The 72089-nt window shown below is 34.4% G+C and overlaps 3 protein-coding genes across 6 annotated transcripts; all 3 read right to left on the bottom strand.

Annotated features, from left to right (window-relative positions):
* Positions 1–2044: 2044 nt before the first annotated feature.
* On the bottom strand, positions 2045–4620 carry LOC112772221 (uncharacterized). 2 transcript variants are annotated; one of them, XR_003187429.3, is made up of 3 exons: positions 3995–4608; positions 2376–3063; positions 2045–2244 (listed from the first exon to the last, which is right to left on the bottom strand). XR_003187429.3 is itself a non-coding variant. In XM_025817120.3 (2 exons), exons 1-2 carry the CDS (start codon positions 4303–4305, stop codon positions 2580–2582), a joined length of 795 nt encoding a protein of 264 aa, XP_025672905.1. In that variant the 5' UTR covers positions 4306–4620; the 3' UTR covers positions 2303–2579. The 2 variants fall into 2 exon arrangements, 1 of the variants encoding a protein (XP_025672905.1); XM_025817120.3 differs by lacking the exon at positions 2045–2244 and having other exon boundaries at positions 2303–3063; positions 3995–4620.
* Positions 4621–20972: 16352 nt separating this feature from the next.
* LOC140181405 (uncharacterized) lies at positions 20973–21434 on the bottom strand. Its single transcript, XM_072224960.1, has one exon. It carries the CDS (start codon positions 21432–21434, stop codon positions 20973–20975), a length of 462 nt encoding a protein of 153 aa, XP_072081061.1.
* A 7245-nt stretch (positions 21435–28679) lies between these two features.
* Positions 28680–58153, bottom strand: LOC112772740 (DExH-box ATP-dependent RNA helicase DExH7, chloroplastic). Of its 3 annotated transcripts, none has more exons than XM_025817740.3 (33): positions 57487–58153; positions 57116–57321; positions 56961–57023; positions 56256–56406; positions 55771–56171; positions 54682–54900; positions 54030–54141; positions 53693–53890; positions 52022–52101; positions 45499–45621; positions 45268–45354; positions 42798–42898; positions 42211–42268; positions 41903–41968; positions 41099–41181; positions 40806–40986; positions 40367–40522; positions 40184–40285; positions 39920–40072; positions 39244–39348; positions 36775–36915; positions 36581–36670; positions 36439–36495; positions 35981–36064; positions 35443–35541; positions 35223–35363; positions 34828–34898; positions 33344–33413; positions 32843–32935; positions 31755–31967; positions 31226–31318; positions 29962–30084; positions 28680–29165 (listed from the first exon to the last, which is right to left on the bottom strand). In XM_025817740.3, the coding sequence occupies exons 1-33, from the start codon at positions 57887–57889 to the stop codon at positions 29091–29093; spliced, it is 4398 nt and encodes a 1465-aa protein (XP_025673525.1). In that variant the 5' UTR covers positions 57890–58153; the 3' UTR covers positions 28680–29090. The 3 variants fall into 3 exon arrangements, 2 of the variants coding, with proteins under 2 accessions (XP_025673525.1, XP_072081984.1); XM_072225883.1 differs by having other exon boundaries at positions 40367–40519; positions 57487–58119; XR_011876717.1 differs by lacking the exon at positions 28680–29165 and adding an exon at positions 29358–29394 and having other exon boundaries at positions 29570–30084; positions 57487–58119.
* Between the last annotated feature and the right edge of the window lie 13936 nt (positions 58154–72089).

Here is a 72089-nt window from a genome sequence, read left to right as displayed (position 1 = left end):
TCATGACAAAGATGACTATGAGGACTCATACTCACAAAGTGAAACTCCCGTTACCTTGAAAAGAATTTGTGAGTAGCATTCAGCTGTTTTGCTTCTTAAGTAATTTCTTATTATTTGTTTTTTTTTTTTTTTTTTGTTATGTTGTTACTTTTCAGTCATAAAAAAAAGTATTTTATGATCAAAGTCTAATCAAGTTAAATAATAAGACTTGGAATAATGCTAAACATAACTAATTTTTATTATGTTAGACTAACTTAATTAAACTTAATTAACAAAAAAACTTAAATATATATCATTATTCAAATTTTAGTGCTCTCAATCTCAGAGGCTCATAGCAAATTAGAAAGCTTATAATTATGGTATCTTTGTTTCTTTTCTTTAGTTGGTATTTTCATATTTTACTTTTACTTTATTTATTAGTAACGCAAGTTTTTTTTTTAAATATAATTATTGGCAATGCAGTTTAAGTGTTACATATATAATCTTCGTTTACACTTGAAAAAAAAAAAAAAAAAACTATATCTTAAAACTTAAAAGGAAGGATATTCCTCTTACTAGATCGATATTCTTTGATAAACTACAGGAACTAGTTTATATTGCAATCGTGTTTATATATTTTATTTATTGAATTTCTAACATATAATAATTAGTTTTTAGAAGAATGTTAGAAGGATATTAAAATTTATTTTTTTTTATTATCAATTAACTATTAATATTTAAAAGTGTGAATTAAAATATGTTGTTGTTGGATTACTAAACTAAAAATTTTGAATTAACGGCTAAAAATGATAATAAAAAAAATAAATTATGATGATTCCTCTAACCTTTCTTTTTCTTTTTATACGTTTCTTTCGAAATAACAGATTTTACTCTCTAATTATTGGAGGTTTATTAACTCAGTTGATTAGAGCTTAGTGCTAAAAATGCATAGGTACCTGCATGGGCCATTATTTTATTTTCTTTTTGCTCATAATAAACTTTGCTTTTTGTAATCAATTTGGTTGGTCGAGTGACTAACTCACTCGGTTCTAATGTGTATGCAGCTAATGGCAGATTATTAAATGAAGTTTAGACTCGCAGTAAATTAGTTTTCGACCTGTCATGTTGAAAAATACAGTAGAGGCGTAGACAAAAAAAAAAAAAAAACATTGATTCTTATTTTTTTCCCTTTTAATTCTTATTTGAAGATTGTATATGAAAGGCAGAAAGGATGAGTATTGCCTCAAAACTTGCAAAGTAGGAGATGTTCTGTATTACAGGATACTGACAAAAGAAGCAAATAGAATATTGAATAGGTCCAAATATTGTGACCATTCTTAATTTTTCATAAATCCTCTAATAAGCAAAACCACAACCATATATTTCTCAATTTGATGTTTGTATTTCTTTTCATTTTGTATTAAGTCAATACACACTTATCATTATATTCAATAAGATGTAAAATCTAAATCAAAATGAGTTTCACTTCATATTTAAAGAAAATCTAAATAAAAAGTATAGAAGTCCATAAACGTGTTTCGCGACTAAGTGCTATTTTCACCAACACTGTTCCGAACAACGTTCAACTCAAATCATGGAAAATATGCCATTCCAAATTCAGATAAAACCGCAAAGTACCCAAAAAATGGGTGGGGAGAAAAAAAAGAAAGAAGAAAAGCATGCTTGTACCATCAAAATGGAATTTCATCAACCATGCAAGTTTCTAATAAGAATGTTCAAAGAAATGCAATAATAAAGATCAGGGGATGGGATGCATGCAAAGGGAAAGCCATGTAGGTTAGGTACAATTACAAAAACACAATTAAGATTTGATACATGTGGTGATTTCTGGTAATTAAGCCCTACAATTTGAATTTGACTAATTGATAAGCATAACTTTGCACAATTTTTATACATAATACACTGCCAACTATATGAGTTGCAACGTAATATATTAAAGCTTTTTGGATTAGAAAAATCAACAAATCGTTCTTTTTTTTGTGACAATATGTCAGCTAAACATGAGAACAATTAACCTACATCAAATGATGCAAATATGTTATCATAATAGGAAAATGTGTGATCTTTATATCATAATAGGCAAAGATATCTACAAGGGAAAAAAAAATACAGATAAACTTGTCTTGAACAACAAATTAAAAATCAATAATATGGCTGAAGAAAATAATATGATAATAAGAGTTGTAAGCTAAAACTATAGCTCAAATCTTAAAGGATATAGAGTGATCCCATATGGCTTAACAACTGCAGCAGGAAAAATGACAAGATTCAGTTCTATAAAGGAATCAAGGAAAAATCTAAATTATTCAAAATAATTTTAGAAGCTTATTGCTTATAGATAAATAATAAGAGTAATATCATCTGTATAAGCTCACCAAACATAAGGGTCTCTCCATTTCCTCCAACAACAGAGTGAGCAACCTTGACTCTTCTGCATATCCCTGGGCCTATCTATGTACACTCTTGTTGTCCTTGAAGAAAAACCATTTTTTTATGCTATAAACCAAATTCATTGTACCTAATCTAATAAAACTATATTGTATACATTACAACCTATGGAACAGATCACTTAGCAATGGCTATGAACAAGTAGCTAAGCAATCTTGCGGTAGCAACCTCCCTTCTTGATTCAAGGTCTCCCTAACGGCCCGGTAAAACGCTATCCAAGTAGAAGAGTAATCATCAACAGGACCCCACAAAAACGTAGGATTTGGACTTGCAGGGCATGCGGTAACCAAATCCAAAACCGAAACAGGCTTGATAGTCTGAGGAAAATTGAATGCCAAGTTATCGACTTTGTGCTCGTAAATCTTGCCATTCCGGTCCAATTTATACCTCGAAGTTCCTTGAAACTCTCCTTTGGCCTCCCAAGGAACCCTAGGCACACCCCTAAGATTCCACCTAATCAGTATCACATTCTCCGAAGGCTGCCACACCCTGTACACATCAAGGGCAATCTCACGGAACAAGATCCTGCCGTGGAACCTCAATGCCCAGAAGATCAATTTGTACTTTTCAATCCCAGTAAATGTGTTCAAAGGGTCCAAGAATGTTATGTCATCCCTGAGATAACCAAAATCCAATTAGAATTAAATGAACAAATAAAATTCCCCAAACTTACATTTTGCATAAAACTTGATTCACAACCAAAATAAGAATAGATTTCACTTGTGTATCCGCATATGACTTCATGAACAGGTGTATATCCACATTATTTTAAGAGCTTGTTGAAAACGAATGAAGCAGATATTACAAGAACATTTCTATGAAAAGAAAAGATCCTAAAGGACAGCTAAACAAAACAAAAGAAGAAACAACACACACACAAGTCACAACTAAATATCGGCAGCTACCCACATAAGCTTAACACTGCCTTCATAAACATATGGTTATCAGTGTCACAGCCAACATAAGACTAATAAGAGTATAATTCAAGGATCAAGATCTTCTAAAGTGAGGAAGTTGTAAAGTGGTAAAGTGAGGAGTTAATCATTCTTAAATTAAGATAGTAGGGCACACATTTCATGAAAGTTACAAAATCAATGTTGATTAACCCTTCACTTTACCTTTACCAACTTACTCACTTTAGAGGATCCAAATTCATATTTCAATTATGAAAATGTCAAATTGGCAAAGTGGCACACCAAGAACATTATTATTCAACATCACATTTAACTACTTCTCAAGAAGATATTACAAGAAGATTTCATAAAAAAATATAAGGATCCTACAAACACAATAACCAAAGACAAAAAGAAGAAAAACAATATACATAAAGTCTATATACACAAAACACACTCCCAACTACACAAATAGGTTTAACATCACATTCAATAATTATCTAACTAAAATCTAATCATATACACTTACTATAATCTGCCATTAACAAACTTTAAAGGGTGTCTAACTTGGTATACATACAAATATTTCTCTTAATACATATATAAAAAAGGGTAAAAAAGAGATTTTGAGGAGATGGGGCAGATGAATATACCTATAAATTTCATAATTGAGGTCTTTGATGAAGATCAAAGGCATGTCCTCACGAAGGGTCCTAACAGCAAGTCCAAGATTAACATAGAACTCATCCTTTGGCTGCTGCTGTTGCTTTTCTTGAGAACCCGTTGTTGGTGTGTTAACCTGAGCAACCTGAGAAACTGCAAAGACTGAAGAAGAAGAAGAAGAGAGAGAGATGGTGGGCTTTGTTGTTGTATGGTGGTGGTTAAAGAGAAGGGGTACTTGTTTGTCTATGGATTTGGAGTATGAAAGAAGAGAAGGTTGAAGACTTGGTAGCAGAAAAGCCATGGCAGGCACTTTTAGTAACTAATTATCAATTACTAAAAGTGATTATCACTAATTGCTTTTTGTTTTTCGTTCTTTTCTCTCTTTCCCTCTCTCTCAAATGGAAGATATTAAGCTTATTTTCATGAGAAGAGAGAAGAGAACGGTGTGTGAGAGTGTGTTGGTGGTTTGTGTTTGTGTTTGTGTGTTATATGAGTTTGAGTTTGAGAGGGGGAAAATTGAGGCTGTTGTTTAACTTCGTTGCTTTCTTGGTTTAAGTAATGAGTGGCTTGGAACATCACCATGAAAATCAGATGATCCATCGTCATTTCGCCAATAAAATAGAAACAATCCTTTTCTAGTTATTTACTTATTTTTGTTTATTCCATCGCAAATTAATATAATTATTTTTTTAGTTTTCCATAATTATTAAAATAATATATTAAATTTTATTAAATATCAAAATTTTTAAAGAAAAAATAACAATATTGTTTATCAATCATAACATTTTTTTATGATTATGATCTCTATTAATATTTCTCTTTCAATTAATATTAAAAGGGTATAACAAGTATAAATTAATTAATAAAATATTTAGAAAACAAGAAAATAAAATATCAACATTTATTATTTATTACAAAACGACATTTTTATACTAATTTAGATAGAGAAAATATTATTTAAAATTATAATCCATATTGCATGTGAAAAATAAATAAAAAGACATTGTCTTAAGTTTTCCATTCATAATTTTGTTTGATACTAAATTATTAATTAAATACCTATTTGAAAGATAAGAGGAAAATATCAACAAGTTGAAAATTATTCCAAACATTGTATATGATTGTTAGATTTAAAATAAATCATGCCTAACGCCATGTTAATAAAGATAATTATCAAATGATTATAAAAAAAATAGATGTGAATTGACAATTATATAAAATAGTTTTATCAATGTATCAAAATTAAATTTATGCGAAAAATTTTAAAATTTAAAAGAAAATTTTGTCACATTACTATTAAAACGATTATGTTATATGGAACAGAGCGTTGAACCGTAAAATGTGAACATGCACATAAGTTAAGTGTGACAAAGATAAAGATGTTGAGATGAATGAGCTATTAATCTATCACACACATATAGACAAATTAAGGAATAAAATTGTTTGATAGAAAGTTAAAATAACACCTATTGTATAAAAGATGATAAAATCTCGTCTCATATGGTTTAGATATGTGAAAAGAAGATCAACAGAGCACCTAATTAGGAGGAATGAATGAAATAAAAGGTAGACACGTAGCAAATAATAAAAGAAGATCCAAGAAGACCAAACATGATGATAGAGAAAGAAAAACAAAAAACAAAAACACAGCACAAATAATAAAAAAAGATGAAGGGATAGTTAGATAGATAGTTTTTCTACTAGATCTCAAAAAATAACTTATTCTTAGCAATCTAAGATATTGGAAGAGTTTTTCTCTACTAGATCAAAGGAATGAAACCGAAAGAACTAATACTAAGAGTTACCTTAGGTTGGATCTTTCAACTTCTTCATACAACAAGCAAAATAAATTTCTTACCTCACAACAAAACGTAGATAAAAGCACGCAGAAAATTTATTCATAAAAAACAGTATAAAATGTCTTATAAATTTATTTAAATAGATCTCTAATTAATTAGTCTATTTATTATAATAAAATTATAAAATCTGAAATTAAGTAAAAAATATGACTCCAAAATAAACTCTAATAATTTTAAATTAAATTTGATCTTATTAGATTAGATCAAATTTAATTGATTTAAATTTTAAACACAAAAAATATTATTAAACAAATCAAAACAAAATCAAATCGTTTAACAAACTCTAACAACAAATTAAATTTAAATCTAACTAAATAATTTTGAATTTAATTTTGATATAATCTAATAAGTCTTCTCACTTAAATGCTTGTATATTAAGTAATTTCTGAATTTGAACTAAATCGAACCAGTTTAGTTAGATGTGATCTAGAATTGAACTTCTCATGGTTATTTATTGCTCTTTAAGTCAATGCAATGGTATCTACTTAATATACTAAAACTGGATTTTTTTCCCAACTAATAGAAGTGAGGTGCCGATTTCTCATGAATTTATTTTTTCGCTAAAATGGATGCACTATTTTCTCTTCTAAGTTTATTTTATAAAAATATCTTTATTATAATTATACTATAATTAACATTTAAGTAATAATGTATAATTATACTAATTTAGGAAAATATCTTTATTATAGTTATATAAAATTAATATTTAATGCATTATCAAACTACTTATCAATTATCAATCAAAAATATTTTTAATAATAATAATAATAATAATAATAATAATAATAATAATAATAATTATTATTATTATTATTATTATTATTATTATTATTATTATTATATGATAATAGCACCAGTTATTAATTAATAACCAATTTATATTTGTCTAAATAAATTTATTCTAGAAAAATATATTTATTATAATTATATTACAATATTACGATTAATATTTAATGAATAATGCATAATTACACTAATTTAAAAAAATATATTTATTATCTATCTATTCTATCTATTCTATTATATAAAAAATTAGATTTTTGCACTTTATGATGGAACTGATGTGGCATGCTCTTGAGGTATTTTCTAATTTATTTCATTTAATTCGTTAAAGCAAATCAATTATGATTAATTAATTATATCAATTAATTAATTTGATTAGACATTCAAATATCATCATTTATTATAATTTATATAAATTAATTAATTATAATTATTTATATCAATTAATTAATTTAGTTAATTATATTAATTATTTGATATGATTAAAATAAATATCAAATTATTTAATAAATAATAATATGATAATAAAATATATGAATTAATTTAATTAGTTTATTTTTCTTAATACTGTCTATTTATACAAGATCAAATATTTTTTACTCATTCGCTCTCTTTTCTCTCTCTCTTCCTCCCTCCCTCCCTCTCTCTCGTGTTTATGGTACAATTTTTTTAATTTATTTATTTTTTGTTTTTTTATTTTTATTTATACATTTTATTTTTTATATTTTTTAAAATTTTTTTATTTTAAATACTTATTATTAGGCACATACTTTTTTTCTTTTAACTTCTGATTAACAAAAAAAAAATGTGTCATCTTTACGTTATTTAATCTTACTATAATTTTGTTGTATAATATTCTATTTTGTCATGTGTACTTCAATTCATATATATATTGTCTTTTTTTTTTTTTGTGATTCACAATTAATATATACATTATTTGTGTATGTGGTTTATATGTTAATGTATTATTGATTCTCTTTATTATTTTTTTTTTGTGTCTCTTTGTTACTCTTTATTTTAGTTATATTAATTGATTTCTCTGTATTGATACTCTTTTTATTTGAAATATCGTGACAATTTAGAGTGTATGTTGTAGCCCATGTGATATTCGTTAATTTTGTGTATCTTTTTAGATAGTTTATGTTATAATGTGTTTAAGGAGTTGACTTAAAATTATAATATGATTTATAGTATGCTAAAATATTAGGATATTACCATATAGATATTTTTTTATTTGGCCATTAGATTTAACTATATAGGATCTTGAAAATTATAAAATTATGTGATTAGTTGTTTTTTCATATAATTATTGTATTGATCATTTACATTAGAGTGAGACTATTTTTATTATTAATATTTATAAATATGATATTATTTATATAATTAATTGAATTATCTTATTCTTCGTTTACATTTAATTTTATTGAATTAATTATTCAAGGTGTCATTGCTATTTCTATTTTTAAAGAATTTTTTTAATATTATTTAACAAATCTAATAACATAATAATAATTAAAAAAAACAGAACAAAAAATTTTTTAATGTAAAAATAGGACCAAAAAAATTAAATTTATTTAATAACTTTTCATGATATATATGTTTTTTTATAGATAATTATTGTAAGGCATGAAAAATTATTAAATTCTAACAATAATTATTAAGGATAAATAATTATTATAATTAAAAATAATATCAATTTAAATAATATACAAATAAATCATGCCAAACATAACAACTTAAAAGGGTCACTTTTAAAAGAATATAGTTTATTATGATATTTAATTTTTTATTATTTATTAAAAAAAAGCATAATTACTTAACGATATTTATTTTTTAAATTCACTATGTATACAATTTTATTCTTTTTTTTGACAAAATTTTACTTATGATGGTAATTTTTCTAATGGGTAAATGCGGATAATTATATTTTTACTTTATAATTGATATATTATTAATAATAAATGGTAATTAACCCCTCATATTTTTAATCAAAGCATTTTGACGATAGTTTTTATTTATATATATTAATGGATGATTGTTTTTTTAAAAATAAAATGCATTATGATTTTAGGTTATTTCATAATTAACAATAATACTTGATTATTTCTTTAAAAATAAATTGTAGTATAATTTTAGGTTATTTCACAATAATAATTAATGTTCATAATATTGAATTATTCTAAATTTTTTTATTTTCTATCGTTAGTAGTTAATCCTATATTAAAAAAATTATGTTGAATTGTTGAATAGTCCAAGAATAACCGGAGTTAATTTAGTTTATTTGTTTATTAATATAATTGATTGAAAGCATAAATGATAAATAAGACAAGCAAATAATTAGAAAAATAGAATGTTAGTAATTACTTAAAATAAATAACAAAATAAGTTATAGGGTATTACTTTATTTAAATTATTAATAATTAAAAGAATAAAAGGTCAGTAATTATTTTTAAAATAGACATTAAATTTAGTTTTATGGTACTAATTTATTTGAGTTGTTAATAAAATTTTATAATTTTCAGATTTATATATACTCAATTTATGTATTTTATTTTATTCTACTTTAACAAAAAATTGAGACATGCATTTTTAAATATTTATTTAGATAGTATAGCGAAATGAGTTATATCAATGATAGTTAATTATCAATAATTGATATTAATTAATTGATTGTATTAACTAATAAGATGAATAACGTCTAATAAATGTTGTGAAATTAATTATAATAAATTAATAATTAATAAATAAAAAACTAAAGGGGACTTTTTTATTGTTTTTTAATGGCTATACGTTTTTATAAATTCACTTTTTCTTTATCTCCTCCTTTCACATTTATTTTTTTAATTTATTGAACTAAATCAATTATACTAATTATTTGTATTAACTAATTAAGTATTTTTTAATGGATTATTATAACTGTGGCTTTGGACATAGGTTAAAAATATTATAAAAAATATTTTATAAAAGTTGTTAAAAAATAAATATTTTTAAAATGTGTCTTTAAGATACAAATTAACTAAATTATTTTTTAATTTAATGTGTTTGATTCATTCAATTGTATTAATTATAACTAATCAATTATGTAATTTGATTTGATTAGGATAAATATTTCATCATTTAATATTTTATTTGATTCATTAATTACATTAATCATAACTTCAAATATTTAATTTAATTAGAGTAAATATCAAATTATTTTAAATTTTATTTGATTCATTAAACCAAATTAATTATAACTAATTTATTATTTAATTTGATCGAGACAAATATTAAATTATTTAATAAATAATATATAAAGCAAAGAAATAAATGAACTCAATTAATTCATTTATTATCTTATTATTTTATATATCCCTTTTCTCTCTTTCTATTTTGTGCTTTAGGTAAAGTATTTGTAATTTTTTTTTTTGTTTTTTATCTTAATTTTGTTAATATTTTTCTATGATTTTGTTTTATATTAATTCTTTTTTTATTTATTTTGATTAATAATTCTTAAGGATATTATTATTTTATTTAAAGATAATTTAAATTTTTTGTAATATTTTTATAAAAGTTTATTAATAGGTTTTTTTTTAAAATATCTTTTTTGAAATTTTTTTAATAAGATCGTATTTTAATATTTCTCTTTCATCCTTTGTATGAATTAATTATATTAATCTTCTATTACAATATATGTTTTATCTACTCCTCACATTATCTTTTCTATCTTCTTTTACTTTTTTTAATTGCTCTTTTTACTTTATTTTTAATTATTTATTTTACTTTTACTTCTCATACATAGATTTATTATAATTCATCAAAGTTCTTTTTGAATTTAAGTGATTTTTTAGGTTATATTTTACCATTGATGCTTTTATTTTGTTTAGTGTGTTTTTTTAGTTTGTATTTAATATAATAATCTATAAATATCTATTCTATTATATAAAAATTAAATTTCTGCACTTAATGATAAAACTGTCGTGGCATGTTTCTGATTGTATTTTTTTATTTATTTCTTTTAATTCAATAAATTCAATTTATTATAATAAATTAATTATATCAACTAATTGATATGGTTAATTATTTAAATATCATACAATTTTTTATAATTTCTATCAATCGATTAATTATAATTCAAATTGAATGATTATTTTGTTACGAAATTATTATTTTCTAATTTATTTATGAGCAATACATATATTAATTACAATCACAAATTAAGCTATTTTACATTAAATGACTTATATAATGGTCTTTATTATCATAAGAGGTAACTACTAAATCGGTACTCGGAAGGTTCTAACGCTGACAAAATGGTACTTGACTTTTGTTATTGACAAAATAGTCCCTAAAAGATTTTAAAATTTGACAAGCGTGTCCCCGAGCTCGTCGGAGCAAATCTCCGGCAAGCACAATGCTGACATGGCCACCGTATTTTGGTGACCTGGCAAGCCACCTCCCAAACCCTAATTCCTCCTTCCCCAACGCAGACTCCCTTTCCTCTTCCTCCCCATTGCAGCCCCCAATACACACTCCCCTCCTTCCCTTTCCTTCCCCATCGCAGCCCTCTTCCCTCTCCCTCCCTCTCATATCATCTCATCTCATCTCATTTCTGAAACGAAGAAGAACAAAAATCTGATACCTCAAAATCACATCCCTTCACAGTATTCACAAACCAAAACGAGAATTTGAGGAGAAGAAGAAGAAAAAGAAGAAGAAGAAGAAATAATGGATCTAGCACTAGAGGAGCTGCAATTCCTGAACATCCCAAAAATTTTGAGAGAATCAATCTCAATTTCAAAAAGATCACTGAAGATGTTCTACCTCATAACCCTAACCCTAATTTTTCCTCTCTGATTCGCAATCCTCGCACACTCACTCTTCACACACCCATTTCTCACTCAGTTTCAGAACCCTTATCAGGACTCTTCCCAGGCTAACCATGAATGGACTCTTCTCCTCACAACCAGTTCTGCTACCTTCTCTTCCTCTTCGCCTTCTCTCTCCTCTCCATCACCATTGTCGTCTTCACCGTCGCTTCCCTCTACACCAACAAAGATGTCTCCTTTTTCTCCACCGTCTTCGCAATCTCTAAAGTCTTCAATCGTTTTGTTCATCACTTACCTCTGGGTCACGCTTTTGATGTTCATCTATAATTTTGTCTTCGTGATTTTCTTGGTTTTGCTTATTATAGCAATTGATATCCTTCTCTTCCTTTGCTGTTTTTTGCGATTATTGTGAATGTGTTGGTCATTGTGAATCTGGATGTATGATCAAAAGAAAAGAAATTTGGGAGGTTTGTAACTGAATTTTTTTTCTTCTTTTTCTATCTGTGTCTTTATATGATCTGCGATGAAAGGAAGAGGGAAGGGGGCTGCGATGGAGAGGAAAAGGAAAGGGAGAGTGTGCGTTAGGGGGTTGCGATGGGAGGGAGGGGGAGGGGGTTGCGTTGGGTAGGGGGTGGGTTGCGATTGGGAGGAAGAGGAAAGGGAGTCTGCGTTGGGGAAGGAGGAATTAGGGTTTGGGAGGTGGCTTGCCAGGTCACCAAAATACGGTGGTCATGTCAGCATTGTGCTTGTCGGAGATTTGCTTCGGCGAGCTCGGGGACACGCTTGTCAAATTTTAAAATCTTTTAGGGACTATTTTGTTAATAACAAAAGTCAGGTACCATTTTGTCAGCGCTAGAATCTTCCGGGTACCGATTTGGTAGTTACCTCTTATCATAAATGCTAAATTAAATAAATCATTATTACTTTTGATTTAGAATTAAATGAGAATAAAACCAGAGATACTATTTTATTTGGCCTTTTGGGTTTAATGGGTGTCACATTCAAATATAAATAGTGACTTCTGAATTTTGGTCTCCAACACATCAAAACTACCTCCGTAACTCTTTTTCCATAAGGGAATGGTCTGAATTTACACAAATTCTAAATGTTCGAACTTACGATGCTTTGTTTCAGTTGGTTGTCGTTACGAGAATGACTCTAATCTATACGTGTCTAAGGACTAGAATAGATTAAATATTATTTAAGTAATTTATTTCTATATTGGTATTTGATTAAATTAGTTTTAGAGAAATTTAAATTGTTGACTCAATTTATATATTACGACTATTCTTTTTGAATATATTATTTTTACCTTTTTAATATAAATTTTCTTTTTTTTTTTTTTTAAGTTTATTTTCTTTCTTGGATATATGTATTACTTTTTTTTATTTTATATTTTATATTAGTAATGTAATTATTAATAAAAATATATTTAAAAAAGAAAAAAATATTAAAACATCACTATTTAAAAAAAAGAAAGATACGTGAAAAAAGAAAAACGAAAAATTAAAACATCACTATTAGAAAAAAACTGATAATATGTGCATGAATGGAGTCGAAATTGAGGAATATATATAGATATAAAAAAATAAAAAATTATTATACGATTGTAGAATAAAAAATAATCATATATATAAAACAAAATAATTATAACAAAAAAATAATTAATATATATAATTTAAATATTTTTAATAACCGATAACATAAAGTTTAACAAAATATAATTCATATATTTTTTTATTTATGTATATGTATAGAATTATTTATATATATGTATATATATTAAGAAAAACTATCGTAATATATATATATATATATATATATAGAGAGAGAGAGAGAATTATTTAACAAAATTAATATATAAGGTTATGAAAAGTCCCATCCAAAATTGATAAGAACAAGACGACTTAGTTTACATAGAAATGGTTCTCATGGATAATAAGGTAAGTTGATTATTTTTCATGATTCTTTTAAGTGATGCTAGGTCCATTTTATAAATATTTTTTGTTCATATTTTAAGTTTATTTGATAAGTAAACCCTTGCATGAATCAAAGACAGTGCGATTTTATAGATTTATAAGTGCTAATAGCTTTTATATTTAATTTGTTTTATAGTGTGATAATAGCCAATATATTTGTTGTGGATTTAACTATTATTATATTATTTATGATCACATTCAATATATATGTCTGATTTATCGAAGAAAGTATATTATTAAAACCGATTAATAACTATTTTAGAGGTAATCCAATTAACACTAGATTAAAAACAAACAAATAATGCATAACATGTTACTTTTTTATTAATCAAATTATTATAATTTAAAATAATTTTAAATAAATAATTAAAATTATAATTTCAATCTTATCACGTGCATGACATAGATAATTACACTTGTTAAAAACAAATTTTTAGTCTCTTTAATTTCTAAGTGAGTATAATATAATTCTTCTAGTAATCAGGTCTTTAGACATGACAAGATTGCAATTTTATTTTTTGTTTTAAAATGATAAAAATATTTTTTTGAGTATGTATCATATGAAGTTGTTAAAAAAATCTATATATCAATATTTTTACTGGAGAGATGATACATAAAAAAAGCACAATAACATTATTTAATTTATGTAGTCGTTTCTATCTAATAGGATAAAATTTTATTATTTATTGCTATTATTTTGTTCTTTTATATATATATATATATGATTTGTTATTGGCTAGGGAATATACACGCCCTAAATGAAATTTAAACTTTAACGGACGAGCATGCTAAACGCCTAAATCGGTTATAAAGCATAAGTATATATATAATTGATTGCCTAATTTTGTTCTGCGAAGATATTATTACTATTATTAGTTGACTTTATTTTGTGAACATCACATGTGTTAATTTAGGGCTGGTAATGGGTAGGGTAGGGTAGGGTTTGGACCCTATCCTAACCTTACCCGCGGGTTAAAAATTCTATTAAAACTCTACCCTACCCTATCCGCGGGTTGAGAATCTCTTAACCCTAACCTTACCCGCACCCTAAAGTTCTAAACCCTACCCTATCCTACCCTACCCGCAGAAATATCAAAATTTTTCAAAGTAAATATAAAATTCAATCATTTCAAATTTTATACATATTAATAACATAAAAAATAACAAACTAATGCTCTAAATGACTAAATTAACTAACTAGTTTAGTGGTTGTTCACTTATTGTAAGTCATTACATAAGAGAAGTTGTGGGTTTAACTCTCACTTCCTTCACTATATACCTAATTTTTATAAAATATGTGTTATATTTGAGGTGCGGGTAGGGTAGGGTAGGGTACACCCTAAACCCGTACCCTACCCTACCCGCAGACATACCCGGACCGTACCCTACCCTACCCACAGCGGGTAGGGTATCCTACCCTACCCGAACGGGTTGGACCGGATTGGATACCCGCGGGTAGGGTATGAATTGCCAGCCCTATGTGTTATCATATGATATATGATTTTATTGCACGTAAAAATATTTTAAAGTTGAAAATTATAGTTAAATTTGTAGTGAATCCTATTTTTTTAAAATTAATAAAAAATATATAAAATATTTACAAAATTATAAAATTGGACTAGCAAATTTTATTAATTTTTTATATCATTAGTTTGTTACTGATACGGCCGTTACAAATTCGATGTCATAATTCGGCATTATATACAATAACTCGGCATTATGCACTATAACTCGGCACTTTACGTTTTAACTCGGCGTTATACGTTACAATCAGACTTGATATGGTCGTTATTTACAAGCTATAACTCGGCGTCATCCGTTATAGCTCGTCCATTTATGAGCTATAACTCGGCTAGATAAATGCTTCTATCATAACCGACGATCAAACTGCACACAACTCGGATACGTTATCCACCATTTTTAAGACCGACCTTAATGCCAAAAGCGTAACAGACGAAAGGTCCATCATATAAAGCAAGGTAAAGTATTTTCTTCAGTAAGTTCGAATAATACAGAATACTGACTTAAGTTTCGGAGTGCCTTTGCAGGTAGACTCCCCCTGTTTCTTGCTCAAAGCTCTATGCGATTGGACATTCTCTTTGAGTAAAGCTCGGATTACCACAAAGCTCAAAGGTCGGCACCGAAAATAACAACTCGGCGTCGATTCCTAGAGACCGAGCTCTCCCTCCAGGTATCCATACAAGAACAATTGGCGCCCACCGTAGGCCTCGAAATAAACACCATTCTTTTTATAGGTCTCATTCCTTCCAATGGTTTCAAACTTACCTGCACCTTTGTAAACAAAGGTCATATAGTAAGTCATTAAGGCCCGAAAAAGGCCGATCTATATCTGTTTTTCCGATCATTATCTGTCATCTCTGTATTTTTCAAATCATCTCTGGTATATTTATTTGCCGATCTATATCTATTTTTTCAATCATTATCTGTCATCTCTCTATTTTTCAAATCATCTCTAGTATAATTATTTGCCGATCTATATCTGCTTTTCCGATCAATATCTGTCATCTCTATTTTTCAATTCATCTGGTATATCTATTTGCCGATCTATATCTGCTTTTCCGATCAATATCTGTCATATTGATCATCTCTATTTTTCAATTCATCTGGTATATCTATTTGCCGATCTATATCTACTTTTCCGATCAATATCTGTCATCTTTATTTTTCAATTCATCTATGGCATATCTATTTGCTGATCTATATCTGTTTTTTCGATCATTATCTGTCATCTTTATTTTTCAATTCATCTATGGCATATCTATTTGCCGATCTATATCTGTTTTTCCGATAAAAAATCTGTCATCTCTATTTTTCAAATAATCTCTGGTATAATTATTTGCCGATCTATATCTATTTTTCCGATCAATATCTGTCATCTCTATTTTTTAATTCATCTGGTATATTTATTTGCCGATCTATATCTACTTTTTCGATCAATATCTGTCATCTTTATTTTTCAATTCATCTATGGCATATCTATTTGCCGATCTATATCTATTTTTCCGATCATTATCTGTCATCTTTATTTTTTAATTCATCTATGGCATATCTATTTGCCGATCTATATCTGTTTTTCCGATAAAAAAATTGTCATCTCTATTTTTCAAACCATCTCTGGTATATCTATTTGCCGATCTATATCTGTTTTTTCGATCATTATCTGTCATCTTTATTTTTCAATTCATCTATGGCATATCTATTTGCCGATCTATATCTGTTTTTTCGATAAAAAATCTGTCATCTCTATTTTCCAAATCATCTCTGGTATATCTATTTGCCGATCTATATCTGTTTTTCGATCATTATCTGTCATCTTTATTTTTCAATTCATCTATGGCATATCTATTTGCCGATCTATATCTGTTTTTCCGATAAAAAATCTGTCATCTCTATTTTTCAAATCATCTCTGGTATAATTATTTGCCGATCTATATCTGTTTTACCGATCATTATCTGTCATCTCTGTATTTTTCAATTCATCTCTAGTATAATTATTTGCCGATCTATATCTATTTTTCTGATCAATATCTGTCATCTCTATTTTTCAATTCATCTGGTATATTTATTTATCGATCTATATCTGTTTTTCCGATAAAAAATCTGTCATCTCTATTTTTCAAATCATCTCTGGTATAATTATTTGCCGATCTATATCTATTTTTTCGATCAATATCTGTCATCTCTATTTTTCAATTTATATCAGTCGTCTCTATTTGCCGATCTATATCTATTGTCCGATTTATATCAATCATCTCTAACTGCCGATTTATATAAAAAAATCTCTATTCGCCGATCTATAACAGTCATCTCTATTATCCGATTTATATCAGTCATCTCTATTTTCTTATTTATATCAATAATCTCTATATTCTGATTTATATCTGTTATCCCTATTTGCCGATCTATATATGTTATCTGATTTTCTGATCTATATCTGTAATCTCTACTTTCTGATTTACATCTGTTATCTCTATTTGCCGATCTTTATCAGTTATCTCTAGTTGCCAATTTATATCTGATATCTCTATTTGCCAATTTATATCTAATATCTCTTTTTGCCGATCTATATCTGATTTTTCGGTCTACATCTGTTATATCTATTTGCCGATCTATATTTATCATCTCTACTTTCCAATTTATATCAATTATCTATATTTTTGCCAATCTTTATCAGTTATCTCTATTTGTCGATCTTTATCAGTTATCTCTATTTGCCAAATTATATCTGATATCTCTATTTGCCGATCTATATCTGATTTTTCGATCTACATTTGTTATATCTATTTGCCGATCTATATCTGTAATCTCTATTTGCAGATTTATATCTGTTATCTCTGTTTGTCGATCTACATGTTATCTCTATTTGCCGATCTATATCTGTCATCTTTATTTGCCGACATATATCTGTTATCTCTATTCGCCGACCTATATCTGTTTTTTCTATTTTCAAATCTATATCTATTATCTCAGTTTTCATATTTATATCAATCATTATCCGAGCTATATCAATCATTATCAGTCATTGTCAAATCTATATCAACTATCATCAGATCTATATCAACAATCTTCAATCAATTATCTATTCGCGATAATTCTTCAATTCAAAGTTGCATCGTTTACACATGCGCAATCAAACACAATCTTTAATCAATTATCCATTCGCAATAATTCTTCAATTCATAGTCGCATCGTTTACACATGCGCAATCAAACTCAATCTTCAATTCCGAACTATGACTATCAACAGTCAACAAACTCAATCACATATCATACAAGTACAAACACTGATCCATTCGCGACAACTCTTCAATTCAAAGTCGCATCGTTTACACATGCGCAATCAAACTCAATCAAATCACCAAACAACGGTGAACTAACTCAATATTCTCGTCCAACCAATTCACTTTTATCAAAATCGTCTCATCAACTATTCAAATTAACTATTCAGTTCCATGAAAAAACCTAACCGTTACATCTATTAAATCAACGGTTAAAAATTACATTGAAAAAATCAAAGGCACAATCAATGACAAGACTACTATACTTTCCAATACATGTTAACTTCAAATCACGTCTGAAATTCAAATTATTCATTATTTAATAAAGTAAGTTAATCTGGGGGCTCGATACCTATAACTCAAATCGCCGAGTTATAACTAAAAAAGCTCAACCTGCTTTATCAAAATATAGTCAGGCTAAGCTTGGGGGCTATGATACGGCCGTTACAAATCCGATGTCATAATTCGGCATTATATACAATAACTCGACATTATGCACTATAACTCGGCACTTTACGTTATAACTCGGCGTTATACGTTACAATCAGATTTGATATGATCGTTATTTACAAGCTATAACTCGGCGTCATCCATTATAGCTCGTCCATTTATGAGCTATAACTCGGCTAGATAAATGCTTCTATCATAACCGACGATCAAACGGCACACAACTCGGATACGTTATCCACCATTTTTAAGACCGATCTTAACGCCAAAAGCGTAACAGACGAAAGGTCCATCATATAAAGCAAGGTAAAGTATTTTCTTTAGTAAGTTCGAATAATACAGAATACTGACTTAAGTTTTGGAGTGCCTTTGCAGGTACACTCCCCCCTGTTTCTTGCTCAAAGCTCTATGCGATTGGACATCCTCTTGGAGTAAAGCTCGGATTACCACAAAGCTCAAAGGTCGGCACCGAAAATAACAACTCGGCGTCGATTCCCAGAGAACGAGCTCTCCCTCCAGGTATCCATACAAGAACAGTTACTTAAATGTTAGGTATAAATAATAAATGTTGTTATATTAAATGCTGAAAAACTCAGTAATGTTGTTATTGTTGCAAACTATTTACGTTATGAGCTTTTATAAAATAAAATCTGGAGTAATATACTAAAATTGACCATAAAAAATTATAATGCTGACAAATTTGACTATAAAATAATTAAACTAATTTATAACCATGAAAGATAGAGTTTTATAGACAAAATTACCTAAACCTTAAAAATCTATCAAAGTTTTTTAAAGAGGAATGCTAGGAGACCAGCACTTTTTTTTTGTGTCTTAGGATAAGAAGAAACAAAGGAAAAATACTAAACATTAGGGACGTAGTCCCGTTGCAACAACACTGTTAAATCTTCCCAAGGCTCATTCCATTCCAATTGCTGTATGCAATTAGATGCTGCATATTTAGCCAAAACATCAGCAACTTGGTTGGCATCTCTTTGAATTAGATTGACTTCTGCTCTCCAATTCCAGCTTAAGACCTCTTTGATTTTAGTCACCAAATCATTATCAGAACTTTGCACTTGGTTGTTTCTATCATTAACAAGAATAAAAGCATCCAAATAATATGTCTCGCAAGTGACCTCTCTAAACCCAGCTTCCCATGCTAGAATTAGCCCTCTCCAAATTGCAAAAAGCTCGCTTCGAAGAATAGTAGCACGTGGTAAAGAACCAGCACAACCACACAACCAAGAGCCATTATAATCACGCAATACACACCCAAAATCAACAGATTCACCAAATATACTAGCATCACAGTTTACTTTAATCGAAAATTGGGTAGGAGGAGACCAAGAAAGCAGCAAATAAGAAGGAGTAGATACATGATGTATATATAAGAACTTATGAAGTTCAAATTGAGAAGCATGAATAAGAGCTATAACCTTACCCATTCTCTATGGATTAGCTGGATTAAAAACATCATTGTTATGATTCCTCCAAATCCACCAAATAGTCGCCGAGAAGAGGAAGGTATTGGAATTCATGCCACTACGCAACCAGCATTCAAACTGTTGACCGTGAACTTCCAAATTCAAACTATGCCAGATAGCTTTGGCCTTGGGCACTCACAAAGACAGTGAGAAATCGTTTCAGGTTCAGTATTACACCGAGGGCACAAATCAGAGCTGCCCAAACCTCTATGAATCGAAAAGCAGTTGTGGGAATTGCATTATGAATACATAGCCAAATAAAAATTTTGTACTTTTCGGAAAATCGGGTCCGCCATAACCAAAGCCAATTGGTCTGCTCCTCCCAACCGAAAAGACGCTTATAAAGCCACAAGTAGCCATTTCTAGAGGAATAAATATTGGAAGGAGTTGCTGACCACTTCCAACCAGCCCCCTCTCCCATTTGACAATCTGGATTATACGAAAGAATACTTTGTTTAACAAGGTCAGGTAAGGGAGTGTGGCACCTCTCAAGCTTCCACTGTCCATCCTCCCAAAAATCAATGATATTACTCTCAAAATCAGAAATATGAACATACGGCACTTCCTTAGCCAAGGGACCTTCCATCCTCTATTTTCCAAACCAAAAAGATTGGTTAAGAGGACCAATATTCCATGTGAAACCATCTCTTAAAAGATTAAAGGCCTTGCAAATACTCCTCCATACATGAGATGCATCTCTGGGAGGCATGAAGAGACTAGTATCAAATTTTTTGAGGTATTTATGAAAAATCAGTTGGACCCAAAGCTTCTCCGGACAGTGAAAGAGCTGCCAAATTAGCTTCCCTATCAGAGCAACATTAGCGCAAGCCGGATATCTAATGCCAAGCCACCAAATTTCTTTGGAGTGATAACTGTATTCCAATTAGTCATACTTAAACCCCTTCCATCAACCTTTTTTTTCAACAGAAAAAGCCGCATCATAGAAGTAATCTTATCAGATACAGAAGAAGAGAACAAAGATACCTGCATTCGATAAGTTGGAATAGAAGCCGCTACTGAATTAATGAGACAAAGCCTGCCAGCTCTATTGAGAAGTCTGCCCTTCCAGTTAGCAAGCCTACCTTTGATCTTATCCAAAATACCATTAAAAGAGGCTCTAGTAACTCTAGCATGGTGACGATTAACTCTAAGATATTTACCCAAGTCTTGGGTAAAGCGGATAGAAGAGACACCAGTGAAGAGTTCCTTTCTTCTATTATTGACATTCTTAGAGCACAGGGCCTTTGATTTGTCCAAATTGATCTTCATTTCCGATGCTCTACAGAAGCTTTGGAGGGCATGCATAACACATTCTACCTGAGATTTTCACGCTTTACAAAAAAGAAGAAGATCGTCTGCAAACATGAGATGAGAAATTCTAGGACCACCCTAGTCACTGCCACTGGATCCCAAAGGCCCGAATCAACCTGATTAGCAATGTACCCAGCTAGGCGCTCCATATATAAAACGAAAAGATAGAAAGACATGGGGTCTCCCTGTCGAAGGCCTTTTCTAGGAGCAAAACTGTCTAATCTATTTCCATTCCATAATAAAGTCAACGAAGAAGCTCGAACACAAGTCATAATTAATCTGATAGTAGCTGAAGGAAAACCAAACTTGCCCAAAGTATGCTCTAGGAAATTGAATAATTTTACACCATTAGATACAATCTCACACCATTAAAAATATCATTGATGGCTAATTGATGGCTAAAAACCACAAAATCTGCTGACTCCCTAGACTTTTTCTTTTCTAAATTATCCCTCCACTCTAACTTAATCACTCTCAAATTCTATAATTCCACCTCATCTCCAATAATCATGACATCACTTCACATCACCATTATAGTCTCACTCCCTTCAATCCAAACCCCAAGATTCCTCTTCACCCATCCAAAACTCATCCTCAACCTCTCCCTCTCCACCACCACCGTCCCCTCCCTCTCCCTTAAACTCACCCACCCCCGCCGCTCTACCAGAGCCCTCGGCACTTGCATGGTCTCCACCGCCGCTACAAGCTACACCCTCACCCTTGCCGAGATCTCCAAATCCAACAACACCATCGACATTGAGAAAATCGACGAGATCTCCGATCCATGGGTATTCGACTTCTTTGCCAACCCAACCGTGGACCACGGACGAGGCTGGCAATCGGGAGAAGTTTCAAGCGATATACTTCGAACAGAACATCAGATGCGTTGCGTTTGCCTCCGCTGCATTAGTAAACCTCATGCATATCAACCCATGAATGGTGAACGATGCAAATATACTCATGCTGTTATTTTCTGAGTCCGAGGTAGCGCCAAAAGCAGTTACAGCAGCTACTTTCTTAAAAAGAAAGCTTTGCAAATCAATCGTCTTTACAGAATCTGTAAACACTCAGCTTTCCTCCTTCGGTCATTAGCCATTCTTCACCAAAAAAATAACCCAAGCTTTTCACGTGACCTACATGCTGATGACATCATTTCTTTGAAGTGTTTTAGAGGCGAAGAAGAATTGGAAGCTTCTGTCAACTCTGCTTTTGTCTCTTGAGGCATTTCCAACCGCCCTGATTCATGCGACTCAAAAAAGATTATTAAAAGAGGGAATAGAAGAGGGAATGAGATTGGGAGCGATAAAGAGGATTGGAGAATGAAAATGAGGTGGGATTAGAGTTCGAGAGTGATTAGGTTAGAGTAAAGGGGTGCTTTAGGAATTTTTGATAGATTTTTAGGATTTGGATAGTTTTGTCTATGAAACTATATCTTTTATAGTTACAAGTTAGTTTTAGTTCTTTTATGGTTAGATTTGTCAGCGTTATAATCTTTTATGGCCAATTTTGGTATTTTATTAAATCTGTTTTATAAACTTAATTACAGTAAACTACCATTTCTAGCCACAAATATTCAGAACGCTAATAAATCTATCCATAAAAAAATAAAATTGACTTTACACTCATGAAAGATAGACTTTTGCGGACAAAATTATCCAAACTATAAAAAATTATATAAAATTTTTAAACTACCCTCTAAATATCCTAACTCTAACTTTTAATTTTATTCCACACCACTACTCCTCCAATTTCAAACTCCCACCACTACCCAATGGTCACACTTATCCCCAACTATCACCATCACTGCCGTCATCACTATCACCAACACCGCCATCACCACCTCTTCTCTTTACCACCACCACTATTACCAACTCTCCAATGACACGGTTCACTTCAACTCCATATATATATATAATTGGCTCGAAACGATGATCAACAAAAATCCATCAGAAAAGTACTTTCAGATTGTTACCGTGGATGGACATGTTTTTTTTTTTCTGTCAGAGTTGTGTTCATTAATGTAATTTTCTCGACGTGCTGCCTCCTCCTCCTCTGTTGTTGCTGCAGCAACACTCCGTTGACTCCTCCTCCTTCGCCACCTTCCTCCCCCAAACTGAATGGTCCACCATTACAACTTCTGTGGATAGGGCCTTCGAGGACAGCTCCTCCTCTGACTACGACCTCAAGTCCATCACAGGCAAGGCAATATACACCATCGCCACCGCTGATTCCTTATCTATTTCCTCTAAGCGCGTGAAACCCTCGCCCACCGAGTCATCCTCCTAGACTCAGCCACTCGTCCTAGTTAACTCGCAGGAGAATGGGATCTGACTCATCTACACACTCAAGGCGTGTGCGGAGGCAGTCCACCAGAACAACTTACCTCTTGCGAAGGAAATCGTAAAGTAGATCAGGTTCTTGGTGGTGTCTCAGGTTGGAGCCATGCGCAAAGTAGCCACCTACTTCGCTGAAACCCTCACTCGCCAAATCTACGGTCTAAATCCAGAGAATTCAATCCACCACTCAGAGGATTTGTCGCGAACAAATTGGTGGATCTTGACGCCTCGATGCTGGAGCTGAAACTGATTGAGACCGAGGCGGTGGCTGTTCTCCATCTTGAGGATAAGGCAGAGGATGGGCTCTTTGCAGAGGATTCAAGGGAGATGATATAACGTGATGATGGTGGTGGTAAAGAGAAGGAGGCGATGATGGCAGTGGTGGTAATGGTGACGGTGGCAGTGATGGCGAAAATTGGGGATGAGAGAAGTAGTTGGATGGTGGTAGACTTTGAGATTGGAAGAGTGGTGGTGTGGAAAAAAAATTAGAAGTTAGCATTAGATTATATTAGAGGGTAGTTTGAAAATTTGTTTAGGTTTTGGATAATTTTGTCTGCAAAAATCATCTTTCATGAGTACAAAGTCAATTTCATTTTTTCGTGGATAGATTTATCAAGCATTCTAAACTTTCATAATTAGAAATAGTAGTTTACTGAACTTAATTATATTATAAGTATCATTTTTCTTGCATAGGCTACCTATTTTAATTGAAAAAACAATTGAGAAATTTGATTTTCAATTTTTAAATTTGATAGAAAAGAAAAGAATATTAACTAAAAAAATTGATTTTCAATTTTTAAATTTGAAATTTGTACTTTTTGGAATTTCCAGTAGACCAATATATCTTTCTTTGTATTTTACTATTTTTTGGCTGTTGGATAGATGTCAAAACTTTGAAGAATATCCACCTCCCACTTCATAATTCCTTTTAGGATCCTTTCATATTCTTTTGTTCTACTAAAGGCAGCTATTTATTTCCTTATTTCTCAATAAATTATATATGCCTTATCCAAAACACCATTAGCAAATTATGCACCACCCCTTAAATACACTATACAGGATACAGTACGAGTGCCTTCTCTATAAACTCAGTTTATTCTCAAAGAAGGACATGTATTTGATATTTTCAACAAAAAAGAGTTGCTTACAGGGTTAGGAAGGCTTCTTATCTTACACTTATGGTGTCCTAACTCAGATACTAATTTAATTTAATAAATTTAAATATTAAAATGATTATATATCTATAATACATAATGTGTGTAATACTAACTTACCAAGTTATCTTGGTAACTGAATTCAACAAAATTTGCCTAATTCAGCAAAAGTCATTACACAATGTAAAAGCAAATCCCACACTTCTATTGCATGTTTCTTCATCATCCCTTCCTCCTCCTCCAATTTCTTCTACACGTTTTTCTTTCTTTTTTTTTTTCTTGTTCTTCTCGTCTTCTTCTTTCTCTTGACATTTCTACTGTAATTTTATTTCTTTTTTTTTGTTTGTTTGTTTGTGTTTTTGAGAAAGTGAAGGGGACGAGTTTGAAAAAACATATAAATTTTATTGAAAAACACAAAAATTATAGTTGAAAAACATAAAAATTTAAGTTGTATAACAGATTATTTTAAATTTTGTAATTTTTTAATTGAATAACAAAAAAATACAAAATTTTTGTTAAAAAACACAAATTGTAGATTTATAACAGAAAAACCATATTTTCTTCCTTTGTTTCTATTAAAAAATTTGTTTTACCTTGTGTGTTTATCGCGTAAAATTTTCATTTTCTTCCCTAACAATTTTTTGTTTTATTCTTTACCTTCAAAAAGTTTGTGTTTATCACCGTAAAATTTGTTTTTATCGTCAATAAATTTGTATGTTTTTTTAATTTCATTTGAAAAAGTTGTATTTAGCTTTAAAAAGTTTTCATGCTTATCACCATAAATTTTGTATTTATTAACTAATTTTTGTGTCCTTTTTTTAATTTTTCTTCAAAAAGTTGTATGTTTACCTTAAAAAATTATATATTTTTTCGAAGTTTCTCTTCAAAACATTGTGTTTATCTTTAAAAAATTTATGTATTGCTCATCATAAAATTTTTGTTTTATATAGAGCTATTATGTTTTCTTTCTTATGCATGCCTATTTTTCTTTTCTCCTTCATACCATTTTTTAAAATTCCCAAAGAAATAAACAAACATAAACAAATAAACAGAGAAAGAGAAAACGTAGAAGAGAAGTGGAGAAGTAGAAGATCTGGAGAAGAAATAACCAAGTTTTAAGAATTGTTCTCTAGCTCTTAAGGATTGTGTGCAAACTTCACTTAAGACATCAAATTTGATTGTTTACCATAACTATTTTAAATTATTTATGGTTGGTACATACCCCATTTAGGCATTTATTCACGATTTACTCGCACTAAACCTTGCGGCTTTCATAAAGTGGATTAGTTAATTAAATTAATTCTACCAATCGAAGCAACATTTTTTTTCCAGAGGATCCGAATCTAACTTACTTGGTCATAATCACTCTTCTTGTTCTAGTTTCCTCTTCTTTTTTTCCTTTTTTATTTTGGGTCAACGTTCTATTTTTCTTTATGATGTTGTAATTACTAATTTAAACTTACGTGTTTGAATTTGACGCTTCGAGAATCAACCCTTTTTTTTCAGTTTTATTTTTGGGTTCTGTTTAATGAATCAAGTAATCTAGCTTCACTTTTCCTACGGAAAAAGATGTATGAACTTAATGTGGGAGATATTTTTCTTTTTACTTGTGGAGACACCAAATACATTATGTTCTAGACTAATCAAATTTAAAAGAAACAAGTGGCTAATCTGTTGCATGATGCAGATTTGTTCCCTCATATAAATAGTTGAGAGGAATCTTGAACTTCAGATGCTAAAACCATCACTTTGTTGGTGAGGAGTTGATATTGATAGCTGTAAGTATAAAGAATGAAATTTATTATGGTATTCTAATTTTTATTTCAATTTCTGAGCCCAAAATTAATCAAAGTCAAAAGAAACTAATTGAAAGGAATCTTCCACCTTTGAATAGGAGTAGGGCTGGAAGTGAGTCGAGCTAGATTAAGCTCAAGCTCGGCTCACGAAAATTGAGCTTAGCTCACGACTCAGCTCATTAACAATCGAACTTATTTCTTAAGCTCAAGTTCGACTCACCAAAAGCTCACGAGTTGGTTCGAGCTCACGAGTTGGCTCAAATAAGAGAAACATAGATACATAATCTATAATTTTATATCAATAAATTATAACTTATATATTTTTAAAAATATTTGAAAAGATCAATTTTATATATTGTTTATCTATCAATAAATTATAAATTTTTTATTTATGTCCTATATTAAAATTATATGTAAAAAATAAATATAAATATTAAATAATTAAAATTGTTATATATATATATATATATATATATATATGAGCTGAGCTTATCCAAGCTCAAGCTCGGCTCATTTAATTTATGAGCTCAATTTCAGGCTCAAGCTTGACTCACCAGCTCACGAGCTTAGCTTATCGAGCTGTTAACGAGTCGAACTCGAGCTCGAGCTGGCTCATGAGCTGGCTTGACTCACTTCCAGCCCTAAATAGGAGCAATTGCGAGATATTTCATTTCTAAATAAGAATAAGAATGTTCAAATTTAGAACTTTGAAAATTAAAAGAATAAAACATTTTACCTTTGGCTTTGATCGTAACTAACCGACACCAATAAAAAACGACTGTAGCTCCTTTTACTGAGACATAAATAATACTACTACATTATTAAATTCAAATAAACTAAATTAGATGATTAATTGTAAAGTTAAATTAAGAATTATTGATATTAAAATAAAATCATAAAATTTAAGTGTGTTTTGGAAAACTGAAAACAAGAGGGGGCACAAGGACCAAAAGTGCTTTGTTATGTCAAGGAGGAAAAATTATAGCTCCTACTGAGACCAGAAGCATTACATACAGCCTTTTTTTTCCATTATTGTTGGAACACATGCAGTGTAATTAACAACGTTTAACACAGCAGCTGTGGCTGAGGCTTGTGTACCAGTGGGCAGTGGCAAAAGCATTTGCCTCCTATACGGCCAAACCAGGCTCAATCCTCAGCAATAGCTTAATTGTGGTTAAAACTTAAAAGATCCTTCTAGTGTAGTGTGTGTTTGAATGACCAAAAAGAATAACGGATAGCAGCTCATAGCCTTTAGCAGAAAAATCTACTATGAAAACATGGTGGATGCCAAATGGTGTCGCAGCGTAGAGTAATTTGTGAACGGAAATACTATTTTTGTTTTAATAATTGGTTCCTGCAACACCCCTAACACCACCATACAATCCCTCTAGCGCAATTTTACACTAAATTTCAAAAGATTTCACATGATCTATATAAATTTGTAGGGCTCTTTGAAGCAATTTACAGAGTTACACGTAATGCTACAAACCTTTCTAAGGTTAAAAAGCACCCCTCCCCCTCTCTCCATTTTGTGGAGAGCCACTCTCAGGGGACTGAACTCACACGCCATGTATAGGAGACTAAATTCACACAGGCCCTTATAATGCAGGAATGCCTGTACGTTAGGCATTCAACTTATAATGTTTATGTTTGTAACATGTATAATTTTGAAAGTTGTTTCAAAGTCTCTCTCCCATGTAAATTTCCATGGGCCAGCGAAATTTTGTAATTTACCCCTCCACAAAGCCTTGCCTGTGGAAAATTGCATCGGAGACTGACTGTGCAGTTGAGTGAGTTGTAGAATCCAGTTGTCAAAATAGCACTTCCGTATAGTAAAGGAGTAAAGGGCATAGCAGCTTATGTATATACATGTAAATTATATATAAAAATAATAAATTTTATTGACAAATACTAAGATAGAGGTAAGCCAAACGCGCTGATATATAGAAGACTAATATCTAATACACAGAAATAGAACAAAGGAAACAAGAGAAGCTAGAGGTGCTATGCGATCTTCTATGATATTAGAATTACTCTTTATATGAAATGGTGTATATAAGAATCCCTCCGGTGTAGATATTCTATCCACCTCCAGGAAGGAGAAAAATTTGATTCCACATCACTTCATAACCACTCATGTATGATTTCCTTTTTTTTTTTTTGGGTTGTATTTTATCTTACTTTCTTAAATGTTTGTGATAATAAATCAATGTGGAAGGAGAATCACTCTTACTTCATGGTGTATATAGGAATTTCTCTGGTGCTATACCGATTTCTTGAAAATTCTGCCAGTGCCGCTATGGCGGCTTTTTGAAGTGGATTGATCAATCATTTAGAGCTTCCTTCTTCTAACAGCAAAGTGACGATGGACTTGATGAGTTCATTATTGAGCATGAGCGCCTCCTGAAAGCAAACAGAGCCCACGTATTATTCTGTTGAAAGCAGTAATCATGAAGAAGCAATAATGACAAACAAATAGCACTACAACAAACCAATAGATTTTCAGTTATTTGTACATAATTGGAGGACTAAAAATAGCTAAAAGTTCAAGATCATATAGATCATAAATAACAACTGAAAATGTATCATTCGTACCATGAATATCGCACAGCATATTGTATAAAGAGTAATCCTAAATCATAATTGAAGGATTTATAGTTACAACAACTATTAGGTAGAGATATATAACATATATATCATAATTGAAGGACTAAAATTAGCTAAAAGTTCAAGACCATGAATGATTTATAGTTACCACAATATTAGGTAGAGATATATAAATAATTTTATATTTAAAACACACTCACGCAAGAATCCTTTTGGGGCTTGAAGAATGCTCATACACATGCCCATCCATTCCTTGTGCTGAAATTTAATTTTTATTCAAAAGAATTGGGGAACAACAAAGAAAACTCTAGACTTTTTAGTCCTAGAGGTTTTGAACTTTCGATGCTATGTCATAAAACCATCTCTTCTAAAAACTTAAATATTAGATAGAAGTATATGAATAATTTTATATCTAACCAAGTAACCATTTGTTTGCAAGTGAATTAGTTCAAATTCAACAGAAACCAGTATGAGCCCAAGGTGGACTCATGCATCCACAACAATAAATTTAAGAGAAACCATTCAGATAAAGTTAGAGATCATGGGGAAACATATCAACCATAAGAGAGCTTCAAGTAATGAAAAATGGCACCTCCGGTTTTCGAATCAGCTCCTTCAGAAAGGTATGTAGAGTTTGTCTTAGCTCCTTGAATAACACAGCTATTTGTGCAGGTGCACTCAGTTTCAACCATCCATCAATTGTTACAAGTCCAGTCTACAAGGAAAGAGTAAACCAAAAAAAAATTGAACATTTTAAGCAATATATAATTTTATTATAAAATGCTTAATTTATTGCTCGTAACATTTCCCAGCTAATTGTTATTTAATACTCTCTTTATTTTCAAAAACCAATCCGTTAAGGTTATTGAGCAAAGGTTAAGAAAATAAATAATGTCAGTTAAAGGAAATTACTGTTACAAATGACAACAATAACAGTGAAGCCCTTTTCATTTAAGTGGGGTGGGATCTGAGCGGCACTATAGATATACAAATTTTTATTAATCTAACTCTTTCTTCATGGATTTGCCTATTATTAGAAATTTCAATTTTACTTTTGTCTAAATTAACTGTTATTAAGTTACTAACGCATCCTTAATATTCTATCTAATTTCATTTGTGGAAATGCCAATAAAAAACAAGGGATAGAGTTAGAAATTCTGAGGAAAGGAAGTACAAGAAAATAGCAGATGGGTGGAAAAAACAATTTATTTAATGAACCTATCTAGGAGCAAGTACGCTTTCTGAAGATGAAATTGTCCTATTAGTAAACTCGAGAGATGAAAATAAATGAGAAATAGAGAAGTTGAGGTACCCTTTGGGAGCATAGCATTTTCGCACAAGTGGAAACAATAGTATATCAAATACAGATTTAGCAAAGTGGCACTAAAAGATTGCAGAGTATACCATATTACAACTTATGATTTGAGCATCCTGAATGGTAGAGGGAGATGTAAAACATAATGTGTTGCAATTGTTGTTTTGGATTAAAAACGTACAAAACTATGAGACACAATTTTATAGAAATGATTGCAGCAGGGTGAACAAGCATACAAGAAAAAGATCAATGTTCACTAGGGGAAGGTTGCAATGCATCTTACTGAAAAAGGTGCTTCAAACACCTCAACGTGTATTGGAATTTGATGTACCAATACTTCTTTCTTAGTGGGGCAAGATTCAGTTGTCATTGTTGTTTATTTACATTAATAGAAAAACTAAAACAACATAATTTCTCCATGGTAACATTTTGAAGTGGAGGAACTTGCAACTTAAGAAAATAGTAATTGGTCCATTTTTAAAGATCTATGAAGTAAACTTATAAACATCATATACTGCCAAAAGACAACCAGAACATGTACCTGATGCTGAACATTAATTGACCCCCCAAACAGCAAAATGGAGTATGGAGAAACGACAGAAGTATCGCGTAAAAATACTCTGTTTGTTTCAACCTGAAATACCAATAGCTAGATTTATATCACAGACCCACATATATAATGCTTTAAATCTAAAGTAGATGCAGATATTTATGTATTTTAACTTTTTGAGTATAGTCTTTTTCAATAAAAGTTTATCCGAAAGATTTTTTCAAAAGAGATTGGAGCCTAGCAGCTAGTGAGTCAAGGGTGAACCGAGTTTGAGCAAAGAAATTATTTTCTTAGGTTCCTGGCTCAACTTAGCTTAGCTCCTTTTCACTACAAACAGGTATCATGAGCTGACTACAACCCTTTTAGAGTTTTAATAGGGATGAAAAATATAAACATAATAAAAATATCATATGAAAGAAACAGAACAAGTAATAACACAGTAATACATTTTCACATCATATCAGAAAAGCATCCTGAAAGGGCAAGCTAACAAATTTCCACTTATAAATTGCTAACAAACCTTTTCAAGGAAGATGAGAAAGGGGTATTGAAAGGATTTAGTGTTACTATTGATAGAAGAAGGATGGATATGAACTTCTCTTCTTCCGTCAAACCAGACTGTACGACCACTATTCGCGGTGTTAGAAGACTGGTTGAAGGTGCTAAGAACTGCTCCAACAATACTGTGTTCACTAGCTGCCACATTGGGATACAAACCAGCGCATAGTATAGCCTGCAAGGGTATATTCTGAGAGATCATTGCACAGGAACATGGATAGTGACACTTACAAATCCACTCTTTTAACACTACTTCTATATCACCTAGTTCTAGCATAGGTTTGTTTCTTGCACATTGAATGGTCCAGCACACGAATTAAGAAAACAGTGATAGATAAATTATATTCATGGTGATTTAGAAAACAGTCAATACACAGCTTGCATTCCAAAAGCAATAAATTGAATACCATTTCAAATGATACGAACCAAGAACCAAAATATTTATTTTGAGAGTTGAAACAGGGGAAGGATACCAATATGTGATACAAAATATTTATAGTGACAAGCATGTAGGAAAAAAACGATGTAATGGTTTAGATTACCATAGTAAGATTCAATGAAGTATAACAAGCAACAGAAACAAAGTCCTCTCACACCACCAACAAAAAAAAAAAGAAAAAGAAAAGAAATTGAAGAAAGCAGCACAGGTCAATTAAATGCTATGCTCCATTCAATGCATCACTACAAAATAATATTTACAATTCGGACTGAAATAATTATGCCTTTGCAAGAGAGAAAATGAAATATCCATTCACTTTATAGTGACAGCTAATCAATTTTGATATTTCAATTGGTTGAGTTTTGAGATTTTTCCTTCTTTTTAGTTGAGAAAAGGAAAATAGTCTGCTGTACACTCAAAGCTTAAAAAGCAATTACCAAAAGCTTTCTTAAAGATGTCAAGGCATAAACCAGCTAAGCACACTGCAAGTTGACGAAAATGATCACATAAAACTAAACAGGACACATGGAACAGAACAACAGCTGAAACCCCCCAAGAACGGGAAATTAGTATTGCCTGAATGTTAAAACCAGAAGATCTGAACGCGTTACCTTGACAACTGACAAATGATGTGCATGTGCATTGAATGGTTGTGATGCATCAGAAAGCCAACTGTCAAGACTTCCTAGCTTTTTTCGATCCAACTGTAGTAGTTCATATTATTGATTAGAACAAAGATTTATATAGCAAATTCTTTGATTCTCAACTGGATGTATAGAGAAGAGCTCAACTAATATTGGATGTCAATACGAATAAAGAAACAAGGAAATGAAACCAAGAGAGACTAGTCAACAGGGCAACAGAAGTGAATGACTATTTTTTCACCATTTATCTTAATCATAAGGGATGGAAGTGCTTTAGTGCACCAGAGTTAGGAAATATGCACAAACTGTGTGTGCAAGAGATTCACTGATAAAAAAACCCCTACACCAATATATGACTCTATATTATGTAATCTGTACCTCAATGTTAAGATCTTCAGCATCAATATACAAATGAGCTCAAGAATAAACAAAACCAAGCATTATTCAGAAATAAGAAAGAGAGCACACCTTATCGTCTTTAGGAAGAGTGATGAAACCAATGTCTGCTAGCAATGTTCCAAACTGCATTCTCATATCCCTGAAAAGATTAATAGAACCCACAAGTAGACATAAGAAATAGAAATGCAGTGTGTCCCTTAAGACTGAAATCAAGGTGAAATCTGAAAGAAAAAGTGAAGTTTTGAGCAAGTAGAGCCATCCTTATAGCCTAACCTTAACTAGCATAAAAAAGAAAATAACCTCCCTAACATCATATACCTTCTGCTCTCATCACTCTTGACACATACAGCTGACTTACAACTAGGGCCTACTACAATTGCATCCTATCAAATATCATCCATAAAAACAGATGTAGAAAAAGAATTCACACATAAACAGACAATTTATAAAACAAATATCGAGTTGACATTTGTCATTCCTTCTAATATGTGCATAGCATAAATTTGTTCCCAGTCCTAGACACATTGAAGAAGTTACATAAATATATAAATTCTGTCTATATCTATGAGGGAGATGAAATATTGGAGGAAGCATTTATTGCAATAATTTCAGCCAGTGTTCTGTACTTGATTAGGGTTAGGCACATCAATGAAGGTGGATTGAAAACCAATATTATAAATTGTGAAAGAAAAAGTTATCTTTAATCTAAGAGACTGCTATTAGCTCAAACATCATTTTAAGGGGGAAGAAACATATATTTAACAAGCAAATTTGCTAACTGCACAATACATGGATACCAGATATCGTTCTTGTAGTAACAATTACACAACAAACACCCTTCATTTTGGGCAACTGGTAAAAACCATTTCCACAATAAATTTCCAGATTACGTTAGCTATAATTGAAAAAGAAATGTTACTAAAATGGAAGGAAAGAGTACAAAAGAGAACAATGAATCCTCACAAGGAAACAAGTAACTCCTATATGTTATCAGAGTCCTTAGGAGATGCGGAGTTTTAAAGAAAGGAACAAAATCAGAGAAAGAGTGAAAGAAGTTTCTATTAGACGTGAATAATCTCATTCCATGGTAATTTTTTAGGGTTTATACATCATCAGTGGAGATGAGTTAGCTAATGATTACCAACCAAATCTGATTAGATTGGGATATCTATATTCTTCAATATATTTGGCATATAGATAAATCACGCAAGAAAGCACATTGATCCATTTGTATAACACATTTTTCCCATTTTTTATTGTAACAAATTACTATGCAAATTACTTGTTACCATTGGATATGTTCCTATTGTAGTTAACCTGGAAAAGTAGCAGAGTGGAAAACCAAAAGGATCATAAAGGCAAGGCAGATGCTATATATACTATATATAAGAATCTACAACACAAACAACATTAAACACACCATCTCATTATTACTCATATATCATCGTTTGAAGCCACAGTTATCAAAATCTAAAGCACAACTAGCAACAGTAAGTCAACAATAATACAAGCATAAACATATATTAAAGAGTGAATTAAAGATATACTAACACCTTATCATATACATTACAGAACTGCTCAGAAAGAAGGAATTGCAGAATTGTTGTGCAGCTTTAGCTCCTTTCTGCATATTTAAAATTTTAAAAAGATTAAAAATGTGTTGAAAGAACACTATTGTATGCCGAATAAATCGGCTTCTATGGATAAATGCAAAGACCAATGCCTTATGATGATGGGCAGGAACATATTTTCTTATTTTTCTTTTATCAGTTGTTCTCCCATGAATCATGACACGATGGTATTTACTAGCATTACTTCTAACATATTGCTTCACGTGCATAGATACCATAAGAGAGTGTAAGGAAATAACTAGCATGTGCCTCAATCAAGGCAGTCATATAACAACTTAAGAAAATATGTAAAAGGAAAAATACAATCACATGCTGACCTCAGTCAAAATCCTTTCCCATCTTTTATAAGCTAACATCATTAGTAAGTGATCAGATTGCTGATCAACATTATTGGTATCACCTGGCCCATCTACCTTGTGATTCAACAATGATAATTTTGCTCTTTCAACATTTTGCCTCTGCAGATTGACATACAATATGTTCAAAATTCAATATAAAGAAGTAAAATGGTGTGAAAATCTTAGTACCGATACAGACCTCATCCTTTGGATATACAAATGGAGACTTGTAGCTTAGAAATGCAGAGATTGAAAGAATAGGTGACAAGCAACCAAATATTGCACCATACAGCATCATCTGTAATTACCAAAAATAAATAAATAAAAAAATAAAACAATGCATTGGTGATTGGCAAAGTATATAATATATCATTTATCATTCACATTGTATATGATGAGCAGAGTAGGACTGAAATGAACCATTTCCAATCCAGCATGTTGTTTCAAATACACTTGATATACAATATTTACATTTGCCAGCAGGGAGCGAAGCAAAGCAGAATACATTTAATATTGGTATAGTTAAGGAGAAACTAAATAGTTATTACTCACAATGTCAGATCAAAAGAGAGAAAGTATGGAGAGAACTATCATTTTCAATTTAGGTGAAGTACAACAATCTTAGAAAGGAAAAAACACTTGATAGAGCTCAAGAAATGCTTGTGAGAAAGATAGCTTCAGCCTTAAAAATCAGAAATTCAGTTCAAGCTTTCAAAGATAAGAGACATGGTATACACCTTTCCAATTAAGACATCAACAGGAAGTTTTGCCAAATGATGTCCAAGCAGTGTCAGCTGCTCATCACCTTCAAGAGCACCAACCTACAATATATTTGTTTCAATGAAAGTAAAATACATAAAGATCAGGTAACATTTTGAATTTCTGCATTATAAAATTTTTGAAACAGGTTAAGATTCTATGTGAATGTAATTCAACGCATAACTAATAGGACTGTATAGAAAAAAGAGCATAAATGGAGCAGGAAATTGTCTCACCAAAAATAAACAGAAATAGAAAGTGAATATCTCAATCACAGTACAATTTAACAATGAGGAGTATTTATCAAAGCTGGGACAAAAGTCAAAACCAATTATAATGTACGTAAATCAAATAGAAACAGAATTATAAAAAAATAACAACCACAATAACTCATACTCTGAAATCAGTGATAGAGTGAAATACAACTATTCAGTACCTCATATAGTAAGGATATTGCTGAACTCATTGCTTCAACCTTTGGAGGTTCTAAAGCCTGATAATGGAAAGATATTTAAAAGAACTGTCCAGATAACCTATTTGGAGAGTATTTTTTAAGTTAAAAAGATATAGTTGTTTACCTTGGACAAAAATGGCTCAATATGACCAAGAGACAGTAACTTAATCTGCAAACACAGTTCAACTAATGGCATCCGAAGCATCTCTGGAACCTTGATAAGAATAATATAACAGGAGCAGCTATTAGTGGAGAAGGATGGATTGGAAATACAAAACATAGTGCTAAGGTACCCTTTTGAGTATTTTCAATACATACCTGATAAGGACGCATGAGTCTTTCAAACCTGTGACGAGTGTACAAGCAAAAGCAAGTTCCAGGTTTTACACGTCCAGCTCTGCCCCGGCGCTGCCTTGCATTTGCTTGAGATATCCAATCTTCAACCATGCTAGACAATTTCTATAACAACCACAAAACAATAATAACTGGTTATATTATCCTGTACAAAGCATATATGTGTTTTATGAGTGTTGAGCTTACAAGTTTTAAGGAAGGAAGGAGGAAGAAACATAAAAGGAACTAACGATGCATTGATCTAATATGATGTTGTGAAGTATAAGACAAAGCACTAATTAAAATTTAAGTGGCATAACTAGACTTCAAAAGCTAAACTAGGAGGTCAGGGCTACCAAACCCTTAGAAAAGATGGTCATATCCAAGATTGTCAAGGTCAAGAACCTACTTAGGCAAAAACATTTATACAAATACATACATGACACATGAACATAGACTAGTCAATCTCGCCAGTCTAACTAGGCCAGATGCCTATCCTGGCCGACATACTCAGCGAAAGTTCTCTGGAGGTCGAATTTCGACGCGATTTTTTGCAAGCACATTTAGAAAAACGAGACATTTTCATTCACCAAATTTAGTAATTTTACACCAAGTAGATTTTTTTGGTATTTTTCCCACCCAAAAAGCCATACCATCAAAAAAATGGAAAAGGAGGCACAAAGGTCATTTTGGCCACCAATTATTTTGTGCATCCTTTAAATAATATTCTTAAGGTTCCCCTCAAAATTTCAGGCAAAATGCATGAGCCAAATATAGGCATAGTGGCACAAAGAAAAAAGTTAATCACAATCAACATATTATACTTAAATTAAAAATGCATATAAATCACAACTCAACAAAAATAATACCCAGCAAAATGATGCCTAATCAAAAGTCAATTGAGACCCAAAACAAAAAAGAACCAACAAAAAATGAAATAATAAATGTCAACAGGGGAAAAAAAGGTGCCTCTTGTATGTGCCAAAAACCAAGAAGCCCTGCATAGCCAAAACACAAATGATGTCCTGAAATGTATTTCCACCAACCCAGTACCCACATTGTGCCATCCCACATGTAATCGTTTGTCAGACAACATTCAAAACAACAATAACAGCATAACTAGAAACCATCTCATTCGCACCATGCCACTTCATCATTGTCATTGTCAATTTATCATAAAGAAATAGAGATCCTTGATGAGGAAGAAGAATGGAGCACTAGGAGATCAAGGGCTGGTGCAGAGGTCCAGCAACAGACATTGGAGAAGGCGGCTGGGATGAGCAGAGACAGAGAGGGGGCAGGAAGTTCGATCTGAATAGAGAGCCTACTAGGTTTTTATCGAGTGGGATGAGCAGGTGGTGGACTGGATCAACTCGAATGCTCCAAAATACTGGACGAGCCAACTCGCCCAAAGCATATGATCCGACTGACTGAGTTATGCTCTTAATCAGCACCCATTCAGTCTCACAAGTCTGATTTTCAAAGCAAGATCGAGCAAAAGATGACCTACAGGAACGTATCCTCATATGATCATACATGTTTGCACGCCATCTTGAAGACCATTCCCAAATCCTGAACCAATGTGAGACATCTTGATACACTACCCTGAAGTCCAAGAATGAACATCTGAAGCCTGAAGTTTGCAAAATAGACATGTCCAGGTGACCCAACTAACAAATACAGAACAGAAAAGGCTCTGACACCTGATTAGAATTGATGGCATTTCCGAATCTACCATGAAACTAGGCTCCAAATCCAAATTAAACGAGAAAATAAAATCATTAAATATACAGAAAAATTCAACCTAGTCCTAAGCACTTCATGATGATTATCTAAGATTAGAATAATAAGATACCTTCGTATATTCTAACATTCTCAATCAACCAATCTAAAGCTTTCTAAGTTCCAAGCTTATTACCAACAAATCCACTACAACAGGAAAATATGACTCCATATAACATGGTTGCCAGGGGACTCGATGCAAGAGATATTGCAATGAAAGGATAATTGAGCAAGACGAGGATAGAACGATCATCTTACATGACCAAGGAACAAAAACATATCTCAAGTTGCTTATCATAAGAAGTTTCCTTGTTAGCGATAATGAACAGCAAACAATCTGGGAAACCTTGAACAAAATGGAACTTAGCATTATCAACATGGGCTAGCTGCATCCCCTTAAGCAGATGTTACTGAGGAGGGTGACTGATGGGTAATTGATTGAGAGGACTAGGTAAATTGATCCATTTCAGTCCATGTACTGCAACAAGTATGAAACCCTATATTGTTGAACTACATACCCTTATTGAAACTTGACAGATTCAGTACCACAATTTGCAGCTTCACATATGAGGTGAAAAATCAATAAATTTAACAACTTTGATGGCAATGTTTGACATTTCATAATAATAAATTAATTAATTTCACATTGAGAAAGATGAAAAGATGACATACCTTCTGTGGGTTATATCGGTTTTCCTTATGCTTTCCACAGTCAATTACATATATCACGTCATCTATTGTTATGCTGGTCTCTGCTATATTTGTGGCTATAACAACCTAGCAGTAGGAAAATTCAAAATATTTTATCTATAATAGATATCACTAGTGCTGCACAATGTTATTCAGTTACAAAATAATATAAATAGTGGGTTTTCTCAATAAAAGTCCTCTCTTTTAATCTGAAGTCTATACTTTTATCAGAAAAGGCAAAAGAATGTAGTTAAATATAAAGCTTTAGATGTTTCTTAACCTAATAGCTTAATCTTTAAACATGATGGCTTATTGCATGGTGCCGAAGCTCCTATAACTAAATGGTTTGTAGTTTGAATCTTCCTGCCCCTCATTCTTCAAAATAAAGGTTAAATTTCACACAAGCTTAGGCAAGCTGGAGTCTGCAGGAGTGTGTTAAACAGTAATCATGCTTTCATCTTACATAGATGTTTGTAAACCTTTACAAGCTGGGATCCTAATGGTAAACAAGATGCACTCAGGCCGAAGCACAAGGGAGAAAACCAAGTGCCACATTTTCTGTTAGGAAAGGGTAATACTAAAAAGAAGCAACGGTTTAGAATTAGATTAGTGATTTCTAAGTTGATTTTAAGAATAAAATCTTAAGGGCCATCCTCACCTTACGTGTATTTCCTGGAGGGCGCAAAAACACCCGTTTCTGCTCAGTTGATGCAACCGAAGAATGCAACGGAATAACCCATTCAGAAGAGGGTCGACCAAAGCGGTAAGAGGCAACCAACTTATCATGTAAAAGGTTTATTTCAGAGACTCCCTGACATGTCAAATTATAGCAAGAAGTAAATAAATAAATAACGACTCATACCAACAAAAATTCAGGTAAACGGTTTAGTTAGTAGCTCAGAGAATACCAAATTAAGCTTACCGGTAGGAATACAAGGATGGCACCCTCATTGCAATTTTCATCAATGAAACATATTAGATCTTCTAGAAGATCGTAATCAATGACATCTTCATTCAATCTTTTCTGAACAAAACAGAATTTTGGATGGTCAAATTATAGCCACAACCTAAGGTTGTATACACACTCATCTTAAACAGGACTTACTAGATTTTGTTTAGCTTGTTCACTGTATGACTGATAATAACTTGGAACAAAATATGGATTAGTGTTCTCTTCGGAAAGCAGAGATTCATCACCCCACCCCGATAACATTAGATTCTTCTTCCCCTTGCTATTTGTCACAAGACCTTTCTGCAACTTCTAAATTGAAAATTGAAACAATTCATTAACTAAGACATTAATCAGTAAAAAATAAAAAAATAAAACCTAACTCACTTCAATGAATTAAAAATCATGATTCAATTTTTTCTCCAAAAATACCGGTAGTCTTGCAAAATGGTTTCAGACCTTCACAGCATTTTCTAAGTTACATAAATACACAAAACTGAGAAGGTATGGTTTACATGTCATAAAACGGATAATTAAACTTCAGTTCAACAAAACTAATAAAGGGTCAAAACATTATCTAGAGCCTGCAGAATACCTGCTCCTTGCGAAATGTTGATGTTAAAGAAACTGGAGAATCCGAAGGAAGTCGATAATCGATCTGATCATATATATCCTCAAGAAAATATGTTGTCACTGGATGAGTTCTTCCTTCTGCAGTAACTACAGGACAATGTCCAAAGTATTTTGAGAATAAACTTGAATCAACAGTAGCAGACCTGATTATCATAATTGAATACAAGACACAAAGGAATTTCTTAATATTACATAATGGAATTCAATAAAAACAAGTGTAATATACCAATTGTAGGGACAGGATTTACGACATACATTAGAATGACTTTGAGTTTTGTTGATCTTTCAGTGGACTGCTTCTCAATTAGATTCTTCAAAACAATTAGGAGAAAATCACCCTGTAAAAGTTGGAAAGATATATGAGATTGACATAGCTTTAAAGAAAAGGAGCAGCTAGAATTCCTATGTAATATTGCAGAAACAGAGGATCAGGTGTCCTCCTTGTTAGAATTGAGATTAGACCTAGCCCTCACTCAACCCCACAAGCAATTCTAAGGAAGAGGATTGTGCAAGTTATTATAAATAATTAGGTCATATGCCCGTGGGACTTGGCACATCCAACTCTTGCCCAAGAATGAACATCTAGAATCAAGTTAGCAGGACTATATATCTACAGAAGGCACAGTGCTATACATAGGATAGACTCTAATGCCTAATAAGAACGAGATTAGGCGTGCATCTAATTCAATCCAAAAAATCTAACACAAAACTTTAAGTACATCAATATGTATATTCTGTCCACATTATTAGTTTTGTTTAACCCAACACTACGATAAAAATTAACTTTAATCTGTAGATATAATCATGTGAAACTCCTTATTATATTCACAAAATACTTTTTCCTCCAGTATCTAAATTGTTTTGATCTAACACTTTCAGAATTAAAACAAGCAATAAAACAACAAAGATACCTACTTTGTTAATGGCATCATCTATATCTTACAAACTTACATACTTTCAACATGGCATTCATAGATATCTTACAAAAACCTACAAAGATCCAATCAGCCAAGGCATAAAAAATGATAACTGCAAACCATTTCAATTGATTAAACTGACCAATAGAGACCTCTCGTGAACTTCATCAACTATGATATGAGTGATGCCAGTCAAACTTTGGTCTCCCTGAAATTCGAAAACATCAAAGAATAGCTTAAAATTCAATAAAAATGAAATTATAGTTGAATAACTATTAAAATACAAAACAATTTCTTTAAAGACTGCAAGGATACTCTTAATAGAGACCGGAGTTCCGAAAACAAAACAACAAAAGCTTTGAATTTGCACTGGTCCTCATTAAAATGCTTGCATACAATAGAATACAAGCTGAATACAGGCTGCCCATACTATATAACAGCATAACATACCATCAATTTTCTGAGAAGGATGCCTGTTGTACAGAACAGAAGCCTAGTTCTCTCATTCCTATCATGACAAAAGTAATTTACACTCTGTAAATGCAATTACCCAGAAAGCAAAGAATAAGCACATACGGGAAAGATAAAGTTAGTGCAATATTTCATTTCCCTTTTAGAATACTTTTGTACATCCATCCAAGGTACTCCATACTAACACATATTTCAAATCTAAGATTTTTTTTTTCTTTTCTTTTTTTTTTTGGATAAAACATATTTTCTACTGAGAACATTGTTGGCTTTTATGTCAAATCTTTTTCTACCCCCTAACAAATTTCTTCTTCTTTCTACACAAGAAGATGGAAGGATAAGAGATCATCCTCCTATTTTCTTCTATTAATAGCAAAAACTGATAAACCATGGTTTAAAGTCCGAATCTGAATAAAGTAAATAAAAGAAAGGAAGCAATTCAGTATCACAAGAGTAAGAATAGACAACAAAACCAGAAATTCATCGTCTATGGGAGTTGGATTGATGAGCCCAATTTTAATACAATAATAAGCATTTAGCAAGAATATGTTGAATAGACAAATGAGCACCTGGCACTGTCGAGTCGAACTTGATAACCAACCAAGGAACCCTCTGAGCCTGGTGAAGGTTCACACCGCTCATCGGCTACCCTTTCGGCTACTGAAATTGCCTGAAACACGATGAGAAAAACATAAGCCAAAAGTAATAAGTGGAAAACGTCGCTTTAAATTTATCCAAACAAAAGTGGTAGCAAAAGCATAAAATTATAATGAAAGCAAGGAAAGTTTTGGCAGATTAAGTCTAACATCTGTTAGAAAAGTTAGACACTAGTGAGCCGAGTGAGACTATAACATAGGCAGGAAACCAACATTTGCTGTTAAGTATCTTGTTTTTTTTTTTTAAATTAAATAAAAAATCCAATAAGAGCGGAACCTATATTATAGATTATTCACACTATGACTGAGTCTGAGTGTGCTATGAGAACACATGCTGATGCTGATGGAACATAACTAAGCATATAGATTAGTTAATGTCTTTAGCATGGGAATGTGTTACTGATGCTGCCATGTTATTATTATGGCACCATGGCACAATAAAATGAAGTCTTGGGAATAACCAAGTATTAAATGTGATATTGAAAGTTGCTTGTATTTATTTCCACATATGTTGTTTCACTTCCAGTTTTCTTGTATCCTCCAACAAATTTAATTTGGAATTAGAGTGGTACCATCCATGATAACTTTTATGTCAATTATTCCACTGCAGTGTTTCCTATATTTTGGATCCCATCAATTTCACCTCCTCTGTCTCCACTAATCCCTCCTCCCTGCTCTATTCACCAAATGCAGACCTATTCTAAATGTAGTACAGTCAAAGCCCCGGTTACACCCTACATTAATACTCACATACACCACTCCCTCAACCCCCCCACTCCAACCACCACCAACGCACACTGACCTGTTCCCATGAAAGGATAGTACTTGCAGTCTGCACTCCTGAGGAACAAAACCTGGTCCTAGTTGCACTACCAAGCTCAACCCATGGAGAGAAGAATAATATAAGAAATAGGATAAGAAGATCTCTATACAAGAGCCAAAAAAAAAAAAGTAATCTATAAAGCATTACTTTCCAATCTATAAACATGTCAGATAAGGAAAGCCTTCTCTATAAAGATTATGAGCTTACACCAATAAATGCTAGATATCTAGTCCTATCACATAAAACTTGCTTATCATAAATTTTGTCATAGAAGGTGCATGGATTATGCTCCAGCCAAATACTCCAAATAGTGGTATATACTGCACGGTGCCACAATGATTTATTTGCCACTTTCCTACTCTCAAAACAAACAAATCAAGCCAAGAGAAACTGATCTAAGGTTGCAAGACGCACCCCAACACTCATCAAAGATACCAAACAAATTGTTCCACAAAAACACTAACAAGGGGCAACGCAAAAACAGAAGTGAATTTGAGTCTGAATTTTCCTCACACATAACACACACATCAAGCGAGATAGCCTATTGTGACCTTCGAACCTGCAACATGTCATTGATGTTAACTCTGTTTAGAGGATGCTTTGGACTTCCAAATAGGTTTTGTCAAAAATGAAAGAGGCTGTATTCGAGGATGAGTTAGAAATTACAAAATGATTTACAACTAAAACTTCCAAAGGAATCAAGAGACCATAACCTTTTGTCAGGGTTAGAAGAAAAAAGTTGGTGATTGATGTCTATTGAGGTAATATAGACGACATAGTTCGATATTTTGGGATCCTGGCAGCGTAAAGGGAGGCCACAAGTCATGAAGGATGGTATCGCTCTGATACGATGTTGAGGTTGTGGGTTTTAGATATGGAAGAAGGACAAAGAACACCAGACACTATGAACAATTTGAAAACCTGATATAGTTGTATACTTGTATTATTGTGTTACATGAGGAGCACCAACACCTATTTATAATAATAGGAAATCCCTAATCCTATCAAATAAGCAAATAATCAGAGAATAATGATATATACCGAAACTAATCCTAAGAGATATTATTTGATATGTTAAGATATGACGTAGATATTACAAAATATTCTCTATTTTTTAACAATTTCCTTGGACAGTAGCTCACTCTAAGTGGTACACCAGTTCTGAAAAAGGTGATAGTGATTTAGCCACCAAGACTACGGTTTTAGATGATTGCCAAAATCCAAGCCCCATTCCTTCTTTGGACAACAATACACCTCTTAATTCACCAAGTTATAATAAATCATATATGAAATTATCACATCTAATCTAGATGATTTCAAATTGCTTCATTTAATTTTAAGATAATGTATCAGGTCTACATTCTGCAACTACACAGTCCATCGATTTTGGAAAAATGCAGCATTCCATATCAAACAGCCTAGCCTTAACATGTTACAAGAAAACTGTTACTAAGTAGACATCTCGATCATAGTGAAAGTAGGATAGATAAGACTGCCAATCCAACAATCGAAGAATGTAGTAGATAATATATTGGGGAAATAAGCTGATTTTGTACCCACCGCTATTCTCCTTGGTTGTGTGCATATAATATTACAATGTCCACCATGTCCTGACTCGATCATGTCGTCCAATAAAAATTGTGGAACCTACATTAAATGCTAATCAGAGAAGAACTATAGACAAATCCATTCACAAAGTCTATAAAAAAGAAGTGTGTCGACGACTGAAAACACAAACATTAGTCAATACAACAGGTAAAAACTCATCAGCAGCTGTAGCTAAACAATCACCTGAGTTGTCTTTCCAGAGCCTGTTTCTCCACAAACAACAAGAACATCATTTTTGTTCAACAGTTTCAATATATCAGCTTTTATTGCAGCAATAGGAAGTGTAGCTCGCATTTTCAACATATCCTGCAGCTCAAAATAGTTGCCAATGTCAATACCTAAGATATCTTTTGCAATTGAACTGAAATTTTGGAAATTTTCAACCTCAAGGAATGCCATTGACCATGATATATGTGAAATATTCACAAAAAATCTTTAAGAGACAGAGAATGATATCTAATAAACTGCATCAATTTATGTCATTTTAAGGATGATTTTGTTACTATAATTTTTGAGACCCTATCTTGTTAGGAATTTATCTTACTCAAGGGATTTTATTGCTCCTTATTTGTCTATAATTTTATTGCATCCTTGTTTATCTTACTCAAGGAAGTTATTTATTTCCTTATTTATCAAGGAATTTTGAGATTAAAAGTCAAGAGTTAATAAACATATAAAATTCAGGTCAATTGACTAGCCATTATTCTAATATCATTTCTCTTATCCTGTTAATAATAATTTTTAATAACACTAGCTAAATACCAACAGAAACTGAATTCAAAAAGGGATCATTTCAGCCTTCTCTTGGATAAACCCTTTTGTAGATCCTGGTGTTTCGATTCCAGGCATGGGATCTGTTGACTAAATCAAATCAAAATCAGATTCCTAATTCCTTTTATGAATCTTATGTAAATAGAATTAATTATAAATCTTTTCCTTTTTGGGTTTAGCTTAATTTTAGGGATTTTATGATTAGAAATATTTCCTTTATTTTAGGCTAGTATTTTTTTCTTCTTTCCTATTTTCTAGTTATTTCTATTTCTGTAATTCCTCTTTAAAGAGGCTGATTCCCTGTACATTTTATAATACAATACATTCAAACACTTCAATTTGGTATCAGAGCAGGATCTCTGCACTGTGCCTCTGATTTATAGCTATGGCTGACAGTTCCTCAGTCATTAATCCTGAACAGAAGGAGAACACCACTCCTACTCCATCAGATTTAAAATCTGAGCAACGGATACTAGTTAGTGGTGACTCCCATTCAGTTCAGATCACCACATTTCGACTCAATGGGTCAAACTACCTTAGGTGGTCTCAATCAGTTCAGATGTATATCCGTGGAAGAGGGAAGATTGGATATCTCACCGGTGAGCGAAGCCAGCCTAACATCACTGACTCACAATATCATGTGTGGGATACCGAAAATTCCATGGTGATGACATGGCTGGTGAACTCAATGGATGAGGATATCAGCAGTAACTACATGTACTATACCACAGCCAAAGAATTGTGGGATAGTGTCAAGGAGATGTACTCTGATCTTGGGAATAAATCCCAGATTTATGAACTTACTCTAAAAGCTAGAGAAATTCAACAAGGGGATGACAATGTCACCAAATATTTCCACACATTGAAGCGGGTGTGGCAGGATCTTGACCACTTTAATAACTACAAGTGGAATTCAGCCGCTGATGCCAAACACCACCAACAAACAGTGGAAGAAGGGAGGATATTCCAGTTTCTTGCAGGCCTTAACGTGGAGCTAGATGAAGTTCGTGGCAGAATTATTGGAAGAGCAATCCTACCCTCAATTGGAGAAGTATTTGCTGAAGTTAGAAGAGAGGAAACTCGTAGAGCTGTGATGATGGGAAAAGGCAAGACTGAACAGACCTCTTTGGAGTCTAATGCACTTTTAGTGGCACCTGCTGCACTTAAAAGTTCATCAAATCAGAAGCACCCCTCCAATCTTTGGTGTGACCACTGCAATAAACCTCGTCACACCCGAGAAACCTGTTGGAAGATTCATGGAAAACCAGCACACCTTAAAGGCAGCAAACCTGGTCTCAAAATACGCTCTACCCCAACTGCTCATGAGGCTGAAAAATCATCATTGAGTAAGGAACAGGTTGAGCAGCTCATAAGGCTGTTAAATTCCAGTTCTGTGTCTAGTACTCCTAGTGGTTCTTTGGCTCAAACAGGTAATTTTAGTATTCCTATGTCCCTTAACTGCACCTCAAACTTGAATGCACCATGGATTGTCGATTCAGGTGCATCTGACCATATGACCAGCCTCTCCCCTTTATTTAAAACTTATTCTCCTTGCTTTGAAAATGAAAAAATTAGAGTTGCTGATGGTAGTTTTTCATCTATTGCTGGAAAAGGTACAATTAAACTGTCCAAAAACATTGACCTAAGAAATGTCCTACATGTACCAAAGCTTTCTTGTAATCTTCTCTCTATTAGTAAAATCTGCAAGGATTCCAATTGTGCTGTGACATTCTTTGACACTCATGGTATTTTTCAGGACCGGACTTCGGGGAAGATGATTGGCAGTGCTAAGATGATGGATGGGCTTTATCACTTTGAGGATATTTCGGAGGATAAAATAGCTCAAAGATTTAGTGGTATAAGTTCTATGCCTATAAAGGACCAAATAATTCTCTGGCACAATAGACTAGGACACCCTAGTTTTCCATATCTCAAACACTTGTTTCCAAGTTTGTTTAAAAATATTGATTCTTCCTTACTTAAATGTGAAAGTTGTATCCGTTCAAAGAGTCATAGAGTTCCTTATTACTCTCAACCTTATCATGCATCTAAACCTTTCCACTTGATTCATAGTGATGTATGGGGTCCATCGAAAATAACAACTCAATTTGGAAAAAAATGGTTTGTAACTTTTATTGATGACCACACACGACTATGTTGGATCTATCTCATGCATGAAAAATCTGAGGTTTCTAAAATTTTTCAGTATTTTTCAACAATGGTAGAAACACAATTTGACACAAAAATTTCAATATTAAGAAGTGATAATGGCACTGAATACTTTAATAAAAATCTTGGTGAATTTCTTCAAAAGAAAGGTATTCAACATCAATCTACATGCCCCAATACACCCCAACAAAATGGCATTGCTGAAAGGAAGAATAAACACCTTTTTGAAGTAGCACGTGCCATTATGTTTGAGGGTAATGTTCCAAAGTATTTATGGGGAGATGCTGTTCTAACAGCAGCCTATCTCATAAATCGAATGCCCACACGTGTGTTAAATTACTGCACACCGTTGGATACTTTCAAAAAGAATTTTCCAGCATGTAGATTGCATTCTGACTTACCTTTAAAAGTATTTGGTTGCACTGTATTTTTACATACACCTTCATATCGAAGTAAACTTGATCCAAGGGCAGAAAAATGCATTTTTATTGGCTATTTCCCAAGTCAAAAGGGTTATAAATGTTTCAATCCACACACCAAGAAATTTCATGTAAGTATGGATGTTACTTTTTTGGAACATGAAACCTTTTTTCAAAAAAAATTCTCTTCAAGGGGAGAGTCTAAGGGAAGAAAATTTTTTGCATGAACCTTTACCTACTCCTATCTTACATATTGAGGATACAACTTTCACTAATCAAGTAAATTCTGAAACAATTGCAAAACAAGATGTGAAAACCAATTCTGAAATTGTGCCAGAATTAGTTGGAATCCAAACAGAAAAAGAAATACCACAAGAAAAGGAGCTTCGGTGTTATGTTCGGAAATATCCCAAGAAGATTAGAGACCAGCCCATCATCTCTGTACCAACCCAATCTGAAAACCCGGAAGACGGCTCAACTGTAGTACTTCAGGAACTTCCAGGTAAATCTGAAATTGTCACTTCTAATAATAATTTGCCAATAACCCTTAGGAAAGAAACCAGAACCTGCACCAAAAAGGTACTTAAAACCAGCACCAACCATCCTATTTCCAATTATGTCTCTTACCAAAATCTCTCTCAAAAACATCGAGCTTTTACTTCTAAAATTACAAATCTGTTTGAGCCTAGGAACATAGAGGAAGCACTAGATGATCCCAACTGGAAATTAGCAGTGATGGAAGAGTGGCATGCACTCAAGAAAAATGAAACTTGGGAGATTGTAGATCTGCCACAGAATACAAAATTGGTTGGCTGCAGGTGGGTTTTTACCATCAAATGCAATGCTGATGGAAGCATAGAGAGGTATAAGGCTAGGTTAGTAGCTAGGGGATATACACAAACCTATGGAGTAGACTATCGAGAGACTTTTGCTCCAGTTGCCAAACTCAGTTCTGTGCGGATTCTCTTATCTCTTGCTGCGAATTACAATTGGCCTTTACACCAATTGGATATAAAGAATGCTTTCCTGAATGGGGAACTAGAGGAAGAGGTGTTCATGAAACTTCCACCTGGATTTGAAGCTGAACTAGGGAGGAATAAAGTGTGCAAACTAAAGAAATCTCTCTATGGATTGAAACAATCCCCAAGAGCTTGGTTTGAACGACTTGGAATGGTGGTGAAGGGACTTGGTTATACTCAAAGCCAAGATGACCATACACTTTTCTATAAGCATTCAGCAGCTAATAAAACTGCCATCTTAATTGTATATGTGGATGACATTATTCTGACAGGTGATGACTTTTTGGAGCTAAAAGACTTGAAGGAGAAGCTTGCCAAAGCATTTGAAATCAAAGAACTTGGCTCATTAAAATACTTCCTTGGAATTGAATTTGCAAGGTCTAAGGAAGGCATTTTTATGAACCAACGAAAGTACATCCTAGATCTTTTAAAAGAGACGGGATTACTTGGTTGTAAAGCTGCTGAAACACCTATAGAGCCTTAAAATTGAAGCCAGCTGAACCAGAAAATGCAATGGACAAAGGGAGATATCAGCGGTTGGTAGGGAGGCTAATCTATTTATCCCATACACGTCCGGATATAGCCTTTGCTGTGAGCATGGTAAGCCAGTTTATGCATTCACCTGGTCAAGAACACATGGATGCTGTCTTTAGAATCCTAAGGTACTTGAAAGGGTCGCCTGGGAAAGGGTTACTCTATAAAAAGCATGGACATCTTCAAGTAGAAGCTTATACAGATGCAGATTGGGCTGGGAATGTCATGGATAGAAGGTCAACATCTGGGTATTGTACTTTTGTTGGCGGAAACCTGGTTAGTTGGAGGAGTAAAAAACAGAGTGTTGTGGCACGAAGTAGTGCAGAAGCTGAGTTTAGAGCAGTGGCTCATGGAATATGTGAAGCAATATGGGTAGAGAAAATCCTACGAGAACTAAAAGTTTCCATTTCTCCACCAATGCGGTTGTATTGTGACAACAAATCTGCAATTTCCATTTCTCATAATCCAGTGTTGCATGATAGAACTAAACATGTTGAAGTTGACAAGCATTTTATCAGGGAAAAGATTGAGAGAGGACAGATTTGCATCTCATATATTCCAACCACGGAACAATTAGCAGATATTCTAACTAAAGGATTACCCAAGAAGACTTTTGATAGCATAATAAGCAAGCTGTCAATGAATGATATCTTCAAGCCAGCTTGAGGGGGAGTGTTGACTAAATCAAATCAAAATCAGATTCCTAATTCCTTTTATGAATCTTATGTAAATAGAATTAATTATAAATCTTTTCCTTTTTGGGTTTAGCTTAATTTTAGGAATTTTATGATTAGAAATATTTCCTTTATTTTAGGCTAGTATTTTTTTCTTCTTTCCTATTTTCTAGTTATTTCTATTTCTGTAATTCCTCTATAAAGAGGCTGATTCCCTGTACATTTTATAATACAATACATTCAAACACTTCAATTGGATCATATGACCAATAGTGCTGAAAATTTTCCTAATTCCACCAAATAGTCTGGAAATTTCAAAATTCTGGAAACCTTTTACCTATCACACTAGTAATATTTCTTTATCTTTAACTAGCGTCTGTATTTCATATGATTGCACTATTAAGTTTAATGCTTAGTTAGTTACTTAAGCTGAATTCTCACTGGTTGTCTTGTACAATATCAACCCTCAGGGAAGATGATCACAAATAGCCCTAAGGTGGGACATTCTTTTCCACTCCATTTTTCAGTGTCTCCATGTTTTTTCTTGCCTTTGGTTTCTTGTAATTCTACTGGTATTGATTTCCATAATGTGGCAACAACATCTTGGATATCTAAGCTCAAATAGCTGAAGAAAAACTAGTTTGCTTGGTAATTAAGAGTCCCAATCTCTTTGTTCAATTTGATTACAGTTCTTGAAAACTTGAGGGGGGAAGTAAAATTCTTCCTTTTCCAACCCATGAATCAAATTCAATACAGTACAATCTTATAGCTGTGTAATTAACCAAAAGCCTGGGTAACAGTAACACAAGAATCACTTCTCTAGTAGATCCATCCAAGCTAAAATATATGGGATACATCTCATTTTATTTCTCAGTCATTTTAAAAGATAAACCCAAGCAACATAAATCATGTTGAATTGTGAGATAGTATGATCTTATGATTAATCTTGCTAAACTTGCACTACATGTCCGTTGTCTTACATTCAATGAATTGACATTCCAAATCGCAAACTATTTGCAGCCGGAAAACTCATTGGATAGGAATAGTTGACAATTTATGAATAATAGCAGCTAATATACTATATATAAAGTACTTACAAATTATAAAAACTTAGACAAACCTGGTATCTACGTGTTTTCATTTTATTAATTTGAACCTGTCTCAAATAATTACTCTCATTTTCCTTGCTATATGTATCTCCTGCACAAGAAAATTTTATATTCATAAACAATAATAAAAATAACAACAGTAACAAAGAGTCAAAAAAGACAGATAAATGCATTTTTTTACCCATCAATCAAACATATATCCAGTAACCCTTGAATTTTACCAGAAGACCAATTTATTTGTTATATGTTCACTCAAATATTAATCAAAATCAGGTGCTGATGAATTGAATTTTGTGAATGCCCTTCATTTCCCACTTGAGTGGGGTCGGTTAAAATGCATCAAATTACACCATCATGTCATACCATAAACCATTTATCTAGACAATAATGTGAATATATGAATTCCTCTTGATGGTTTCGTCTATAGTTTTTCTAACTCTCTGTACCTTACTATTAGACTATCTTCATCAAATCTGCCTTTTTCTTACAGGAATGCCATAGCTAAACCACCAAAGGTCTTCTACATCCTTTCCGCAATTGGATGTACCCTCCCCCCCCCCCCCCCAAAAAACATTTCTTCCTATGCATTCGTTTATAATCCTATCGTATCTAATTTATCCACTCATCCAAAGCAGCTTCCTAACATTTTATTTATTGAGCTTACTCTCTAGTTGAGTTTTCTAAGCCAACACCAAGTCCCATACAACGCTGCAAGTCTTGCAGTTATCTAGTACTCTTTTTGTTATGCTTGACGCTTGAGTGTGACACTTTTATAATACATAACACTTCAAGCACAGGGCTTATTTCATGCACTCAAATTCAATCCTATATTTTACATCTCCAGGTATTTCCTTGTTGTTTTGTATGATGAACCCCAATATATTTAATACTACGTAACCTGAGGTATATTGAAGAGGAACCAAAGAAACAGGGACTCAGCTTTAATAATGTTGCATATCTACCTGATCAAATATTCCCCTGGTTGCCATAATCGTTTGTTAATTTGGGATTATATATTTGGGAATAGATGATTTGGACCTGAGAAGGAGAAGGCACTTATTCATAGCTTGCTGCTATTTTACTCGAGCAAAAGAACATTGCGAAAATAGCATCTGTTTCCTTCCTTCTGTTAATGGCAGCTGGAATATACCAACTTGGGTTTTGCATACATATTGGTGTAGTAGATGTGTAGAGAAGAAGACACATAATTTGGACATTAATATTACATAAGGCTCAGGATCTCCATCAAAGCACTAGTACCTATTTTATTTTAATCCAATTTAAGCTTTTGTCTTACCTTTTGTTCTTGCAAATGGCTCAGGATTGTATGATTGGACTTTTCTCAAGACCTTTCTTTCAAGTTATTCGATTGTTGATTTATTTTTTAACCCCAAAAAAAAATAAAAATAAAAACAAACTCTGAATTGGCTAACAAGGTTAGCTGTCAATATTTCTTCGAGAAGAGCGATAAGCAGGTACGAATTACCAGATAAAGGAATTAAGGACAAAAGGCAGCCATAAAAATCTATGCAGCCAGATATCTTACAGTTTTATACTTCTAAGAAACACAGTTTCAAGCTGAGGTCAGGCTTATTCATGAAAAACCATTCAAAAGGGAAATGAATGAATAAATGAATGAATTCAATAACTAAAATAAATTAAATAAGAATGGATGAACCTACTCTGAGTAGGTGGCTGATGACTGGCAATTGCCGAAGTTTTATTTTCACCGAGTCTATCCAAATTATCTGTTTGTTGAGACTTATGATCTGCAACTTCAACAGATGGAATTGCACCAGAACCATCACCATTTAATAATGAATCCACAAAACTAGTTCTATGATCTTCCTCACTGTCTTCTAGCTTGGCAAATGATTCTCCTGTAAGTTTTGAAAACAGATATCATCTTATGAAAAAAGAGAAGTGCACATACATTATGGTTAAAGAATTTAAACCAAACACAATGGTGAAATCAAAGTTTCAACGTAATAAAATTTAAACATAAGAAAGAAACACAACCTTCCATCCACTTCATAACAAGCGAACCATAAGGCTCTGTAATTGGGAGATGAACTGGGACGTCAGGAAACATTTGTAACAAAGCATAAGCTGCCACCTTATTCTGTGCATCCTGCAATCAGTAAAACTGCAAAGTTGTATGGACCAGAGAATTTGTTCTCATATCATCTATAACAATTGACAAGACTAGCATGTAAAGGAAATCTAGTTGTGTATCCAGTGCACTCTGTAGCCTCTCCTCTATGTGGATAAGCAGTTGTCTTGCTTGCATTTGGCCTAATTGGTAAGGTTCCTTCTTGCATATGTTGCTGAGACGTTGGGGTCTATTTGGCCAGGTTGGCTGAGTTTGCCATTGTTTCGCTGTGTTTAATTGGATCAAGCTGAAATCTAAATGGGTTCAGCTCAAGGGTGGGTTAGAATATATGATCAAATATAGTCATGTAGATTGACTAGTGATTAGACTAAAAGTTAGTTATTCTTAGGGTGTATCTTAGCTTCAAAATAACTCCTAATGATCCCTTGAAACTTCATCAATTGGTTGCAATCAAGCTATGAGCAATAAATGAAGAGTGCAACTTTTATAAAAAATAAACTAGTAAATGAAGAGTGCAGGCCATGCACAAATTTCTGTCAACAATTAAGAACGACTCACCTCTGCAGATTCAAAGATTTCATTCTGATCTGGAAGCTGAAGTGTGACCAGTCCCCCAGCTTTTCGGTTCTTGCCCCTCCCACTAGCTTTACGCAATACAGTCACAGTGTAGGCAAAATTTTTTCCCCTGCCAAGAATTTTATTGAACTTTGGAGCTTCCCAGCCTGATTTCTGACATAGTTGATGAAGAACTGCCTTTGGGATCTTTTTAGGATCCCCCTATTATTATTTAAATTAAAACATCAGAGATAAATACCATCAGACTATAGCAAGAGATATAACAAAAATGCACAAACACACTGCTTTCTACTTGATGCTCAGGAAGAAACGATAGAAAAAATTATTAAATTCCTTTTTAAATAAAAGAAGACATAAGAAATGCACTAACAGGAAGAGGGAAAAGAATAACATAAAGGTGGACTAGAAATCCTCCTAAACATAGGAACAAAACAAAAAGAAACCAACAAATACATAACGGGTCAGTTTAGATTAACTTTGGAAAAGAGTACTTCTTTTGTTTATCTTTTTAAAAAAATCTTTTTTTAACAGACAAAAATTATTTTACATTTGGATAGACTTAAAGAGTTTTCAAGTATTAAAAACGTCTTTTGCTTCTGCTTTCTTTAAAAGCAAGGTATTGTTAGCTTTTAGAAAAAACAAATAATTTGCTTTTTTTAATAAAAGTGCTTTTTTTTTTTTAAAGACATATTCCAAATAGGTTTTAAATTGAATAAAAGTACTTTATTTTTAAAAACGGGTACTTTTTTCACTCAAAAAGCCAATCCAAACTAGCACAACATCTGTTAGTTGAACCCATTACAAAGGCCATGTTCTTCCAACCAAACAAAAATAAAAAACATACTCTTATCCCAAAAGCCATAAGTCCGTAGTATGAGTCAATTTCATTCAAATATAGCATGCAGTATATTCATAATATCCATGAATGCATCCACCAACCAAAACAATTACCGTTCCTTCGAACTCTAATGTAGCAGAAATATATTGAGAATAACAGGAAGGCAGTCAAGACACATAAAGTAAAATTAAAATCAATCATCGTGATCCATTATAAATAGCCTACAAACTTACCTTCTTCCAGATGCCATCTAAATTTTCTAAATTCTTGCTTTCCAAAAGTCTTTTAAATTTTTCTTCTTTCTGCAGTCTCAAAACATCAGGAGGTAATATTTCATTAGATGATACATCCTCGGAGAAGAAACCACCAAGTTCCACCTCTTCTGCCTCTCCTTCAACAGAATTTTCTTCAATGTGTACAACCAGTGAGGAAGACTTATCAATATTTTCCTCCATGCTACGATGCCCTACATCACTTCCATCAATTACAGCTCCACCAGAGGGCAAATTAGTTTCTGAATAACCTGCTGTGTCACCTGTGTTGGGCTCATGGCCAGACAGGCCAGATGAAGCTCTCTCATAGTTAGAACTGATTTGTTGCTCATACTGTAAGGCCAAATCATCATCCGATAATCCTGCTCAGTATAACATATCATCAAATGCGACAAAAAAAAGGAGGTCAAAAAAACATAGAAATAAAAAAAGAAATTCAAATTAACCTAGAGCAGACAACTCTTGCTTCAGTTTCCGGATCACATTGCCTGCCTGCTCCTGACGTTTTTTGTCCTTGTTCTCCTTGGCATCTGTAGCTTCTAACCTTGCAGCAAGATACTCCTTGGAAATAACATCATATGGCCTAGGTTCGCAGGACTATTAAGATAGAAACAAATGATAAACTCATCAGAGATTAACAAGCAATGTTGCATTCTCCCAGAACATTAATAGAGACCAAGCAGAACAAAGACATTAAATTTTCTAACAAACAGCCTGTTCAACCGGATAATGCAGACACAGACCTGTTTTAGTATATAGAATTACTGACCTGATCAAACAAACTACCAAGAAAATGCACTATTTAAGCAAACAACTTCAGCAGTCAGGCCACTCAAACCAGGAACTTGCATCAGTTAACTACCATTAACAAATGTTACCACATTTTACTAGTGCTTACTGCAAAATTTATTAATAAATGTTTGAAAAAATGAAAACAATTACAAAGACAACTGATATGACTGATCAGAATTCTTTTAAAAAGAAATGAAACTTATAATCTAAACATGCCAAACCCAACAACAAAGAGGAAGACAGAAAGAAAATGAGTACCTCAAACAAAAAGGAAGCATGAAGGGTTAAACCTACTTAAAACCCAACCATAACAATGTAAAAAGGTGGTCAATGTAATTTAAGCTTGAAAATATAAGTACCTCCTTTTTGGCACTGCCACTACCCCCATAACAAATGTCATCTTCCCAAGTCTTAGATTCATCCTGAATATATCACGAAATCAAATCGATAACTTTTACAGAGACAATAATATACAGCAGTTTTATTCTTCATACAAATGATTGTCAATCATTACCTTTTCCTCTTCCTCTTCCTGTTGCTCAACATATTTCTTTATCCAATCTGCTTGAGATGCTTGTACAGAATCTAAACTACCATCATTCCAATGTCTCTCTATTAAAACAGAAAATTCCGGCGCCTGTTCCTCCTCAGTCGTATCAGATGCATTTTCCGCAGGAGCCGAACCATCCCGTGGATTAAATATAACTCCAACCGATCCCCCTAACAAGACTCAAAACAAAATTACAAAACGGGAGCTAAAATATCAATGTCTTAATATAAAATTATATCAGCAAAATTTATACAATTACTCCAATCAGTAACTCAATACACAATACGAACTAAAGTCGACAAGTTAATTGAATAACAAACATTACAAACTTTTACCTTGAGTGGAATGAGTGGAAGTTCCAGTAGAAAATTTGAGTGGAAGTTCGTTGCCGGGCAAATTCAAGCATAACCAATCAAGAGCTGATTCAAAAGTAGCAGCTTCCTTGAGAGCGGAGAGAGCAAGCTCAACGTGGCGATTAGTGAAACCTTCGCAAGAGAGCTTCTCATAAAGAGATTTAAGCTTCTTGGCCTTCTGAGCCCTCGTTAGGGATGACGTGGCATCGTCAACGGCGGGGGGAGGCGGTGGAGCAGACGCAGGTGCCGAATTGAGAAGGAGGCGGCGGAGGCGGCTCTCGTTATCGGCCGAAATCTGCAACCTCGGAGCAGAGGAAGCCGAAGCGTGGGGCTTATTCTGCTTCTGATTCTGATTCTGATTCTTCTTACTCTTTTTTGGCGGCATATTTCTATTTTGCTAATTAAGCTTTCCCTTTGCCTCGCTCTTTTCTCTTTGTTCCGATCATGATACGCAGTAACCAGCAGACCAGACCAATGAAGCTTAATAAAAGAGATTGAAAATTCACAAAAAATGATATTCTATAACTTGAATAATTTTTTATTTGAGCTTTCTTGTTATTTGCATAGTTACTTATTTACTGTTGTCACCAGCTTCCACATTCAAATACTCGAAATGTGTCATCTTTTACAATGTCTAACACAAAAATACAAGGAGGACCATAAAAAATTGTTCTTTTCTAATACCTCTACTTACTATTTGTAGGTTGGTGTTACATGTTCTTATTGTAAATCTATTTTTAATTTTTATACACCAAGCCCAATTATAATTTTTAGATGATCATCTTCATTGTTAAGTTATTTTTGCCACAAATTATTTTTTATATTAAGGTGGAAATGATATTTTTCATGATCATAGATTATAAGAATGTTAATCTTAAATATGATACTTGTTCCGAGGGTTACCTGAAACTGGAGGTCGATCTCGAACGAGATCTTCCGTACTGGTCGGAGATGTCGTGTCCGGCTGGCCGGTGGCAGTCGGAGCTGTTGTGTCTAACTTGCTGGACTTGCTGCACTGCTAATCCTTCCTCACCAGAGGGTGGAGGGTACCTGCAAGAGACTCCGATGCTTAAGTTAGCACGGGTATTAAGCAGGTTTTATGTAGAATCAGAGTATGAGTTATACCTGGGTGCTCCAGTGTATTTATAGTAGTTGTAGAGTGACCTTTCTAGATAAGATAAGTTAGTTATCTTATCTTATCTTTATCTTTGAGTTGAAGTCAGCTTATCTTCAAGGGAACCGCCCTTATCTCTATAGGTTTGGACGGCCTTTGGATTTGGGTCGTGTTCCTCTACTTGGGTCCTTTATGGGCTTTCCTGTCGATTTGGCCGAGTTCTTTAAGAAGAAGTCGGTCCACTTGACCTGAAGAGGTCGGTCGCTTTGTCGTCAATCATCCCAGGTCAGATGTCTCGACCCAGGGTATGAACAGTGCCCCTGCTTGAGCTCGGTCTTCTTTGTCGAGGTCGAGTCCTTGACTTCGGTCCTTCTTGTAGCGAAGCCGAACTCAAGCATTTTGTCGACTCCTTTTTGTAGCAGCTTTTGCATGTAGAACGTTTTTTCCTAAAAGTGCGCGCTTTTATATCAGCGCTTTTTTTTTGGGAACGCAAGCGGTTTTAATATCCGCATTTAATTGGCATTTATTTGCTTTCTTGGCTTTTATTTTGAATTTCTTGATCAAAAACGGTTTCTCTTCTTCGCTTCTTCTTTGTAACTTCTCCCTTTACTTTCTCACTTTCAACTTTTTTCTTTGATTTTTCTGAAGCCTCCGCCTGTAGCTTTCGCGTTTCAGCCCAGCGACGTTGCTTTGTGACTTTGCTTTTTCGTGGGGGAAGGGGTGATTCTGGATTTTGCCTTCCACTTTTCTGCTTTTCTTTGCAGCTTTCTCTCATTTTCCCAAGTTTGGTTCTTCTTTCTTTCTCCCTCTACGCCATTTTTGTGTCTGTTTTGAGAAAGTTTTTATCTTAGTTGGGAAAAGTTTAGATCTTTCTACTTTTTGCTGTGCCTGATCACTGTGTGCCTCGTAATTTCTTCGTCTTTTGCATGGTCTTTTTCGCTTTTCCTGTTGCTTGATACCTTTAGGGCCTTTGCATGTTGTGAAATGCTTTTGATCTTGAAGCTTTGGAATAATAATTTTGTTTGACTCTGAAAAAAGATTGCATCTTTGATGAATTTTGCCTGGTATGTTTGCTGTTGTTTCTTGCTGATAGACTGTAGGAAGATGACTTTCTGTTTTGTTTGTGTTTTGTCTTTCTCCTATGAAAAATGCTTGCTGTTTGAGATCTTCTATTCTTGTTTGCGAGATGCCGGGACGTAAGTAGATTTTCCTTGATACCTTGCTTTGTTACTGCCTCCAAAGGATGCCCCAAGGCTTTGGTTTGAGTCTTGGGGTTTTCCTTTCCTGTTTGTTCGTCTGTCGAGTTATTTTGCCCCTCATCCGAGATGTTTTGTTAGTAACCCACTCTTCTTTTCTTATTGTAGGATTTAGTTGGCCTCATGTCTTCTCGCAGTAACGTTGTAGAGATGTCTTCCCAGGTTCCCGAGGGCATGGCCGATTGGGTGGACTCGATGGTTCTTATGTGTGTCTTTTTGGTTGATTCCGAGTTTTGCGCGCAGCTTAGGCAGTTTCATAGGGTCTGTAGTAATCCTGGTGATGAGAAGAATTATGAACTTGTCCCTCCCTCTTCTGAGGAGAGAGTTTGCTTTTCTACTCGGGTTGTTGATGATCGCCCTTTCTTTTATGTTTATGATTTTTTCTTCAGTCAGCTGGGTATCACCCTTCCTTTTACTCAATTTGAAACCGACCTGTTATGGTCCTGTAATGTTGCTCCCTCTCAACTTCACCCCAATTCCTGGGGTTTCATAAAAATTTTCCAATTGTTGTGCAATGGTTTTGGTATTCCTGCTTCCCAATCTCTCTTTTTCTATCTGTTTGTCTTGACTAAGCCCGGTGTGGTAAAAAAGAAGTCAGCTTGGGTCTCCTTTCGTTCCACCCAGGGAAAGAAGGTATTTTCCATGTTTGACGAGTCATTCCGTGATTTTAAAAACTACTTTTTTAAGGTCCGAGCTGTTGAAGGAGCTCGGCCCTTTTTTTCTGGATGAAAATGACGAACCTGCTTTTCCCTTGGAGTGGCAAAAAGATGTGAGGGGTCTCTAGATATGCGTGAGAAATGTTGGATGAGGCCGAGCGAGCTTTTGTGACTGTCTTGGAAGAACGCTGGGGTCATCCTCCCCATCTTGACACAAAGAAATTTCTGACCAATCCTTCTCTTCTTCAAACTGAACTGGGTATCTTGTGTTTCCTTTATTATCTGTTCATGTTGCTTGTAGCTGTCTTTCTGACTTATCCAACTTGTAGCTTAATTTCTGTTTTATTTGCAGAGGCAATGAAGAATAATGAATCCATGAAAGCTTTTAAGAGGGCGCAGAGGGCGACTGCTGCCAGAAATATTGCGGCCAAGGCGGCTGGGGAGGGGTCCTCCCAAGTGCGCGAGAAGCAATCAGTGCCGAGTTCTCCTGGGGTGAAGAAGGTGATCCCTACACCCCGAGTCCGTTTGGTGGATCCTCACCCCACTTCTGCCGCTCCATCTGTTGCTCCTCCCAATAAAAAACAAAAAACAGTTGAGCCCTTCGACCTCGATGCTCCTGATTTTAATGTCATTGAATTTGTGGATCAGCAAATCGGTCCCTATGGCGCCCTCTCATGGATGATGTGTCCATCCTCCATCACTTGGAATTTATGGCCCGAAATCACGTAAAGATGGCGTATATGGCGGCTGCCATATATCGGACTGCTCAGAATCTCCCTCTCCATGCCACTAAAGCGTTTATGGAGGAGGCAAAACAAGAGTTTGATCGGATGAGGGAGTTGAAAGAGGAACTTGAGATAAAGGTAGCCAAGCTGGAGAAGGACTTAGAGAACGAGAAGGCGAGTTCTCAATCACTGGCAGCTTCTTTGAGGTTGGCTGAGGACACAGCCATGATGCATAAGGATAGTTACGTTACATCCTATCGGGAGATGATGCGCCTGAGGGGGGAGCTCGACAATGTCCGGGAAGATTATTCTGAGCTCCAAAGTCATCTCGTTGGCAGCGTGACTGCTGCTTACGAGAACTTGAAAGAGCAAGTTCGGGTCATTGCTCCCGAGGCCGATCTCACCCCCTTTAGCCTGGATAACATTGTCAGGGATGGCAAGATTGTCCCTGATGATGAGGATGATGATGATGAGGTTGCTCCTCCCCCTGCGTCCTCTGCCAAAGTGTCGACCTCTTTTGCTCCTTCGGTTGCGCCTGACTCGGATTGCCAAATTCTGAACCAGGAGGATGGAACTGTGGATGCTGTGTCGATTCAGACTCGTCCTCCTTCTCCTTGTCCTGATGCTGCCAAGAAGGCTCCTGATGTTTGCTGATCTCTTTCTGGATATGTAGTTGGCCCGGCTTGTGGGCTTTAAAACTTTTTATTTAATTGCTGACATTTCCTGGTTGCTTCTTTAGCAACTTTTTACCTTTTTGAAAAACAAAAAAGGTTGCTCGCTATCCCTTCACGGTAGATTTTGGTGGCCTTCCGGGCCTTATAACTTTTATAGAGTAAAAGAAGTAGTTTTTTGACTTGGCATTTTTTCTGTTTTCTACTGATGCTTGAAATCTTGCATCTCGACTTCCTCGGATTGCTTTGTTTTATTGTTTGTAGCTTGGATCCTTTAAGGTTGTGACTTATGGGTCCAACTTGTTTCTCGGTGGTTCTTTTGCGCTGGTCCCCTTTTAAGTTATTTCTGTAATCCTCTTTCTTGGACCTTTGCCAGGTCTCTTCTCGGGGATTGCTTTTATAACTTGTTTGTAGGAGATCGACTTCGCTAGGTCGATCTCTTTCTGGGTTATTTCTGTAATCCTCTTTCTTGGACCTTTGTCAGGTCTCTTTCAGGGATTGCTTTTATAACCTTTTCATTTTGTAGGGGATCGACTTCGTTAGGTCGATCTCTTTCTAGGTTATTGATGAGCGGATATTTTATACGCTTTTTGGGGTTAATTTCATATATTTTTGAGTATGTTCTAGTTAGTTTTTAGTCTATTTCCATTAGTTTTTAGGAAAAATTCATATTTCTGGACTTTACTATGAGTTGTGTGTTTTTCTGTAATTTCAGGTATTTTTCTGGCTGAAATTGAAGGAGCTGAGCAAAAATCTTATTCAGGCTGAAAAAGGACTGCTGATGCTGTTGGATTCTGACCTCCCTACACTCAAAGTGGATTTTCTGGAGCTACAAAACTTGAAATGGCATGCTTTCAATTGCGTTGGAAAGTAGACATCCAGAGCTTTCCAGAAATATATAATAGTTCATACTTTGCACAAGAATAGACGACGTAAACTGGCGTTCAACGCCAGTTCTCTGTCCAATTCTGGCGTCCAGCGCCAGAAAAGGATCAAAAGTTGGAGTTGAACGCCCAAACTGGCACAAAAACTGGCGTTCAACTCCACAAATGGCCTCTGCACGTGACTTGCTTAAATCTCAGCCCCAGCACACACCAAGTGGGCCCCAGAAGTGGATCTCTGCATCACCCATCATAGTCTACTCAGTTTTTGTAAACCTAGGCTACTAGTTTAGTATTTAAACAACTTTTAGGGACATATTTTGCATCTTATGACACTTTAGATCTAAACTTTGTATTCTCTGACGGCATGAGTCTCTAAACCCCATTGTTGGGGGTGAGGAGCTCTGCTGTGTCTCGATGAATTAATGCAAGTATTTCTGTTTTCCATTCAAACACGCTTGTTCCTATCTAAGATGTTCATTCGCGCTTAACTGTGATGGAGGTGATGATCTGTGACACTCATCACCTTCCTCAAATCATGAACGTGTGCCTGACAACCACCTCCGTTCTATATACGATTGAATGAGTATCTCTTAGATTCTTTAATCAGAATCTCCGTGGTATAAGCTAGAACTGATGGCGGCATTCATGAGAATCTGGAAAGTCTAAACCTTGTCTGTGGTATTCCGAGTAGGATTCAAGGATTGAATGACTGTGACGAGCTTCAAACTCCTGAAGGCTGGGCGTTAGTGACAGACGCAAAAGGATAGTAAATCCTATTCCAACCGGATCGAGAACCAACCGGTGATTAGCCGTGCTGTGACAGAGCGCGTGAGCGTAGTTTTCACTGGAAGGATGGAAGGTAGCCATTGACAACGGTGATCCACCAACACACAGCTTGCCATAGGAGGACGTGCGTGCGTGAACAAGAAGACAGAGGAAAGCAGAGATTCAGAAGACAAAGCATCTCCAAAACTCCAACATATTCTCCATTACTGCATAACAAGTACTCTTTAATCCATGCTCTATTGTTTATTTGCAATTCAACTGATAAACATAATTGACTTCCTGACTAAGATTTACAAGATAACCATAGATTGCTTCAAACCAACAATCTCCGTGGGATTCGACCCTTACTCACGTGATGTATTACTTGGACGACCCAGTGCACTTGCTGGTTAGTTGTACGAGTTATGAAAAGTGTGATTCATAATTCGTGCACCAAGTTTTTGGCGCCGTTGCCGGGGATTGTTCGTGTTTGAACAACTGACGGTTTATTTTGTTGCTTAGATTAGAAAAATTTTTCTTTTTTTTGTTTAGAGTCTCTTATTATTGTTGTGTTAGAATCTTAGAATCCTTATTTTCTTTTTAAAATCTTTTTCAAAAAAATAATTTTTCTATTAAATCCTGTGCCAAACTTTAAGTTTGGTGTTTTCTTGTTGATTTCTCTGTGTTTTTCAAAAATTTTAGTTTGGTTTTCTAAAAATTTTAAGTTTGGTGTTCTTGTGAATTTTCAAAGTGTTCTAGAGTTTTCCTTGTGTCCTGATCTTAAAATTTTTAAGTTTGGTGTTCCTTAGTGTTTTTTCCTTAAATATTTTCGAAAACAAGGAGCATCAGATCTAAAAATTTTAAATCTTGTGCTATCTTATTGTTTTTCTCTCTCCTCTTTAAATTCAAAAATATTTTTTTCTCTCCATTTTTAAGCAAATTTTTTTCTTTCGAAAATTTCCCTTAAAATTCAGATTTTTTTTAAAAATTTAAAACCTTTTTCAAAAATCATCATATCCTTTTCAAAACTTCCTAACCACTTTCTCTCTCCTCATTTTTTTCGAAAATCTTCACCCATTTTTATTTATTTTATTTTAATTTATTTTGTTTTTGAAATAAATAAATAAATTAAATAAATAAAAATATTTTCTCTATTTTACATCATCTCCCTTTCTCCATCATGGATCTAAGCGGAAATGAACAGTCCAGAAGGACTCTGGGGTCATATTCTAACCCCTCTACTGCTTCATATGGGAGTAGCATCTGCATACCCTCCATTGGAGTCAGTAGCTTTGAGTTGAATCCTCAGCTCATTATCATGGTGTAGCAAAGTTGCCAGTATTCCGGTCTTCCACAGGAAGAACCTACAGAGTTTCTGGCACAGTTTCTACAGATTGCTAACACAGTACATGATAAAGAAATAGATCAGGATGTCTACAGACTATTACTGTTTCCATTTGCTGTAAAAGATCAAGCTAAGAGGTGGTTGAATAACCAACCTAAGGCCAGCATAAAGACATGGAAACAGCTGATAGAAAAATTCCTGAATCAGTACTTTCCCCCAAAACGGATGACACAGCTAAGGCTGGACATCCAAGGCTTTAAACAAGGAGATAATGAATCTCTTTATGATGCCTGGGAGAGATACAGAGAGATGCTACGAAAATGCCCCTCTGAAATATTTTCAGAGTGGGTTCAGTTAGACATCTTCTACTATGGGCTTGCAGAAGGAGCTCAGATGTCTCTAGATTACTCAGCTGGTGGATCTATCCACATGAAAAAGACAATTGAAGAGGCTCAAGAGCTCATTGATACAGTTGCCAGGAATCAGCATATGTACCTAAGCAGCAACCCTTCCATGAATGAAGAGGTTAAAACAGTAACTGCTGAACTCAATCCTGCAAAACAAGCTACTGAATTCAATCAGCAATTGGACTTTCTAACAAAGCAGCTAGCCGAATTTAAAGACAGGTTACAAGAGACAAGGATGGCTAATATACATATGGACGAACAGTTTAAGCAAACAAAGCAGCAGCTGTCAAGGCAAATAGCAGAAGAATGCCAAGCAGTTCAACTAAAAAGTGGGAAAACATTAAATACCCCACCTCAAGGTAGCAAAAAGCTAAGAAATGAGCAACCCACCAAATATTCACCTGAGGATAGTAAGAGCCCAGGGAAAAATAATTCTGGCGCTAAAACGCCAGAAAATTTGTGGAAGGCTGGCGCTGAACGCCCAGACCATGCCCAAAACTGGCGTTCAACGCCAGAAACAAGGCAGGATTGGCGTTCAACGCCAGAAATGGACAAGAATCTGGCGTTGAACGCCCAAATAGGGTAGGATCCAGCGTTGAACGCCCAAAATGGGCATATTTCTGGCGTTCAGACGCCAGGAGCAGACAAGGAGCTGGCGTCCAGTTTCACTCCAGCTTCTAACTCTGGCACTCAATTGCCAGTGAGGGATCAGACACACACAAATGCTGATAACAACCCCTCTAAAAAGACTTCTTCAACCACTTCTGTAGGCAATAAACCTGCAGCAACTAAGGTTGAAGAATATAAAGCCAAGATACCTTATCCTCAAAAACTCCAGAAAGAGGAGCAGGATAAGCAATTTGCTCGCTTTGCAGATTATCTCAGGACTCTTGAAATAAAGATTCCATTTGCAGAAGCACTTGAGCAAATACCCTCTTATGCCAAGTTCATGAAAGAGATCTTGAGTCATAAGAAGGATTGGAGAGAAACAGAAAGAGTTCTCCTCATTGAAGAATGCAGTGCAGTCATTCTGAAGAGCTTTCCTGAAAAGCTTAAAGACCCTGGGAGCTTTCTGATACCATGCACATTAGAAGGTAATTGCACCAAGACAGCTTTATGCGATCTTGGGGCAAGCATCAACCTAATACCTGCATCCACTATCAGGAAGCTTGGCTTAACTGAAGAAGTTAAACCAACCCGGATATGTCTCCAACTTGCTAATGGTTCCACTAAATACCCATCAGGCGTGATTGAGGACATGATTGTCAGAGTTGGGCCATTCGCCTTTCCCATCGACTTTGTTGTGCTGGAAATGGAGGAGCACAAGAGTGCTACCCTCATTCTAGGAAGGCCCTTCCTAGCAACTGGACGATCCCTCATTGACGTCCAACAGGGGAAATAACCCTGAGAGTCAATGATGATGAGTTCAAGTTGAATGCTGTCAAAGCCATGCAGCATCCAGACACATCGACAGACTGCATGAAAGTTGATCTTATTGACTCTTTGGTAGAAGAGATCAACATGGCTGAGAGTCTCGAATCAGAGTTGGAAGACATCTTTAAAGATGTTCAGCCTGATTTGGAGGATTCAGAGGACATGAAAGAGCCTCTGAACTTTCTTCTGAAAGAGGAAAAACCTCCTAAACCCGAGTTCAAGCCATTACCACCATCCTTGAAATATGTGTTTCTGGGAGAAGGTGACACTTTTCCAGTGATCATAAGCTCTGCTTTAAATTCACAGGAAGAGGAAGCACTTATTCAAGTGCTAAGGACACACAAGACAGCTCTTGGGTGGTCCATAGGTGACCTTAAGGGCATAAGCCTAGCTAGATGCATGCACAAAATCCTATTGGAGGATAATGCCAAACCAGTGGTTCAACCACAGAGGCGGCTAAATCCAGCCATGAAGGAAGTGGTGCAGAATGAGGTCACCAAATTACTAGAGGCTGGGATTATTTATCCTATTTCTGATAGCCCCTGGGTGAGCCCTGTCCAAGTCGTCCCAAAAAAAGGAGGCATGACAGTGATTCATAATTCGTGCACCAAGTTTTTGGTGGACCACCCAAGAGCTGTCTTGTGTGTCCTTAGCACTTGAATAAGTGCCTCCTCTTCCTGTGAATTTAAAGCAGAGCTTATGATCACTGGAAAAGTGTCACTTCATGGTGACTGAAGGAATTGTCCTTGGGCATAAAATCTCAAACAAGGGAATAGAGGTGGACCAAGCAAAAATAGAGGTAATTGAAAAATTACCACCACCTGCCAATGTTAAGGCAATCAGAAGCTTTTTGGGGCATGCAGGATTCTATAGGAGGTTTATAAAAGATTTTTCAAAAATCGCAAAACCTCTAAGCAATCTGCTAGCTGCTGACACGCCATTTGTGTTTGACACAGAGTGCCTGCAGGCGTTTGAAACGCTGAAAGCTAAGCTGGTCACAGCACCAGTCATTTCTGCACCAGACTGGACGTTACCATTTGAGCTAATGTGTGATGCCAGTGATCATGCCATTGGTGCAGTATTGGGACAGAGGCATGACAAGCTTCTGCATGTCATTTATTATGCCAGTCGTGTTCTAAATGATGCCCAGAAAAATTACACAACCACAGAAAAAGAATTACTTGCAGTGATTTACGCCATTGACAAGTTCAGATCATACCTAGTAGGATCAAAAGTGATTGTGTATACTGACCATGCTGCTCTTAAATACCTACTCACAAAGCAGGATTCAAAACCCAGGCTCATCAGATGGGTATTGCTTCTGCAAGAGTTTGATATAGAAATAAGAGACAGAAAAGGGACAGAGAACCAAGTGGCTGATCATCTGTCCCGGATAGAGCCAGTGGAAGGGACGTCCCTCCCCTTTCTTGAGATCTCTGAGACGTTTCCTGATGAGCATTTATTTTCCATTCAGGAAGCACCATGGTTTGTCGATATTGCAAACTATAAAGCTGCAAGGTTCATACCCAAGGAGTACAACAGGATACAAAAGAAGAAATTAATTACTGATGCAAAATATTACCTGTGGGATGAACCTTACCTCTTTAAGAGATGTGCAGACGGAATTATCCGTAGGTGTGTGCCTAAAGAAGAAGCACAGAGGATACTGTGGCATTGCCACGGATCTCAATATGGAGGCCATTTCGGAGGTGAGCGAACAGCCACCAAGGTCCTCCAATGTGGCTTCTATTGGCCCACACTCTATAAAGATTCCCGAGAGTTGGTACGTAATTGTGACAGTTGCCAAAGAGCTGGTAATCTGCCTCATGGTTATGCCATGCCTCAACAAGGAATCTTGGAAATTGAGTTGTTTGACGTATGGGGAATTGATTTCATGGGACCTTTCCCACCATCATACTCAAACACTTATATTCTAGTGGCAGTTGACTATGTATCAAAATGGGTTGAGGCTATTGCCACACCCACCAATGATACTAAAACAGTGCTGAAGTTCCTCCAGAAACATATCTTTAGCAGGTTTGGTGTCCCTAGAGTACTAATCAGTGATGGGGGCACTCACTTCTGTAATAAACAGCTTTACTCTGCCATGGTTCGGTATGGAATTCGCCACAAGGTGGCCACTCCGCATCATCCACAAACCAATGGGCAAGCTGAAGTCTCTAACAGAGAATTAAAGAGAATCCTGGAACGGATAGTAAATACCCGTAGAAAGGATTGGGCACGGAGCTTGGATGATGCTCTGTGGGCTTACAGGACAGCATTCAAGACCCCCATAGGGACATCTCCATACCAACTCGTGTATGGTAAGGCATGTCACCTGCCCGTGGAACTGGAACATAAGGCCTACTGGGCAACCAGATTCCTAAACTTTGATGCCAAATTAGCAGGAGAAAATCGATTGCTCCAGCTAAATGAGCTAGAGGAATTCAGATTCACAGCTTTCGAAAATGCCAAGCTTTATAAAGAAAAATAAAAAAAATGGCATGACAGAAAGCTGTCATATAGAATCTTTGAACCAGGACAGAAGGTCCTGTTGTTTAACTCTAGACTCAGGCTATTCCCCGGGAAACTGAAATCCCGGTGGAGGAGACCATACGTGATTACAAGTGTATCACCATATGGTTATGTGGAGCTTCAAGATATTGATTCTGATAAGAAGTTCATTGTCAATGGACAGAGAATCAAGCATTATCTTGAAGGCAACATTGAGCAAGAATGCTCAAGGCTGAAGCTAGATTAAAAGCTCAGCAAGGTCCAGCTAAAGACAATAAAGAAGCGCTTGCTAGGAGGCAACCCAGCCATGGGGCAACAATCCTCTAAGCATTTTGCCCTATTTCTATTTTTATTTTTATTTGTTTATATAGAGTTCATTGACAACAAGGTAAATAATCATTTACAGAAGATCTCGGCACATAAAACAGAGAAAAAGAGCTCACTGGCAAGAAAACGCCAGTAAAAGTATATTTTGGGCGTTCAACGCCCAAAATGGGCATCCACTGGGCGTTGAACGCCAATAATGGTAGCAATCTGGGCGTTCAACGCCAGAAAGAGGCACCCACTGGGCGTTGAATGCCAGTAATGGCAGCAGCTGGGCGTTAAACGCCCAAGAGAGCAGCATTTGGGCGATGAACGCCCAAAACAGGCAGTGTTTGGGCGTTCAAACGCCAGGAAAGTAGGGAGGAGCCAAATTCATTTTTCCACACGTATTTCCATTTTAATTTCAAATTTTATGTTTCAATGCATGATTTTTACATGAACATGTTAAGAACCCTGATTTCTAAAATCCTTAATTTCAAAAAAAAAAAAAGAGAAAGAAAAAGCAAGCAGAAAAAGCCAATAACCCTTAAAACCAAAAGGCAAGGGCAAATGAAAAGGATCCCAAGGCTTTGAGCATCAGTGGATAGGAGGGCCTAAAGGACTAAAATCCTGGTCTAAGCGGCTAAACCAAGCTGTCCCTAACCATGTGCTTGTGGCGTGAAGGTGTCAAGTGAAAACTTGAGACTGAGCGGTTAAAGTCAAGGTCCAAGCGAAAAGAAGAGTGTGCTTAAGAACTCTGGACACCTCTAATTGGGGACTTTAGCAAAGCTGAGTCACAATCTGAAAAGGTTCACCCAGTTATGTGTCTGTGGCATTTATGTATCCGGTGGTAATACTGGAAAACAAAGTGCTTAGGGCCACGGCCAAGACTCATAAAGAAGCTGTGTTCAAGAATCATCACACTGAACTAAGAGAATCAATAGCACTATCTGAATTCTGAGTTCCTATAGATGCCAATCACTCTGAGCTTCAATGGATAAAGTGAGATGCCAAGACTGTTCAGAAGCAAAAAGCTACTAGCCCCGCTCATCTAATTAGAATCTGAGCTTCATTCAAAAACTCTGAGATATTATTGCTTCTCAACCTATTAGTCTTCTATTTTATTTGTCTAGTTGCTTGAGGACAAGCAAAAGTTTAAGTTTGGTGTTGTGATGAGCGGATATTTTATACGCTTTTTGGGGTTAATTTCATATATTTTTGAGTATGTTCTAGTTAGTTTTTAGTCTATTTCCATTAGTTTTTAGGAAAAATTTATATTTCTGGACTTTACTATGAGTTGTGCATTTTTCTGTAATTTCAGGTATTTTTCTGGCTGAAATTGAAGGAGCTGAGCAAAAATCTGATTCAGGCTGAAAAAGGACTGCTGATGCTGTTGGATTCTGACCTCCCTACACTCAAAGTGGATTTTCTGGAGCTACAAAACTCAAAATGGCATGCTTCCAATTGCGTTGGAAAGTAGACATCCAGGGCTTTCCAGCAATATATAATAGTCCATACTTTGCACAAGGATAGATGACGTAAACTGGCGTTCAACGCCAGTTCTCTGTCCAATTCTGGCGTCCAGCGCCAGAAAAGGATCAAAAGTTGGAGTTGAACGCCCAAACTGGCACAAAAACTGGCGTTCAACTCCACAAATGGCCTATGCACGTGACTTGCTTAAATCTCAGCCCCAGCACACACCAAGTGGGCCCCAGAAGTGGATCTCTGCATCACCCATCATAGTCTACTCATTTTTTGTAAACCTAGGCTACTAGTTTAGTATTTAAACAACTTTTAGAGACTTATTTTGCATCTCATGACATTTTAGATCTAAACTTTGTATTCTCTGACGGCATGAGTCTCTAAACCCCATTGTTGGGGGTGAGGAGCTCTGCTGTGTCTCGATGAATTAATGCAAGTATTTCTATTTTCCATTCAAACACGCTTGTTCCTATCTAAGATGTTCATTCGCGCTTAACTGTGATGGAGGTGATGATCTGTGACACTCATCACCTTCCTCAAATCATGAACGTGTGCCTGACAACCACCTCCGTTCTATATACGATTGAATGAGTATCTCTTAGATTCTTTAATCAGAATCTCCGTGGTATAAGCTAGAACTGATGGCGGCATTCATGAGAATCTGGAAAGTCTAAACCTTGTCTGTGGTATTCCGAGTAGGATTCAAGGATTGAATGACTGTGACGAGCTTCAAACTCCTGAAGGCTGGGCGTTAGTGACAGACGCAAAAGGATAGTAAATCCTATTCCAACCGGATCGAGAACCAACCGGTGATTAGCCGTGCTGTGACAGAGCGCGTGAGCATAGTTTTCACTGGAAGGATGGAAGGTAGCCATTGACAATGGTGATCCACCAACACACAGCTTGCCATAGAAGGACGTGCGTGCGTGAATAAGAAGACAGAGGAAAGCAGAGATTCAGAAGACAAAGCATCTCCAAAACTCCAACATATTCTCCATTACTGCATAACAAGTAACCTTTAATCCATGC

Source organism: Arachis hypogaea, chromosome 18, assembly GCF_003086295.3.
Source record: "Arachis hypogaea cultivar Tifrunner chromosome 18, arahy.Tifrunner.gnm2.J5K5, whole genome shotgun sequence".
NCBI lineage: Eukaryota > Viridiplantae > Streptophyta > Magnoliopsida > Fabales > Fabaceae > Arachis > Arachis hypogaea.
The sequence above is the reverse complement of the archived record's forward strand: the minus strand, read 5'-3'. Positions and strand labels throughout refer to the sequence as shown.

Coding starts and splice junctions, on each gene's coding strand:
- LOC112772740 (XM_025817740.3), bottom strand. CDS start 57,889: ATGCCGCCAAAAAAGAGTAAGAAGAATCAGAATCAGAATCAGAAGCAG. Junction 56,407..56,960: donor GTGGCAGTGCCAAAAAGGAG/GTACTTATATTT, acceptor CTATCTTAATAG/TCCTGCGAACCTAGGCCATA. Junction 36,496..36,580: donor TTGAGCCATTTTTGTCCAAG/GTAAACAACTAT, acceptor TTCCATTATCAG/GCTTTAGAACCTCCAAAGGT.
- LOC140181405 (XM_072224960.1), bottom strand. CDS start 21,434: ATGAAGATCAATTTGGACAAATCAAAGGCCCTGTGCTCTAAGAATGTC.
- LOC112772221 (XM_025817120.3), bottom strand. CDS start 4,305: ATGGCTTTTCTGCTACCAAGTCTTCAACCTTCTCTTCTTTCATACTCC. Junction 3,064..3,994: donor CTCAATTATGAAATTTATAG/GTATATTCATCT, acceptor TGGTTATCTCAG/GGATGACATAACATTCTTGG.